Source organism: Trachemys scripta, chromosome 6 (genome assembly GCF_013100865.1).
Source record: "Trachemys scripta elegans isolate TJP31775 chromosome 6, CAS_Tse_1.0, whole genome shotgun sequence".
In the NCBI taxonomy this organism is placed as follows: Eukaryota; Metazoa; Chordata; order Testudines; family Emydidae; genus Trachemys; species Trachemys scripta.
Genome location: NC_048303.1, coordinates 59,018,211 through 59,090,299, shown reverse-complemented (window position 1 = coordinate 59,090,299; position 72,089 = coordinate 59,018,211). Strand labels below are relative to the sequence as shown.

General features: G+C 42.2%; 1 protein-coding gene across 3 annotated transcripts; it reads right to left on the bottom strand.

Annotated features, from left to right (window-relative positions):
• Positions 1-14,033: 14,033 nt before the first annotated feature.
• Positions 14,034-42,264, bottom strand: RGMB (repulsive guidance molecule BMP co-receptor b). Of its 3 annotated transcripts, none has more exons than XM_034774098.1 (5): positions 41,784-42,264; positions 40,800-40,891; positions 37,003-37,214; positions 31,234-31,742; positions 14,034-17,320 (listed from the first exon to the last, which is right to left on the bottom strand). In XM_034774098.1, exons 2-5 carry the CDS (start codon positions 40,802-40,804, stop codon positions 16,652-16,654), a joined length of 1,395 nt encoding a protein of 464 aa, XP_034629989.1. In that variant the 5' UTR covers positions 40,805-40,891; positions 41,784-42,264; the 3' UTR covers positions 14,034-16,651. The 3 variants fall into 3 exon arrangements, with proteins under 3 accessions (XP_034629989.1, XP_034629990.1, XP_034629991.1); XM_034774099.1 differs by having other exon boundaries at positions 40,800-40,860; XM_034774100.1 differs by lacking the exons at positions 40,800-40,891; positions 41,784-42,264 and having other exon boundaries at positions 37,003-37,479.
• Between the last annotated feature and the right edge of the window lie 29,825 nt (positions 42,265-72,089).

The window sequence follows — 72,089 nt, the reverse complement described above, 5'->3', positions numbered from 1 at the left end:
AGAAAGTTACATTTTTCCTAAAGTGAACTGGCCCTTCTTTGGTCCCACCTATGCCCTATCCCTCTAGTCTGCTCTCCTTCAAGCCCCCTTACAACCACAAAGCCACCAGCCCACCTACTTCCCAACATGGTTTCCCTAAAGTCCACAAGATTCAAACCAGCTCTCCAAAGCATCTCAGGAGCGAGGCCCCATGCTCTGCATTAAGATGAACCTAAGTGTAGTGGTGCTGTCCCCTGTGTTTGCAGCAACTCCCTCAGAAAGTCTGTGGCAGATTAAAGTCAGTTAAAAAAATTGAGGTTTCTAATTAATTAAATAAAAAAATAAGTAATCCAAACAGCACAGTGTTCCTTGTTTCTTTTACTATACATTTAATTCATTTTCTGCTGCCCCCAGGCTTTCAGTGTGCTGCTGGTTTTTGTATCTAAACGGAGAACTGATGTTTAGAAAGTGCCAGGGGAAAGGTGGGTAGTGGGGAGCTGAGGCTTTCGGCACTCAAACTGTGGAATGTAAGTTTGCTTCAGAGGTCATTGAGGCTTCTTTTATCAGATGGGATGCGTCTCCTCTTTCCTGCTCCCTTTTGAGCAGGGGATGAAGTGACTTTAAATTCACAAGTTAAGGGGGGCTTTGGATTCTTCATTCCCCTGCAGCCCTTTGATAGAAGCTAGCTGCCAAACTGGGTTCTGCCCCAATATCTGCTACTACAGCTGACAGAGAGCGACATCTCTATTTTTCTAGGGATGCTCCTGATTTCATACTCTTTTTTGTTCCTTTTCATGTTTGCATGGCCCCTACCCAAGGCCATTATTTGAATACAATGGAATAAAGTAAGAGTATCCTTTTCCTGTGCTTAATTTGTAATGAAAGGAGGTGCTGGGGCTCAAACAATTTTTTTTACTTTCATAACTGACGCAGTAAACCTAGAGGTGCTGGGCTCAGCCCTGGCACAAATTAAGCACTGCCCTTTTCCAGCCATACTGATGTATTTATTTTCTGGTCTTCAATTGATTTTTAGCTGCTATTTCGAATGTAGTGTTTACAGTCTGTCCCTGTTTTTCTGACTACATCATTAAGATGTTAATATTTAAACTGATGGTAAAATCATTGTAATTTGAGAAGTATGGGATTTTTAAACTGTCTACCATAACTAGAAATGGAACAAAATAATTAGGACAATATATATACACCTGTCCTCTTGTCATTGGCCAATAGTCAAACATCGCTGGCCTCGAGGGTATCAGACCATGAATGGGGTGATACTGGACTCCTCCCTATTGCTGGACAGATTACAACTGTGGCAAGAAACGCCTTCTTCAATCTTCCATTGACGGCATCCTTTGCTCTCAGACAAGGACCAATCCCCTGGGATCAATGCTTTCATCACTTTCAGGTTCGATTATTACAGTTTACTGTGTGGGGCTGAACATAATTGCCATACGTAGGCTACATCTCAAGCAACACTGACTAGCCTATTTCCTAAGCAACAAATTTGAATATGAGCACATCGCACTATTGCTTTGTGATCTCCTCTTATCCCCATTTGTTTCAGGAGCAAATTCCATAGGTGCCATTAGACTTGAGGATCAATAGCTGTTTACATTTCAAACCCAAATTTTTCATGGAAATACATAATATGATCTGCTATTTTAGTTTGAGTCTGATTAAAACGTGTTATGTGTTTTAGTTTGGATTGCATAGTTTGTATCCTTCCCAAAATAGCTTGATTCAGGTAAGTATAGGGTGGTGTTTTAAAATTATTAGTTCTAAATATTTTCTGTGATCCATTCTTTAAGTAAATTTTAAAAATTGCAATGTCATAGGCACCTAGCACTTCAGTGGAGTTTGGTGAACCTTTTGCATTAGAAAGCAACATTAAAATGTTAACACCAAAGTATTGCCCTCAAATTCAACTTGGGTGGCCAAATGCCTAATTTCCCCTGGTTCATGAGTGGCTAGCAGAGCTAAGCATCTCCCTGAAACCCAGACTTACATCTCTGTGAGAGGGGAAGAGCTTAGAACACAGCCCTCTGGTTGGCATCTCCCATTGGCTAGTGTAGGCAGCTTCCCGCCTAGCTTGCTGGCTTTGTGTATCACAGTCTAAGGTACCTATCTCTCCCCAGGCATTGTACAGGGAGCCCAGGTGCCTAACTCTGCTTTGTGGATCACAGTGTTGGTCCTGTGATTTTATAGGTGCCTAAAAGTTGGGTGCTGTGATGCTCAGCATTGCAGCACCTAAGAACCTTCATGGATCTAGGTCTCAGTCCGCCTATTCAGCAGTTCCTTTTCAAATCATTTTTTATTGCTGCAAATGGGACTAGATTTTGCTGTTTGATATTCAAGTGCACATCAGCTAACTTGTAAAATCAGTTACTGCACTTTTGCACATGTTAATTTTACAAGATCTGCATATTGGTAAGAAGAATTGAGTTTGAAATTGTTAGGTTGTTAATCTTAATTAAATCAGATTGCAACCTTTTGGATTCACAAGCTCGTCTCTGAGCAGTGAGAAGCTATCATTGGAATCTTTACATTATTGTCAATGGAAGGATCATAATGGCTCTTGTAATATTGTATCTGACCAAGTCCATCTTATATGAAGTCAAGTGAGGAGTATCATATAGTGGGTGAATCGTAATTACTTCATCAGATTTACTCTGGATGTGAATGAACCACAGACTAAACAGGCTGTTCATGGAAGTGTTTTTTTCTTCAAATGCCCATTCCAGTGTTAGGAGCTTGTGAGCCAGATCCTTACTTGGTTTAAACCAGTCTTGCTTTATTTCTGCCTCTGTGTTTATATTTTTCTATTCAATTCACATTTTTCTAATATTCAGTTTGTGTTTTATTACCTTATTTCCCCCAAATGCCCCCAATCCCCCTGCCACACACACACACCGCCCCACACCCCCCCACACACACACAGAAAAGCAAAGCATTGTGGTAAGGAACACAATATGGGCACACAGAAAAGCCAAGAAATTCAGGGCTAAGGCTCTGACTCTAATTGATGGTGGTATACTTACTAGATATTGTATTGCAGCATGCATTGAGACACTTACAATACCAAGGAACAACAGGGTGAGTTATAGCCACATTAGCAGCCTGAATTTCCTTGCCTTTGGTATCTATTATAACTGTACAATGTGTGTTTGGCAGTATTCTACAGGCAAGCCCTGGACAAATAGCAATGTCAATAAACCTGTAACTTTTAAAGGTGGCTTTTGGGACACAAAGCAAAACTCTAGATGAAAATTCAGATAAACAAATAGCTGAGACTGCTCTCCGCATTACTCCACAGCATTAATGAATAAGGTTTCAATCCTGCAAACACTAACATACATGCTAAACTTTACTACTGTGAGGAGGGCCATTTCAATCAACGGTGCCACTCACCGTAGCAACTTTAAGCATACAGTTTACAGGCGTGGGGCCCAATACTGTACTTAGCAGGAACTTTGGAAAGAAAGTGGAAAGACACCTTCCGAAGAATACTTGTGCCAAGTATAACCATTATTATATTATCTTCTCTTTCTTTATGCTGAGCATTGTAGTCAGCAGATTAAACTAGTGTATTTCTACTCTAGGGTGTGTGTGTGTGTGTGTGAGTGTGAGAGAGAGAGAGAGTTGTTTTTTAATCCTTTGAAAATAACCAATCTGTTTTCTGCTTTAGTCACTGAAGATACCTTTGTTCCTGATGAACTCCCACATGCTATTCCAGGGAATGGTGGCAAACAAGCTCTAATAAATGTATCCTTCCTGTGGCATAAATCTAACTTGATTAGGTTATTACCATGGCAGGCCTGATAATTTAATTTCTTTTAGGGTTGTGCAGAACTCACAACCATAAATACAAATGTTTAAATTGGGGTCATGAGTATCCAAAGGTTGTGACCTCATCAATGGAACCACCTGAGCCCAGCATTTCCCACTTCCTTCAACCCCTGTAGGCAATCGATTCAAAGTGCTCCTCAGCAAACCACCCTACTATAATTTTATCAGCATCACTGTCAGCCAGAGAGATACTGACAATTGGCCTCAGTGGCACCAATCCATCCTCTTCCTCTAGAGATGGCAACTTGGCATGAAATTCTGGTGGCAGGTGGGCTTAAAAGCCAAGTTGCAGGGTTCCTCTGTGCCAACCAAATTAGCCTCAGCTGGGGCAGAAAAGAAGTTATGCTATCATACCTCCCTAGAGAGGCTTTCTGCCTGGCTAATTTAAACTGTTTTTATTAGGACAAGCCTAAAGATAAAACTGAGTTTCTAAAAGTCTAGATCAATAATAGTGTATATTAATGAAAAGACCACTGTATGAATGGAACAGGCCATGTGTTGAGAATGTCCAAGGCAAAAATTTGTCCAACTGCCAATCTTTTGCTTTATAATCCCATCGCTTGGTGCTTCCATCTTCCTCCTTTGTTTGGCAAGATGATTATTTACATAACATGAATAATGTGGTAGGCATTTTAACTGTGTAGAAAAACATTATGTTCTGATTTGCTTACTACCTATCTATGTAGACAATATGCAGATATGAGGAAGTGACAAAAAGCTGCCTCAATGAACAGTAAAGTGTGGCACATTTCTTGTGGGTTTCATATTTGTTGTTGGCTTAAATTATGTTTTAAATTGTGGGAATGGGCAGGGAGAAGGGGCTTGTGACTGCTTTCCTGAGTTGAGGAGTAGATAGCCACGTCAGCTTCCAGAAATTCCCTGAAATGATTGCTCAGGGTAAGGAAGGAACTAAATTAGCATTTTGAATCTCTAAATGAAAATCCTATTCTTGGTGTTTTGACAAGAAGTACCTGTGAATGAGATGGAGGAGGACAGGGAAAATATCCTAGTTAAAGTTAATAACTCAGGGTCAAGGATTGATTTTGCCTGAATCTTCTCCTGGAGATACTTCAGCCAGTACACCTGCTTAGGTACCCCCATGCCATGGCTGCTGAAACTGTTTCTCTTTCACTCACACAGCCTGTGTTTCCATGTGCTCTGGCTCTCTTTTGTGTGGGTGCTAAGCTGACAGTTCTCTTCAGTGGCCTGTATCTGGCCCTCCTGAGGGGTTTGATAGGTATCAGCTCAGAGCGCACACACAGTACCCAAGTACCGGGCCCTGTTGGTGAGATGCTTTTCCTCCCATCCACTTTGAGAATCCCTCCTCAGAGCCCCTGGAACTTTAGCCTGAGCTTGGGCTCTGAGCTGCTCATTAGCTGTGGAATAGTATCAGGACTTGGGCAGCTTGTGAATGCCAACCACCAGAAATGTACTTACCTCTCTGACTTAGGGGCAGCCGAGTGGCAGTATTGAAAATATCAGTGGTGCCTAAATGATGGATTTAGCCATCTAAAGGGGGAGAGAGGCACCTAAAGACCTTTGCAGGTTTGGACCCTGCCTCCTTTTGAAAATTTTACCCTGAATCTAAAAATCAAGCAGCCATTCTATCCACTTTACATACTGATCCTTAACATTGAATTTCTGAGAACTTGGCTGGAGGCTAAATGACTCAAAATGAAACCTAAATTATTATCTAGGTAGTTGCAGCGGTATATGTCAGTTTTGCTAAATAGACAAGACAGACATCAGGTTGGAGTGGAAAAAGGCAAGCACTGGTGACGAGACTCACCCAAGGTCACAGCAGGTCAGGAGCACTGCTGAGAATACAGTCCAAGTCTCCCGAGTCCTCATCTAGCTCTCTGTCCTCTGGACCATAACATGAACGTTGTTATATCATGGTATGAATTCTCCTCTTGCTTGCTATAATTTTACCCACTGGTTCCCTTGCAAAACAAGTTGCTTGAGTAAGAAAACAAAGAGCTGTCACACAGCATGGGAATTTTTAAGTTATTGAATGAATCCTCTGTTTAGCACTGCCAGCCCAGCGGAGTTCCCCAGCATTAAGAGGGTCAATAGCAGCACAGCTGAACAAAGGTCCATTCAGTTCTTGTTTTATAATTGTAAAATTAGATATTTTACCATATAACCTAAGCCCAGATGTAGAAAGTGTCTTCACTTTTTAAAGCGCTCTATCCTCTATGTGAAGTAGGAACACCAATAGTGTTGAGTTTATCTAAGCTGATCGAAATTAAATGATAAAGCCATGGTGAAAAACAAATGTTGAGCCATAATCCATGATGGCTGTTTCATGCTCTTTTAACAGTTTCATCTTATATCTCTGAATACTCAAGTTTTGTAGTAGGAATCTGTGATGTGGTTGGACTCACCACTCTGGCGCCTCCTGCCGGCTGTCATGGGAATTAGGTCTGCTCGCCAGGGCACCCTCCCCTGGTGGTGCCTCGATGCTGTCACTTTCGTTCCAGGACCCGCACCACTCCCAGGACTGCGGCATCCTCTTTAGTGACACTGCTCTCCAGCTGTGCCGTACTTTGTATTCTCCCCTTCCGGGGGACCTACAATCTCCGTCCAGCCACTAACTCAGTGACAATTACAGTCCTTTATCATGCAGCCACTTCCCATGTTGCTCCAGCCCCCTTTTCTGCCCTTACCTCAGGGCCTCAGCTTGCAGGCCCTAGCAACCAGCCAGGAGCTCTCTCTAGCTCCCCTAGTCCCTACTTGCAGCACTGCTTTGTCCCAAGTGCTGGCACTTCTTCCTTCTTTTAGGAACCTGGTCTTCTCCAGTCAGCTAGTGACCTCTGCTCTGCCCTGCAGACCTTCTTATATGAATCTGCCAGGACTTGATTGGCTACTCCTCTCAGACCCTTTCTAACTGGCTGCCTCTGGCGCAGCCTCCCTAGGGCTGCTTTTAACCTTTTTCTGCCCGTGAGGGGCAGCCGCCCCATCACAGAATCTTTTGATGATTTAAAATATGATTTAAATGATTTAAAATAACTCTGTAAAGAGGAGTATCAGTGATGGACACAATACGGCTTATTGAGATTAAAATATTCAGTATTGTGTGCTTCCTGAAAGAATTCAACTAGCCCAACATGCGTGGCTATGTAATTACCAGTCACCTAAGGCCTGGTGGACAACTTTAGTGTCCTGATATAGATATTTACTGATCTCTTTAAATACACACACATGCAGGTAGACTGAATTTCAAGAAGAGGTAACCCTTGCAGAGTTTTATATGCATAGGAAATGATGGTCTTCTGGAAGCTCCTATGCATGGTACATGCAACCCACAATTTGATTGTCCAGTGTCTTGTTTTTTTGATATATGATCTTAGTACAATATCTGAAATTGGACCAACTTCTTTTGGTGAGAAAGAGAACTTTTGAGCTTACAGAGAGCTCTTTTCAGGTTGGGGAAACATACTCAGGGCAGGTCTATACTACAGACCTATATCAGGAAGACTACGTCACTCAGGGGCATGAAAACGCCGCACCCCTCCACTCAGAGCAGGGAAAAGAACAGAGAACGGGGCAGAATGGAAGCTTGTAGAGGGGTATTGTTAGTAAGTTATAGATTGTTGTAATAAGCCATAAATCCAGTCTCTTTATTCAGTCCATGATTTTTAGTATCTAGCAAAATTATTAATTTAAGCTAACAGGCTCATCTTTTAAAGGTGTTGTGTAAATTTCCTTTGAGAATGAGGACTGAGAGGTCAGATATGGAGGGATTGCTTTGTGAAGAATGTTTACCCACAGGTGATGTGGTGTTTTTGTCTTTTATCATTTTCCTGTCTGAGTTCACCCACTCCACCCCAACCAGCTCCCTGGTAATTTAGGAGAGCTTCTGCCAGTGAGGTAGCTGCCAGTGCTTGGGAACAGCCATATTCTGTACTCCGTGGGTGCTCTGGGGCTCAAGCCACTGTGTGGCAGCTGGGAGAGGGTGGAGAGCAGTGGGCGGGTGAGGGCTCGGGGGAGGGGTTGGAGCTGGGGGGACGGGAAGAGGCAGAGCAAGGGTGGGGCCTCAAGGGAAGGGGCGGTGCCTCAGGGTTGAGAGGGGGAAAAATAAAACTCAGCACCTATGCGCTCTACCAGTACCTCTCTGAATCTGCTCTTTTGTTCTATAGACTCTCGCCTTTCATTTTTTTTAAATTAAGGGTCTAGCTGTTATGGTTATGAAGAAAACTTCAAAAATTTGAACAAAAATGATCTAATCAAGTGGTGTCAATGTGAGTCTGCAACGAGCCTGGAACAATAGCACAGCAAGCTATGAACTGTCCAGCTCATCTCAGTGAGATATCAACATTGAGGACTAATGATGATGATTTAGATGGCAGCATTGTTAACTAGCGCTTTCCTCATGTGAGAAGGGTGAGAGAGGGTGGGCTGGTCACAGATCGGCACAATGTACTGTAGTGACAGCTCATCTGGTGCTACCACAGGGTGGTGGTTGGGTGGTACTGCCACGTTTCCGCCCCCTCCCCCATGAACCCAAGTCCAGGGATCTCAGTAGAGCCCATGGGTATTTGCAAAATGCACTGATGGGGAGCCTAGCGGAGCTCATCAAGCTGTACACTCTAAGGTGAGTGGGCTCAGTTGTGGTTTTGGCACATATGGGCAGACCTTATTTTGGCGACAGAACTTGGAAGAGTACCAGCCCCTTCCCCACCTTATCTGATTTCTGGTGTTCCCAAAGTGGGGGCTGGGCTGCTGGGTCCATGAGCTGGTCCTTGGGAATGTAGCCCAGTTCTCTCCCGTCTTCCATTGCTGCAGGTGCCTGGCATTCCCAGTACAGTGTGTGCTGGAGTCTGGGCCTGGTTCTTTGAGAATACTCACGCTCAGTTATGATTTTGGCATGCTGCCAAAGCTTTCCTGAGGAAGACAAGCAACAGAAGGGAAAGGACAGTTTTCAAACGTTTGTTCCCAAGAATAAAACGGCACTTAATGAGACAAAGATGAGGCACTTTGCTAGCCCACAGGCTTTCTCCCTGTTGAATTTTCAAAAGCCTGTTGCAAAAAGTGGAGATAAGCACTTTTGAAAAAAAGGGTCACACATCTTTTATAATGGAAGGTGCTAGACAGCCTAAGTATGGAGGAAACTGGTAGGAACCCCTCAAAATGTATACAAAAGCATGGGCCCTCTCCTCCACAAAGGGAGTTTTAGGGGTCCAAGCCCCAGGTTTTTGGTACCATTGTGATCCACACAACCCCTGTGTCACTGTTGGTTAATCCTGTAGGTGCCTAAATTTGCTTGGCACCTAAAGTTTTACTGTAAAAGTCTCCTAGATGCTTATGTCTGTCTCTGAGCATGTGCACTGCTTCCTCACTTTAGGCATCTGTACGAATAGCTCATGCCTAAAATGTAGGACAATCCACAAATGTGGAAGCTAGCCGTTCCTCTGCCTATCTTGCCTGCAGCCCTATATCTGGTAGGTTGGGGTCAGAGCACACCTCCTTGCTCATGCCCCATTAAAAAAACAGGCTCAGGAGGTGATGCCACCCCTTTTATAACTTTTAGCTTAGAAACATAGGAGACCCATCTTCAATTCCCTCCTCTGTCTGAGGGGGGCAAAAGGAATTGAACAGAGGGCACTTGCCTGCCTAACCACAGGACTATGGAATAGTGTACGCTGGGGCTCCCTCACTCGCTACTGTTTCACATTGGATAAATACTTAAATAGTCATTTAAAACTGAGCATGAGAAAGCCAGGCTGGGCGGTAGGGGCCAGTTCCCTTGCAGATGGGGGACTTGAACCTGGGTCTCCCACATCCTGGGTGAGTGTTCTTACCCAGGGATTAAAAGCTATAAGGGAGGTAGTACCACCTCTTCTGGCATTTCTTGCAGGAATGGCTTAGATGCCTAAACCACTTGACTCCAGAAGACAGTCCCTGGATGTGGCTCACAAGCAGAGCCAGGTGCTTTCCCTGCAGCTCAGATTTTAGGTGCTTAACTGCATGAGAGGGATAAGGCTTAGGATATACCTCTTTTGTCAGCATCTTGTATTGGCTCGCTTAGGTGGCTCCCCACCTAGCAAACTGTTGTTTCTTTCTTTCTTTCTTTCTTTTTTTTTTTTTTGCAGGGATCCCATTCCTAGGCTGCCTGTCTCTCCTTGTGCATTGTACAGGGAGCCTAGGCACCTTTGTGGAGCCCAGTGTTATTCCACTAATAGTTAGGCATTGCAATGCCTATGACTCTTTGTGCTTCCAGGTCACAGATTAACATGGTGCTTTACAAACCTAGGGCTAATCTCCACTAGAAGAGCAACATAAGTGCACTGATGCAGCTACGTTGCTGTAGTATGGCTGGTGAAGACACTCCATGCAAACATGTGAGAGCTCTCCTTCAGCATAATTATTTCATGGCCATAAGAGAGCGTCTCCTGAGGACATAGAGCCGTCCACAGCCGGGCATAAATTAGTGCAATTTGTATTGCTTGGTGGGGAGGGGGAGAGGGGTTGACTCACTCAGGCAGCTCTCAGTACAAACCTAGCAACCCTGGATATTGCCATCTCCTAACACTTATAATCTAAATCTGATGCAAGAGGTTGTAGGAATTAACATTGGAAAGAAGGGAGCAGGGATGGATACAGCAGCTTGGTTTGGAGGGATGGGTATTTGCTTCAACGGCAGCATGATGGGTAACACAAAACAGTGAGGCACATTAGACAAAGCTAATTGTAAAGTGCTGGGATATTTAGATTTAATACTAGGTTGCTATTTATACCTATCTTATGTGTCTTAATCCTTACCTCCTCCATCCCTCTCAGTCTCACTTCCCATACAACCAACATTACTGCCCCATCTCTTATTTTCCACCTCTTGCCCCACTATCTAGTTTGCCTTACTCTCACAGGCCTCAGCTTGGGCCAAGGGCTTTCTCCTGTATGTACATGGAAATACACAATATCCTCCCATTGTTTCTGGTTTCTTCATATCTATCTGGGGAAAGGAGGCCCTAATGCACACACATTCCCAAGACACTGCCTTTTCTCCTCCATGGAGAAACCTCCAGGGTGTTAAGGTACGGACCACCCCGCCCCCATACAATGTAAAGTGAACACCTATTATTACCTACAATCCATGGCTGATGCCTTGTCTACCGGTTCATTCTGCAAAGCTAGTGCTGTTCAGAGGCAGTTCTTGAGCCATACTGAAAAATGGCATATCCCATACAAAAACCCAGAAATGTGGCAATGTGAGCGCAGGTATCATTGTTCCTTTTGTGTTCTTTACATAGTTTGTACACACAAATTGTCATAAAAGTAGCATCGGTGATTAAAAACAATCTCTGAGACTAACACTTAAAATTGCATATAGTGAAGGGGTTTTTTAATACGTGGTTAATGGCTCTGTATATTCAAGGGCTGTAATCCATTTTACCTGTTCCCTATTGATTCTCTAATTAGCAGAATTTAGTGTCAAAGTAATTTACAAATGAATTGAATCAGATCAGATGTGATTAGTTTCTGCCAGTATTATAATAAATGTCTGCATAATTTTAGCTTATTGTGTGTCTGGTACTAACACAAATTATCCTTATTTTTGAGATGGAGGGAACCTAGCAGCACATTAAGAAAACTGATCAAAACACTGAATAGCTAAAATCAAGTCATCAACATGCATCTCTGAGCATTACACAGGCTAGGTCTACACTACCCGCCTGAATCATCCGGTAGAAAACGATCTCTCAGGGATCAAATTATCACGTCTCGTCGCGGGGTAAGTTGGCTCCGATAGGTCGAATTCAGCTACACTATTCGCGTAGCTGAATTTGCGTATATTAAATCGACCCCCCCCCCCCATAGTGAAGACCTGCTCCTAGATTAGTTGCAGCGTTGTTGTAGCCATCTTAGTCCCAAGATATTAGAGAGACAAGATCAGTGAGGTAATATCTTCAACTTTGGTTGGTGAAAGAGAAGATTTCAGGCTACTCAGAGCTCTTCAAGAGCTCGTCTCGCTCACCAACAGAAGTTGGGCCAATATAGTAGTTCTCAACCTTTCCAGACTACTGTACCCCTTTCAGGAATCAGATTAATCTTGCATACCCCAACTTTCAACTCACTTATAATACAAAAGTGACATAGCACACTGTTACTGAAGAATTGCTTACTGTCTCATTTTGTCTGTATGAAATTTCAGTTTGTACTGACTTCACTAGTGCTCTTTATGGAGCCTGTTATAAAACTAAGCAAATATCTAGATGAGTTGATGTACCCCCAGAAGACCTCTGTGTACACGCCTGGTTGGGAACTACTGCAATAGAAGATATTGCCTCACCCACCTTGTCTCCTTACATAGATGACATTTTTTAATAGTCAGAAGTCTGGTGAAAGGGAAGGAAGTGCTATTTCTGAGTTGAGACATGAATACCTACCAAAACCAACCCAACACAGGAAAACAGTTACAAAATGCATTTATGAAGACAGACGAGTAGCAGGCTGGATCACACGATTGGAAACTGGTGAGTATCCAGGAGTTGTGGCAAAAGATTTCTATAAGCCTGTCTACTGATGGAACTCCCACTGTTGCAATTCTCAATGATTAGTCTGGTAGTTTGAAAGTGGCTTTAAAAAAAAAAAAAAAAAAAAAAAAAAAAAAAAAAAAAAAAAACCTCAGCAGGAAGGTTACAACATTTCCAGGCCTCAGAAGCCATGAATAAATATGCAATACACAATCAACAACATACGCCCATTTAAATAACTTGGGCTCTATTTACCAAAAAGATCATTGCTCTCTTGTACAATGAGATGAACTAAGGTGCTCAAGCTAAAAAATTTAACCACAAAGGGGCCATAGCCAGTGTGTTTTCAGGGACATGGCCTTGTTCTTGGAACTTACTTTCTCTCTTGCTCCACAAGAACCACAATCCGTTGAGAGTCTACACAGTGCAAGGCTTAATTTAATCTTACCAAGCTTTTTGGGAAGTGAGACAGGGAAGATATTCTTATTACAGAAGCACCCAAAGGCCTCCACTCAGAAACTATTGCATCAGGTGCTGAATGTACAGTTAAGACACTGGAATAGGACTAAATCTTGGGTTCTCTGCCTGTAGGGCCTATGGAAAGTCACTGTGCCTTAGTTTCTCTATTTGTAAAATGGAGATAATGTTTCTCTCACAATGTTATGAAGATAAATCAGCATAGGTTTGGGAGATCTCATGGTGACAAGTGCTACAAAAAAGCCCATGCTTAATATTTAATCCTATGAATAAACAATAGTATCCAAGACACCACACATTTTGAAAAATCCAAGTAAGTGCAAAGGAAAAACAGTGGCTATTTTCAGTTTAATTAAGCTTTGGTACAAGTTAAACTGCTGATGTCTTATGTATGACCCTCTACAAATCTAGCAGTGGTAAATCATGCACATTTGCAACTATACTCTAGTGATGCACCTGTTGTCCTGCTGTACACAGTAGTGACACATGTACATTTAAAGTCTCCTCCATCTATAGCTCTTCTAAATGGGGCATCTGCCACCTATTAAATGTTACTTTTCAGCCCTAGTGAGTAGTACCAGAAGATGGATATTCACCTTTTTTAATGCATCAAATATAACCAAGCTTGGTGGGGGCTTGGTGCAACATATTTTTAGACTTGCATCTAATATATTATGTTTTCATGACTGTTTAGTAAATCAGTTTCACAAAATATCATGAACTTATGTAAAAGTTAGAGTTGTACATTTTGTAAATGTCAACATCCATATACAGTTAGTCGTGGATTTTCTACATCTTTCAAAGGTTCTCCTGATTTGGGAGACATTGCATAGCTGCAGGATAGGAAACACTGATGGAATTGATAAATCTTTCTCAAAACAGAAGCAGCAAAAGGAGACCACTGGATTTACAATTTGCCAAATGTCTCCACACAGTGCAGGGGAAGAGTACATAAGTGAGATGCTAAGTGGATGTTTCTGGAGATCCGCTGCCACACACTATCCACTCATTTAAATTGGCCTGTTTTGCCATTACTGGTTATAAATTTCACTACACTTGCTAATTTATTTGCCTCTTATAAATTAACTGTGTAAGTGAGCATGGAGGTTGTGTACAGCACAGTCTTGTACAGCAAATGACTAGCAGAAAATAAACACAGGGCTTTGGTTAAGGGTTACCAGTGACTATAACTGCATGTGCACAAGTTTTTCTGTCAAGCCACCAGGGGTCACTAATACCACATTACAAACATTCCACAGCATGGTATGTAACTTTATTCTTCTATCATAATAATTTAAAGTATTTACACACTGCACAGTCACTCTTTTACACAAACATATACTTACTGGTATATCCATGAACCACATCAAGAAGGTTTTGCAAAGACTGACACATTGTGGGGTTTCCAAGCATAAAAATAAAATTTGAAGCCTTCTAAAAAAGACAGCCATTTGGAGTGTCTGTGAAAACCAGTGTTCCCTCTAAGCGTAAGCTCTCCCCAGAGACCATTCACTAAGCTTCAAAATATCCAGATGTTTGGCATTAAATAAAACTCTTTTGGCTAGTGTGGACTTCAAGAACCAACATGTGCAAATAACATTTCCTCAAGAAATCCCACAGCAGGAACAAGAAAACGCTTTGAAGGAAGCACAACATTTCTGAAATTTTACTTGTCTATGGGGCTCACAATTCGCTACTAGTATATATACACGTGTGTGTGTGTGTGGCATATATATACATACACACACACACACACATATTTGTGGGACTGGGGGACAGGACACTAGCTAGTAGATCTGCATCATTTACTATGTACTTGTACTGGGGCAGCAACTCTAGGCTCAGCCACTACAATTCTTTCACAATACTTTTAAACTCAGTGCACTAATGGGGAAATTCAGCCACCCAAAATACAAGGGTTCCTCCCCACGTTAGAGCAGCAAAACAGGAAAGCTCCCTTCCTCTACCCCATTTGACAGTAGGCCAGAAACCACATTACCTAGAGCATTTGGAAAACCATTTCCAGCTAACTCAGTTTAAACAGTGTGGCCAGGCAGAAGGGATGGGGCAAACTATCTGAACACATTAGAATGTGTTCTTGTCTAGTACATCGTTCTGCCTTCCACACTAGCTAGCCAAACCAAGCTACCTTAATTGGTTTTCAAAACAGCATTCCCAGCCCAATGTAAGTGGCATGTAAATCTTCCACCCATTCCAGTGTCAAGTTAAGTCTCTCTGCCAACAGAGAGTCCCAGCAATTGCTAAAAGGAGACCATCCCTAATCTGTCTAGCCCTTCATCATTCCATGCAAAAAGAGGAGAGATTTAACTTTCACGTATCACCTCTCACACTACCCAACAAGCATTGAGTAAAATTTACTTACTGAACTTTAGAGTAATGAAAGCAAGACTATTCCAGTCTTGGATTCTTGTATACACAGCACCCTCCGAAAACCCCAATCACCCCCCACCAACCTGCAGCAGCAAGTTTCAGTGCCTAGGTCTATAGACCGGGGCTCACTTACGGAACTAAAAATAGCCACAAACATTCAGGCTTAGGTCTGGAGCTCAGGCTCTGAAGCCTGGAGGTGAGTGGGTTTCAGAACACTACAGTTTTAAGAGCCACAGAGTGAGCCCCCAAGCCCGTAGACCTGGGCTCTGAGACTCATTGCCACAGGCTTTAAAATGCAGTGTAGACATACCCTTGGAATGTTAGAGACTCACTAATCTACACTAAACTGTTTCCAAGAGAAAAACAGAATACAAACACACACTTAGACCAATTAGCAATCATGACAGTGGGGGGCGGGGGCTGTGTGTGTGGCACATGTGGGTATTTTTACTGTTGAAAATCTTTACTATGTAAGATATTACCTCTTTCTTGTAAAAATTTAAGGCACTAGATTGATTCAGTGACCCAGTGGTTGAACTTTATCCCTACCATGCATGAGGACTCTGTTGAAATAACCCTCTCCCTATATTCTAACACATTTGGTAGAAGCACTGCTTATGGAAGGGAATTTCTTAGGTCACTTAGCACCCCTCCAGCTATCAGTCAGCCCCAAAAGAAGATGGACAGCCGTGACAGGGACTGTTAAGGAAAAGTGTGTTTATGTAGGGTGCACGCGTAGGGAAAATCTCCCAGCATGCCCCTTGATATCCTAGTGATACAACCTAGGCAATTAAAAAAAATCTCAGGTGCTCTCCTTGAGCCTAGGCAACCAAATGATCCCTCAATTTCAACTCATTCACAGAATAAAACTAGCAGTCTTGAGGGAAAGGCAATATTCAATGTCATGCTATGCAATTAAAACATGTCAAGTGAGCTAGAGAAACACCCAAGACTGTTCTACATACAGCATGTTGCTGTATAAATCATAAGCAGACTCAGTCTGAATGATTCACTTAGAGAGAATAGCAAGTTAGTGCTGTATTCACAGTAGAATGCCTGGTGGTCTTGGGAGGAAATTAAGGATCGAAAGAAGAGGAACACAGAAAAAGTATTTACATATAAAAGTTTTTTAAACTATGTAATACTTAGAGGGAGCACTGGGGGTGGTGTATGTACATGTGTATTATACATATTACCCAGCTACACACATAAATATTTCATATATAAAAAATAAAGTGCTTTCTATGAGGTCCCAATGCAGGGACATTATAAAACATTTCACCAACTGCAAAACAAATTGATACAATCAAAGAATACTACATCCGACATACATGTAAAACAAACACAATATGTACAATCTGGCGGGTGTCCCAAGACAAACATCCCTTCATATACATGGTATATACATATATACTCTTAGCTTTACTCAATATATTATGACAATATATATTTTAAAACTTTGTTATAGACAAAAAACCCTACAAAAACGCAACAAGGATTAAGCACACAAGTCCAAGACTAACGGACAATTTGCTATTTTTGCCCATATCACCATTTCCACTGTTGGGGAAGATGTGCCAGCGCTCTTTCCTGGGGTGCAGTGCCTCTACGTCCTGCAAGGCACTATGAGCTGCTGCCGTGAAGTTAGCATCACCAGTGGTGAGCAGATCAAACACACAAGAGTAAAAATAGATGTCCTTCACCAGCATCTTCTCATGGCATTTGGTAGTGGCACTCTCCAGTGTGTACACAGACCGGGGCTGAGTAGAGGCAGCATGTGGAAGAAGCTGCCCCATAACGGGCAAAGGTAAGTGACCACTATCATCAATGCGTTCACTCGAGGGGCAGCCATTCACACACAGCTGGAGGTCCTGGCTTTCTTCATAAGCCATGGCCAGCTCTTCTGGCATGCGAATGGCCAGCGTTAGGTAATGTCCAACTTGGCGCACAAACACAGTGGCCCCGATGTACCTGGCGTGCATCTCCACGTATCTGCCACTGACTCTCTCCACTATGCGCAAGCTCTTGGTGTCACTGTCACCTCCACTTGTTGTGCCATCTACAAAAGCCGCCGGTAGGTCATCAGTCACTGCCTGGTACACCTTCTGCTCTGTGCAGTCTTGGTATGATTTAAAGATAATAGTTATCTGGAAGAAAACAAGGGAAATTAGAGGGGAAATTAATCTCAAAATCATTATCACCACTGTAGATTGAGAATGATCAAGGGCTGAACAGCTGCCCACCAAGCCCATCGTTCATTCCTACAGAAAATTATCTCTAACCGTGCACCTATTCCCAAAACTCTAATACATAGTCTAGCAGAGGGCGACTTAAATGGAGTTCTTACATTAGCGGGAAACCCACAATAGTGGGAGACAGCAACTGGAAAAAGAGGCCAAAAAGGGAACAGGCTGTATATATAACAGAGCCACAACTCCCTCTCCTAATGCTCCCTTAACACTTTGGAATGCAATCTCATGGAGCTGTATGTGCCAAATAATTCCCATGCCACTATCTTCTGTGGCACAACCAGTTTCTCTCCATGGAGAGAGCAGTGTGCTCTAATGCAATCAGCAGCCAGAGTGCAAGGGGTGCCACTGACTACATGAACATGGAGAAAATATTCATTGTACCCCCTCTAATATATAGCTAATCCTTGAACAACCTGAAAATGCTGTAGAAAAAGCACACTATTATTTCAGCCATCAATTCAATATGCAATCAGTGACTAGCTGCGCCTGCTCTCTTCTGTAATTATTTGACAATCTGCATTTTGTTATTCAGTGTTTGGACTTAGCCTTTATAAACAGAGATTTGACACCTCCAGTCCACTAGCAGCTACAGAACATATGTATTACAGGCAGAAGGGGAATAAAACAGGTGGTTTATAAGAAAATGCACTACTCTGAACAAGATAATAAAAGTGCAGAGCAAACTTTGCTTTAAGAGAGGGATCGGCAACCTTTGGCCCGTGGCCTGCCAGGGTAAGCCCCCTAGCAGGCTGGCCGGTTTGTTTACCTGCCGCATCCACAGGTTCGGTTGATCACGGCTCCCACTGACCGCAGTTCACCGCTCCAGGCCAATGGGGGCTGCAGGAAGCGGCGGCCAGCACATCCCTCAGCCCGCACCACTTCCCGCAGCCCCCATTGGCCTGGGACAGCGAACTGCAAATGGCCGAACCTGCGGACACGGCAGGTAAACAAACCGGCCCAGCCGCCAGGGGCTTACCCTGGTGGGATGCGGGCCAAAGGTTGCCGATCCCTGCTTTAAGAGGTGGCTTGCACTGGAAGTTTGTACCTTTTTATGATGCTAACGAATGGCCTCTTAAATCTTAAATGTTTGTTATTTAAAGTCCACACGCAATAGAAATCAGATCCTCCAGTCTTCACAGGGGAAGCAAGCAGGTTATATTGTTACATTATTTGTTAGGGTCCCTAGAGCTCTGTAGAGGTATCTTATTTTTATTTAAGCAAATGGCATGTCTGCAGCTTCCTTCCAACAGTGAAGAGGAGAGGAAATACTGACTTGAACAAGCTAGGGTTTTTAAAAAATATTAAAATACTGCTTATTTCTGTATCTGTATGTTCACACTTGACAAACTATATACACATCATAAAACAAGAGAAAAATGACAAACTGCAAAGCAATTTTAAGTACATTGCCAAGAGATTTAAAGTACTCCAAAATGTGTTCGTGAACATTTCCAGCCTTATGAATGTCTTCAGTTTCTAGCAGCCCTTGAATGTTTTAGTTTCAGTTAGCCACCACACTAGGGCACAGCAGCTTTTGTTTCTTACCTCTCAGCTTTGAAATACAAGAGTTAAGGCTCATAAACAGCTGGATTACAGGGAATCGGAACACCATCTCTCCCTTCTAGGAGGAGGAAGATTAAACATTAACTGTGCGCCCTTCTTGCTATTAGTAAATGAAAGTGATGATTTCTCTTACTATCACCTCCTCTCCTCAGTCCAAACCCTCTTCAAACACATCCAAAGAAGTGAGGTTTTTACCCACGAAAGCTTATGCCCAAATAAATCTGTTAGTCTTTAAGGTGCCACCAGACTCCTTGTTGTTTCTTCAAACACACAATACTTAGTTTTAATGTTTCATCTGCCCCAGTTAGTTAGCATTACATTCTCACACATACAGACAGAGCACTCACTATTTTAGTTCCACATGTTCCCACTGGTACGGTCTGATTGGAATTTTCCAACCATTTTTCTTTGCTTTAATCAAGTTATACAGCAAGCTTGGGACCAGCTGTAGTCAAGCAATCTGTGAAATTCATATGCCTGAGCCACAGCTGAGATAGAAGGATTTTGAACAAAATCCAGACAATATACCAATTACTTACCCCCCTTAGACAGTCATTGCTTTTGTCTAGTGTAGTGAGCCCACCATTCCACTTTACTTCCAAAGTTTTATGTTTAGTTCAGTCCAGCAGCCCAGAAGGAAGATATCCTGCACATTGTCTCATGAGTAATTTGCAGTGCCTCTGATCCCTGTGCCTCAATAAATGAAGCTTCCACAAAGCTGCTTTAACACAGGACTGCAAAACAGATTAATTAATGGCGCTGGACACAAATGGCACAGCAATGGTAGTGTTCTTTAGGCCCATTAGTGACACTCTGCAATAGGGTGACCAGACGTCCCGATTTTATTGGGACAGTCCCGATATTTCCTTCTTTGTCCCGCGTCCCGACCGATGTTCGGTCGGGACACTGGACAAAAAAGCAATTTTGCCCTCCGCTCCAGCGCTCACGCCCCCCCACACCCCAACTCCGCCCCCTCCTTCCCCCATTGGATCTCTCCATGGAGGGAGGAGGTTAGGAGGAGGGTCCGGCAACTACTAGGAGCGTGGGAGGGGAAGGGAAAGTTGCCGCGGCCCCGCTGGGAAGGAGCCGCTGGAGCGCAGCCGAGCGGAAGAGGCGTGGGGCTCCCTGCCGGTGGCGGGACGCGCCGCATGTGTCCACGGTGGGCTGGGGGGCGGGAGGCTCTGCAGGGCTGGGAAAAGCCCTGGCTCCTGCCCGTTGGCCAGCCTGGAGCCCCTCAGGCGACCGGCCGCTGCTGTGGCTCAGCTGTGCCAGCCCTGGCCCCTTGCACGCCCGCGCCGCAGCCAGCCCCGGACTGTGCTTCTTGTCCCCCCCATGTCCCCATGCCCTCTTTATCCCTAGCCCCTTCTGCATCAGGGCCAGCTTTTGCCCTGGGGTGGGCAGCACGTGCGCCCGGCGCGGCTGGGGCCTGCTAATGCCCCCTGCGAAACTGTTTTTTTTTTTTTTTTTTGCTCCGCCGCCCCCTCCGCGTCCCGATATTTCATCCCTGTGATCTGGTTACCCTACTCTGCAAGAAAAGAATGATTTATCTCCCAGCTGAAGGAAAATTCTGTGCAAGACTGCTCAGCACCTGAGTCTGAGGTTAACAGATCAGATGGCTTTAATGACACCACACAGAACCTGCTTTTCCATATAACCACCCACACTAATTCCCAATCAATAGGCTCCATGACTGACTTAATGCTTCTCTAAGCGCTGAGTAATTTGTCTCTAGTTTCTCAAACCAAAATTTCAATCAGTTGGTCCTGCTTGTGCAGAGGGACACTTTCACTGCTTGAAGACCATGAGGAAATCTGGATATGACAGAAGGAAACAAACATTTTTACTCTGCTTCTGGCAAGCTACAACAGAAATAAGAAACAGTCACCAACTGCTCTCACTAGGACTCTGCTTTCTTCATCGGGGTAAATCTCATGCATAGGGAGAGAAAGGCCTCCACCCCACTGCATCCCTGCAATGGTTTTGCCCAAGGAGCACAAGCTGAAAAGCTATGAAAGGGCAGGGTATGTACTCTGTGAGGTCTCCACAATGTCCCCAAATTGGCTAGCAAAGAGAAGACCACTGGAATGTGCCAAGCTTCACACTTAGGGATACAGTGGACTAGAAGCAGTGTTTAATTTGTGCCAGCGCTTGCCACGGCTAAGCTCCGGCATCTCTAGGCTTGGCAGTTCATAGCCCCAGCACCCCTGAGCTTCCTGCATCAGTTATGAATGAAAAAAATGGCTTGCGCCCCAGACCTCTCTTTACAAATTAAGCACTGGCTAGAATACCCACTTGTGGTGGCAAGGAGAGGCTGCAACATCCAGTCCAGTCCACAAAGTCCAATAGTGAAAAGGGAGGTCTGTAGGTTGTGGTGGATTTAATACTCCTTACCCAACTTCCTCTCTCTTCATTCTCTCTGTAACCCTCACCTGTAGACTACTCCATTCCTGGCCATTTTTTTTGGGTGGGGTGGGGTGGGAAGAGGTGAATTTCACCCTAAATCCCTCCCTTCCGCACCTCTGCTGCATCAAACTGTATTTAAAAAACAGTTGGATATTTATCATTTCAAAATTTTTGCATCTAAGTTTGCCATTTGTTACTGTGTGCACATATAACACTTGATTCAACACAAGTAACTCCCACACACAGCTGTTGATCTATAACAGCGTTCAAAAACCAGGAAAAATAAAAAGCCAAAAAGGAATTCCAACTGCCGGAAGTACCTTAATGCATTTGCATCTGTATGAAGGAAACACTTTCATAAAGGCAGGTTTCAGAGTAGCAGCCATGTTAGTCTGTATCCGTAAAAAGAACAGGAGTACTTGTGGCACCTTAGAGACTAACTAATTTATTAGGAGCATAAGCTTTCGTGGACTACAGCCCACTTCTTCGGATGCATACGCTGTAGTCCACGAAAGCTTTTGTGGACTACAGCCCATTTCTTCGGATGCATACGCTGTAGTCCACGAAAGCTTATGCTCTAATAAATTTGTTAGTCTCTAAGGTGCCACAAGTACTCCTGTTCTTTTTACTTTCATAAAGCAAAGTCAGTCTGCCAACCAAGTGCTCTGGGCATGTGTGGCGCTCTCAAAAGTTACTGCAATTATTAGGATGAACCACCCCAAAAATAACACTTCCTATTCACACTCTAAACCAGCCTCAGTTACATAAAGGCTATGTACAAAAATTGTAAATTTCTACTCAATGTTTTGGGCCGAAACTTTCCACTGCTTGATCTCATATGAAAGACAAATGTGTTTCTGGAATGAGCAAAATCCTCTCCACTTTCAGTTTGCTGAACACAAAAAAAAAATATTTTAAAAACAAATTCTTCTGCATAAAAACCCCACAAAGAGCTGAGTTTTTGAAGGTGGAACTTTCCCAAGCTGCTAGTAAATACAGGAAGATTCTATGGGTTCTCAAATACAGAGCAGCTACTGCTTCTCCATGGGCTTATTTATAAAAGTATATACCTTTTTATCCATGTTAGCTAAAACATTTCAGCCAACACGTTTTAAAAATACTTTTAATCCTAGTCCAGATGAGCTCCATAATGCAAATACAGTACTAGAATCAGAGTTTAGTTGGAGTGGTTTGGTGCTGCTATTTCATTGCAGAGTTCCACAGCTGTGCACACTTGAATTTTCCACAACTGGAACAAGGAGCTAACATTTTAATCTTCCCCCTTCAAGAGGGAGAGATTTTAATAAGATTACCAGTACTGTAGCTCCTTATTAGGCTTTACTTTAACTCTCTTGCATTCAGCCTTCAAATGTTCTTAAGTACTAGTAACTGCAACACCACAGGGAAGCAAAGAGACTGTTTCACTCATATGACAACTACCAGGGAAATTCAATGCAGTAACTCATTTTGTAGTTACATTTTCAACCCAAAAGATAACTGAAGAGCTCCCCTTCCTTAAGAACCCAGACTCAGCCACGTTAAACATACTAAATTCTCTTCTCAGATTCATAAATTAAAGTCACATTAATTTGAAAAGGGAGTTATGCACATGGGGGGAGCAGAATTTAGCCAATTTGTGTGGGTGTGAGGGGGGAAATGTTCATAGCAGATTGTAAAACAAATAGTATGTGCAACATGAGTGAGCTAGCATTGCTGCTGGAACCTTGGCTTTTTTAAAATATCTTAACTTTAGTGCAGTTAGCTCCTCAGCTTGCATTACCAAATGCAAAAATGTTACTTTATACATGAGGTTTTGCAGCTTGTATTGTATCATCTCCTCCATTGTGCATAAGAGACATGCAAACTATTAGCCCAAACAAGTGTTAAGAAAGACTTTTTTTACTAACAGGTAGTATTCACAGGCTTATATTAATTCCTGTTTTTCCTCTTAAAAAGAGAACATTATCAAGACTGCAAGTACCAACATTTAAACACCCACCTCCTTCCTTTACTATGTCTGTTTGCCACCTCCATGGAATTCCTAGTCATTTCCTCTCTCCCCCTAATATCTGGTTTTCTATTGTATATAGATTCTTATACCTCTCTCATTACCAAAATATCACAACACCTTCCAGGAGTGCATTACACAATGTGACTAATATGTTACATATCTGCTATCTCATCACTGAGAGCATCAGATCTCCCCTTCACCTCTCCTCTTTAGGAGTTATAGAAACAGCACATTTCATATACACAAAACCACGCACACTCTTCTACCTGGTGTCCTTTGAAACTTTTTAGTCTCTGAAAGAGTGAACCTCAACACACCATCTGTATTGCTTACTTGTTTCTATAAACTAATCCATATGCTGCAATAACTCAATTTGGCACATTTGCACTATACCACACCATTTATTATTGATGGATTGTATTGCTGTGCATTTAAAACATCAATGCCTTTGTTAAACATTTCTCCCTCCCCCCACCTCCAACTCTCTGGCTCTGCTCATTCACTTTCAATATTTCATCCCCTGTGATCGTCCCCACCCACAAGAACAAGGAAGACAGATTAAGTACAACCCAGCTCCCATATCAGAATGCAACATTAAGGCCCAATCTTCTATGGCTACTGCAGGCAAAACCCCTACAGAAGTCAAAGTTTTTGCCTGTACAGGCTGTATGGGATCAGGCCAAAACCCCTTCATTTTGAATGTAGATATTGCTACAGAATAGTCCAAACTAAGTATTATTTTACAGAATTAAAAATCACGGAGGGAGCCATGAGACCAAGCTCTATTGCCAGTTTTGCCATGGACCTCCTGTGACTTGGACAAGTCACTTAATCTTTCTGTGCCTGTTCCCATCCCACCCTTTGCCAATTTAAACCATTAGCTCTTGGAGGCAGAGATTGTACACCTTCGCATGCAGCCTACTACTACTGGCTCGAAATTCAACTGAGGCCTGCAGATGCTACTGTAATACAAGAATTAATAGATGCCTGCCATCACAAATGAAGCCACGGGATCCCTTGCCTTGAAGGGCTTACAAGTGGATTTCAGATATGTAACAAGAAGTTACACATGTGGAAGAACAAAGGCTACAGCAATAAGAAACTTAGAATAATTGCATAAGGTGCAGGCATTTTAAATTTATATTTAAAACATGAAAGCAGCATCACCCTTGTGCCATAAGGAATACTGTACACTTTACTAGAGAGTTCCCTTTGGCAAGTGATGGCATACAAATAAATGTGATCCAGAAACAGTTCTATCTACCTGAGGTATCTATATATCTTAGCAAAGGCTCTTTAGTCAGACAGACTGCTGAGTATGCAGTTTGAATCAGCAGAAAACACTATCTGTGCTTCTTGCATCTTGGAATTAGGATTTATCATTAGTGTTTAAATCTGCAGTTTGAAGTGCGTGATCTATTGGCATCTTTGGAAGGAAATGCAGTATCTTGATTTAGGATGCTGCTTTTCCAGCCCATGAAAAGAGACATGGGGGGTAGGAGCAATGTGTGAAGAGAAATGTAGTCCTATTAATGCACTGGGGTAATTCACCAAACACTGGTTTAAGAAGTTACAGAACTAGAATTTCAGCGAAGGACCTCATGAAACTAGATAACTTGGGTTAACAGATTCAAAGGTTTTTATAGCTTCCATGTCCAGGGAGTTCTCACTACCAGAAGACAGGAAGCCAAGAAACTGCCCTGCTTGGTACACTCCCCCTGAAGCTCTGGTAACGGCCAATGTCGAGACAGGACACTGAGCTAGACAAACCACTGATGTAACCCAGTACATCAGTTTTATGTTCTAAAGCATTATTAAGCCAAATCAAGTAACATGGTCAAGGTTAGAAGACTCCAAGTTAGACTGACCTACCTTTTCTACCCTCCACCCATGTCTTTTTGAAAAAAATACTGTTCTTTGTGCACTTTCCACACATCCTCAACAACAAATGCTTCAGTTTTATCCCCTCAGAAATAGAAATGATGCAAGGAGCACAATATTCATGAACAGTAATAAAGCAGAGCTCAGTGAGGGAAAAGACAAGAAACGCCATTTAGTAAGGGAAACCCTGAAGGCTGATAATGTTGACAGAAGTACTCAGTAAGTTTGGTGACGAGATCTCTTGACCTCACTGCTAACTCTAAGTATGAGATGTTCCTTCCTTGTGAAATTCCATTTTTCTATGCTATATACAATAATTGGCAAGGAAACATGCAACACTGAGAATTTTGCAACTGCTCTTAGCACAATGAAAGATTCACTTTTGCTTCTGCTCCTGCTTACAAAGTCAGCCTCGGTACCATATCTGCCTGCTTCTCCCATAACTTCGTGCTTTTGCCACACACCATCTCAAACTGATCCTTAATATGGACTTCTATGGGGCCTTCAAGAAGTTAGACTTTTTTAATGGCTTTCTTGCTCACACTCCATGCTGTGAGCTAGCAGTCGCTTAGTTACCATAGCTGAAAGGAAAGACCGGGGTCCCTCAAACAGGGATCCAGGACAATACCCTTCCACTCCTAAGGAAGTGACAGTGTGGGAGCTGAGAACTCACCAATACATTTTCTCCCTAGATATCCCTCCCTCCCCGCCCACAAAGACAAATAACCAAAAAGAAAAAAAAAAGACCGAATAATCTCTGCTCATTCGACACTAGAGGTGGCTCTTCTAGGTTTAGGTTGAAGCACATTTGAGAGGGTACTAGAAAGAAAGAACCTTTCACTGCCAAAGCCAGTGCTTTACCTGTTTGAAGGTAAACAGATGACTTCAGTCTCAAGCAGAGCTGCCAGTCTGACCCTTCACAAACAAGGATTCAGTTAGATTTTAAAGAGCCAGCATGCTCATTTTAGCATAAACATACATGGGAACTTCTTTTCATTCAGGATGGAGCTCTTGATCTTAAGTAAATTAACAAAAACCTTTCCAAAAGTCTGAGGCCCAGGTCTGTATGAAAGTTGCTCTGGTGACTGCCTGTGAGAGTTAGCTAAGTGCACACACAAATGAATGTTTGGTGCCTAACAAGCCATTTGCCCAGGTTACTACCCAGTTTGCATGCCTGACTGCTCTAATTACTTGCACAGGCAGGATGTCTCAGACCCTTCATTTTTAACCCTTAGTTTGCACACTATTTTCCCTCTTAAAGGGATTTGCTTTGTTGGCAATTACACAAGATCAAGCTGGAGTTATCAGCTCCAACACACTTTACTCCTTCTAGATATTTCACTCTACAGAGTGAAGTTTTGCCCTTTCTGAAAATTAAAACTGAGTTCGTCCTGACTTCAGACACTAGCACCACTGTAAAAAGCATATAAAGGTCAATATTATTTTACATGGCTGACAATCTCATGGTCCTTAGAATGACAATAGAATGTTCTCATTCCAGTTAATTATTCAAAGGGAGTAGCAGAGCAAGTTCAGTACAATGAAAGCTCTTCCTGCAAAACAGAAGCCAGACTGCAAAATATATGAAAGGATTTTAGCAAGAAGACAGACCACTTAACTTATCAATGTTTCACTACACTTCTAATGCAACTGATCGAGATTCTTTGTATTTGCAATCACCTAAGGCTTTTAACTGTGCCTACTGTAGTAAAAGCTCTGTGTTCTCCCACTACCAATTCTCCTCCCCTTCTCTACCACTAGCCTTCCCCTCCCCACCCATCCAAACTATAGAGAACAGTCCTTGTCAGTTCCTAATCACTGCTACATCAGAAAAAAGTTCCCCATGTAGAAGCACAGTTCCATCTGTGCTCCTACACTACATCATTCTCTTCTGCTAATCAGAGGGGCTTGGAGACAAAGTATTGGTGAGAAGAGAGTAAATGCATTACTGGCATCTAGACCACTCAAAGGATGTGGTAAGTAAACATTTCCTTCCATAGAATAAAAAAAAAAAAAATCACTATAAAAGAGTCGAGTCTTCCTTCAAGGTACTTATAAGGCTCCTGCAATCTTTAATATATTTATGCTCCCTGCCCTTTCTGAGGGAGGGAAGTACTATTTATACACATTTTACCAACGGGGAACAAAGCTACAGAGAGGCTAAGTGATGTGCCCAAGGTCACACAGGAAGTCCATAGTGAAAAAGGGTCTTGAGTCCAAGTCTTTGAGTCCTAGGCTAGTGCCCTAGCCCACGGGACTATCCTCCCTCCTCCATCTGAAAGGCACTGGGTTCCCACACTGATGGTCACAGTATAAATAAAGACTAGGTATGAAAGAAAGCAAAGTTACAAGTCCCAGCTATTCCCATCTTGGCTACAGACTATGCAATGCCTTTAATTTAGTTAATTCTGAAGAAAAAGGTTTCCTTGCTGTCTGCATCATGAAAAGCAATAATATGTAAGACACCTACAAAACAAACTGCCAACAGCACTAAGTGTATAAGCACACTCCTTCCACCCTTGGGAAATAGCCTTCATGTAAGGAATGACAGGAACAGTGAGCCCCATACTTTCTTTTATTCATACCACAGAGGAGACGTGAGGGGCGAGAAAAGCAGGGGGAGTCCCCCCAAATTAAAAGTGGCAAAAGGATGCTACCCCAACAGGTTCTTTCTCCCTCTGTTGCAGTTAGGGTTTGGGGGAAGGGAAAAGAGGAGGCAAAGCGTTATACATGCCATGATCACCTAAACTGTAGGGAGATTTCCCAAAATAAATCTGTAAGCTAGCGCTGGCTCATCAAGCCACACGTCCCTCTACCTGCCTGTCAAGGTGGCAGGAAAGTAGGGTAGGTAGACACAACCAGTAACTGTATGGCTCTTGAGGGAGCCATGCTACCAAGGGGGAGTACAGGTAGAATCTATCAAATGGACCAATCATCGCCCTAGATCCATCCTAATCCTATGTAATGCCCCAAACCCCTCCCTTCTCGAGAAAAGCATGCAGAGGAAACTGCAAGGTGAGCATCCATTTCCCCTTTTCATTGGTTTCCCCCTGGAATGGGTCAAGCGGTTCATTATCAGCTGGCATTTGATCCAAAATTCAGAATGCTGTTGAAAACAAGCTTTTGCAAAACTGAAAGCCAATAGAGAAAAAGAATCTCTCCTTATTAAAAACCCACAACATTCCTCTGGACTGTTTGCAATCCAAAACACTGCATGACTGCTAGCATATGCGGTCTTGAAAGTAAGGCTGATGAGAAACTGACTAGCTTATTTTAATGCTCTAAGCTGAGAGAAATGCAGCAAACAAACAGTCTAAGTAGTGAAAAGTTAGATTCAAAGTGAATTTTTGAAATCTAAGTAATCAGCAACACCAGTAATTAGTTTTAAAATTAAACTAAGTAATATCCACTATGATGAGAGTAAATTCTGCCACAAAATGGAAGAAGCTCCTTCATAGAGAATATCATAGAATATCAGGATTGGAAGGGACCTCAGGAGGTCATCTAGTCCAACCCCCTGCTCAAAGCAGGACCAATCCCCAGACAGATTTTTACCCCAGTTTCCTAAATGACCCCCTCAAGGATTGAACTCACAAGCCTGGGGTTAGCAGACCAATGCTCAAACCACTGAGCTATCCCTCCCCCCAAAGGGAAACTGGAAACTAGATGGAACAAACTAATAGAAAATATATTGTAGGGATCAATCCTGCACTGACAAGATAACTTAAGAGGCCTTTTCTCTCACTTATAGGAGTCTGTGCTTCGTAAAGAAAACAAGGGCTCAGAAAGATGCATTAGTTCACAACATACATCTTGCAATGCTTCCAGTGCAGTAGGTAACAGCCTTCAACTCCCACAAAAAGAGGTGTTCTGATAAAAATTTGATTGCCTGGCAAAGAAAGAAAAACCTCAAGTATTGCACAGCATCTATCACTGGTGCCAATAAACCACTTTCAAACATTTTAAAATGAACGCCTTCTTGCAGCCCCCTTATTAACTGCTTCTGCATATTTAACATCCCTGTGGGTGCTGAGGTGAATTCTTAGGTCAGATTTTAACATTAACATACTTATTATAAAGAGAAAGCGTCAAACAGCACTCCTCCAAAGGACTTAGGGGGCAGGAGGAGAATACTGCTTATATAGCTTTACACTGGAAGTAATACAAGAACCATATGCTTAGAAATGAACAAGTTCCTCTACCCCAGCATGTTACTGAGATTTACCCTCTCACATGACTTCCACATTTGTTATCTTAACACAGAACTTCACCTGGGCTATACACACAGCTGTATACACACCTAGGTGTTCTCGCCTTCTTCCATCCCTACCGAGAGAACCTCCCTGTTGCAAGGATGTTTTCTACAGCTGCCTAGCAAAACTTGGTATGAAAAGATATTTTGTATTCTATTGAATATTTTCCCTTCTTGTATTCCTATGTTAAAGTGTCTTGAAGGAATCCGCTTCAGTAAGCATTTTCTTTAAAAAAAAGTTGCAAGTCTATTTTGAGAAGCAGATTATGGAAAGTATGCATCTTTCAAGGTTTACTTGGGCATGCAGATTGTGCTTCTACATGAGGGTTCATCACTAAAAATTCAGAACCTGGGATACTTTGTCAGTCCAGTACTGGTTCCCCTTACATAACTCCACTACTGTCCAACCCAGAAATTTCATCTCACCTGTATTAGTGTCAACATTGGATGCCATCACAGAACTGAACAACAAGGCTGCTCTTCATTTATTATAATTACAGCATAGCTGCCTTGGGGTTAAATTTGCAGATCCTGATCTAGTTCTATACCTAGCGACTGCAAAGAGAACACCCCAAGACTAGACTATGGGTGGTGGTATCTGGGCAGGATAAGCAGAGCTTAAACATTAAGGTACTTTCCCCCAGTTTGTGCCTTAAATGGTTATCATACCACCACTGTATGTCATTTCCATTAGGAACCACTGTGCTATTAAAGGCACACAGTCAGCTTGCTTCCCCCCCCCATTATTAATTTCTAAAGATATCAGAAAAAAAAGCTACTACTCCCCCTTTAAACAGTTTACTCTGTAGTTAAAAAGATACACAAGGATATTTTTGCTCCTATGCTGCCTTGAATGATTTAAGAACAACATTGAACATGGCCATGCCAATCCCTCCCTGGACACACACCTGCTTGCTGCCTTTTCACTTGGTTTCCCTTTCAGTTTTCTGTTCTTGTTACTGGTAAGCACCCTTTTTGGGGTGGGGGTCAGGGCATGCACCATCAACAAAAATGACACTGACATTTCCCCATACCACTCCACCACTTTTAGCAACAGCAATCTTAAGGGTCCCTTGTAATAAAGTTCCGATAAGTGAGATTTTCGAAGTGCTGCTCCTTGCATTTTCATGGAATTCATTGGGCCACTTCAGTTACCATTTGGTCTCTCTTAAGACCGCTGCTTTTTGCGCATCTTCCTCCTTTCAAATGTACTCTATAGCCCCTTTTCCTCCTCCGTCTCAGCTCAGAGCTCTCTATTCCTTTGTACCTTTCCATTTGCACCAGTCTAGGGTGGTGGGACAGTACTGTCCCAAGACTCTTTCATACCTGGCAGTTTTGTAGATTAACTCAAAGCAGCTAGTACAGTCACCCCCGCCTACACCTCAAAGAATTGCAATTTACATCCAGTTTCACCCATGGCTACTTTAAGTGTTAATCTCGGATCTCAAACATTTTTGATGAGGTGAGTGGTTCCTCCACTAAAAAACTAAATAAATGGCCCTTTTGCTTAGAGGGGCTTTCTGGAGCAAAGCCCGGTCATCCATGCATCAAGAAGCTACTGCACAAAACACCTCGACCCCATAAGTCTAAAAGTAGGAGTATTAAATGGTTTAGTCTGTGTTGTACTTTTGATCTTCAAATTCCACTTAACACTGAGGGGAGTGGTGGGCAAGATAGAAAAGAGAGAACAATCCATACCTTATTTGTAGCAGTAGCACTGGATCCTGGCACCAGAGGCACATTCGTCACTTGCACTGATAAGTAGTTATTGTCTATGAGAGGCCAGGCACCTTCCACTTTGCATGTCTGAAAGTGATCCTTAAAAGTCCTAAGGTGAGGATCACCAAACAAACCACAAAAGAGGTAAGTAGGAGGGGTTTGCTCCCCTCCCCGAAGTTCTCTGGCTCCTATGCGGCCACTGTAATTACAGGGGTCGTGGGTAACTTCAGGGTTAGTAGAAGATGTTGGCCCATCCTTGGAGCAGTTTCTCTGGCTCATGAGGTCGCTGATCCCTAGCACAGCAGAATGGTAAACTAGGTTTCCACGACAGACTTTGGAATTGCGATAGGTGCAGGCAGAATACGCCCGCAGGGCTTTGCAGAACTCCAAATCAAAGCCATCAAGAGCAGAGTTTAGATGCGAAGTTAATGACACAAAGTCTGTGGTGCACTTCTGGATTCGACATGGTGTTTGCAGCTGGCAGTCACCTAAGTACAAGAATAAAAGGGAGAGAGAGAGATCAAACACTTTAGAGGACAATTCATTTTTTCCCCCCTGAACACTACAGACAGTAACATGAAGGTTACTCAGCAGATAATTTCTCTCACTGGGAAATTTCCTGCCATATTGCTTAAAAGAAAACAGTTTAGAAAACTAAGTAGCACTATAGATTGCTTCTCCCAAAAGGCTGAAGTGACCCACAGAAGACTTAGTTTCCATGAAAACAATGGCAGGTAGTTGATTTAAAAACAACAACATATCCTGCCAAATACAAACCCAGTGTTTCGTCTCCATATTATATCAAGATGATATTGCAAACCCATGCTTAAATTAATCACTTAGTCCATAACTATATCTCCATCAGTCTTCTAATGTTTTTCATCACAAGTTAGTTAAAGGTTTTGGTTTTTTGGTAAAATCATATTCCTGAGACGAGAGGAGATTTTGCCATAAAGTTAAACGTACAGATTAAGCCTACTGCAGGAAGTGACCCACATGGTGCAGAGATCACATTTACACCCTCTTCAAGAAGGGGAAAAATGCAGGCCATAAAACTCAATTTACTTTCATTCTTGGGCATTGCCACAGCTAGTGCTTCATCAGTCATTTTCTTTATACAAATGAAAAACCCTTTACACTATATTTTGAAACTACAGGTAAGGGTCTGTCAACTGTGGAAACCAAGCATTGCAATAGCACCTTATTACCTGGGATACGGAGGGCATGTATGGGGAGAGAAACAGAAGCAGATCATGAAATGCAGGTAGCAGACTTACATTTCAGTTCTTATAAATATCAGACTAGTTTCACACAGTGCCATGGTCACCTGGCTTCTGGAGAGGAAGTATAACTACAATCCTGGCAAGTAAGTGCTTCCCCTAACCCTCTCTTTCCCTGCCCACTCAGCCCTTAATATCATGCTTTCGAATATTCTAACAACCTTACTCTGCACACAACACTTACCACAGAACAACTCACGGGGGAGGGGAAAACAAGACAAAGAACTGCATGTAGTACTGAAGGAGGTATGAATGCAGACAGATTTCATTGCAATTAGAAGCAGAAGACCTGGTTCTGTATATAATATACACCATATTGTACTGCAGAAAACATCAAACCACATTTATTTGAAGCAATAAACTGGAACATTCTTATAATACCTATTTTTAAAATTGCACTGAGTGGGGGACTTAATCAGCTATTCAATGCCAGGTGAAGAGGACTTGGGCAAGAAAAGCAAATAGGTATTCCATCTGAATGCCTTGTGTCCACTAACTCACTAACTGGAAACCAACTTTCAAGAGAGACATCTTTGGTGCAACACTTACTGGGCTACACATACATCTATCTAAAAAAATGTTACATTAGGTGCCTTACTTTAGTAATCTACATACTATTTTATTTTGGTGTCATCTATAGCATACTAAAGTGCGGTGACCATAATCTCTGCTCTAAAGAATCTACAATCTAGGAAGAATCAACACACTATGATTTAGAAAAAACAAGTGAAAAGTGTCTGTTTATTCACCTAACATCCTGGAGGAGGGAAGGGTGTAAGGAAGGGGAAAAGTTAGATTAATACTTATTGATATCCTATAGGTTACCCGGGTTTTGGTAATCTTTTACTGAATACTGTGTTATGCATCTTGTTAAAAAACCAAGAGCTATAGGCTTATATCCAGTATTTAGATACTCCTATCTACCACCAAATTTTAGCAGGAAGGTATAAGAGCTTTCAAGATGAAAATGCTTTTAATGAACACTCAAGCTTTCCATAAGCTAACATTCCTGTCTTGGGAAATGTAAGAAGAAACATCTGAAATATTATTCCACCTTCCTTACACCAAAAAATAAATTTCCTTCCCACTCTGGAGTGTGGAGCTGGATACATTTCCTATTAAAAAACTGACAATGTTAGTTTAAATACCCTACACTCCAGTTATATTAACCCTATAGTATTAAGAGTTTTAAACAGTTAAAATAAAAATAAAAGGTATGTTTCTTCTAATTCAAACTAGAAAATCCCTGAGTTGACCCACTACTACCCATGCACTACTTTAAATCTACTCCAGGGAACAAGAGTTTTAAAAATCATATTTATACTGGAAAGGAGGCAAAGAACTGAAGACAACCATTATGGTTAAAGGAACTTAGTAATGTATAGTTTAGGACTTCACACAATAGCTAGCTGTCCAAGCACCAACAGCTTCCATTAAAAATATGTTCTGGCTATTTGTTCTTTTTATGAGCTATAAAATTCAGCTGTGTATAAATTTGTTTGAAATTACAAAATCATAAAATATGAGCGTAATTTCATAAATTATGAAAATATGTGCATGCTCAGGGGAGTGGGGGAGAAAAGGCAAAAATACGATACCATTTTGAATAGCCTTTCCCCACCCATCGAACCTTCTTTATACCTATTCTTACTTTTTCCTTGTTTCCCTTGGGCTAGGTCTACACTACCCGCCTGAATCGGCAGGTAGAAATCGACCTCTCGGGGATTGATTGTCGCGTCCAGCGGAGGTGGGAGTAAGCGCCGTTGACAGAAAGCCGCAGAAGTCGATTTTGCCGCCGTCCTCACAGCGGGGTAAGTCGGCTGCGATACATCGAATTCAGCTACGCTATTCACGTAGCTGAATTTGCGTATCTTAAATCGACTCCCCCCTGTAGTGTAGATGTACCCTTGGCTTCAAGGTGAGCGGGGATTAGTGGTCTTCAAAATTCTGATTAAAAAGTGTTCTTAAAACACATACAGACACAAGGTGGTGGGGGAGAAAGCACGCCCTATTTGTTACCTGATAGTCAAAAGAGAGAGGGGAGAGAAAATGGGATTATTAGTTTCATCTCCTAACCCATAATGACCCTCCTTTATAATGACTAACTCTCGTACACCCAGAAATATCCAGTCTTCATGAATTTATAATGACAGTGCACACTTCGCCTGTTATTGGTGAACCTCGTCATAATGCCAAGACAATGCAGATTTTAAAAAGTATCAATAAACACGTTATACATTCTTATTGTGATAAGAACATGCATCACAGAAGTGTTATCAATGTAAGGTAAACTATAATGGTGATGAGGCAAGTGACATGGGAGCAGTAATAAAAGCATATGTCTGCCCAAACTACACTTGGCTAAGCACCGTGAAATATGCAGAAACCATTTCATTTCAAACGCACTGATCGGAGAGGATCATCACTGCCAATAGGTTCAGTAAGCAAGTGATTTTATTAAATCTGAAGGATGCTGTCCTGCAAACACTTGTGCATGTGAATAATTCAACTAAAATTATAGATATTTTGGAAAAATTACTAAAGAGAACATTCTTTCACAGAAAAACTATCACTCTAGCAAATTTCTTGTTGAAAACGATATGGACTTTAATGAAGATGCTTTTTGGAATGTTATATTTTCCAACTTTTCTTAAGATAAGCAAGTAGTTCTTTTAACAAAATAGAACTAACTTCTCAGCTAAATTTCACCAGTTAATCACTGGTGGACTAGTAAATAGATGAATGTTATCACTGTCTTCTACATAGCCTCCAGTTATTTGACTGAGACTTTTGCTAAAATATTATTAGTAGAATATGGCTGGCTTTTCACTCTGCATCACCTAAGGGGCAGTTCAAATGAACATGGCATATAACTTTTGCCCATCACTCTAGCACAGAAATATTTAGGTACCTAAAAATAGGTAATATAATTTTATCACAAATAATGAGAGATACAAGTGGTCAAAGACCAACTAAGATAGTTCTAGGAGACATTCCTGAAGAGATCTGATAAGAGTATACCTCGTTCTCTAAAATGATTTAAAAAAANAAAAAGATAGGAATGTGGAAAGCCACGGCTATACCTTTTTTGTTTTTTTTGTTTGTTTTTTTAAAGTGAGAAAGAGAGGGTGGATGACGGGGGGGGGGGGGGGGGGGGGGGGGGGGAGAAGGGGAGATCAAGTTCTCTTTTACATATAAAAAGTTTTTAGAATTCAATCTAAAGAAGAAGATTTCAAATACAGATTTCTGCTTCTTAAGGATTGTCACTCTAGGGCTGATCTTTAATTTCTTTGTTTTGTTAACCCTAATACAGTAATGAATTCATAGAATTATTTTAATTCATTAATATGAGTGTGTATTTTAGGGAACAAAGACAGATTCAGTGACATTTACTTTTCTGAATCTCTTAAACAATGTGCATTTTTCCATGACACCTTCTTGCAATGGGCTGCAGTTAGTCTCTTACCTATAATCAATGTATAGCTTTAAATCTTATTTCTTCCCATTAACAACTGAAAATCTCATTTTTATATCTTAATCATCAATTTCACATTTACGATATAAATCCTGTTAAAAACTCATTTTAAACTTTACTCCACCTCCATCCTGAAGAACTTTACTTTTCCTCCTCCCTTACTCCACACATCAGAACATTTCTCAGCAGAGGAATGTAACTCCCCTAAGAAATATTTTAGAAGAAACATAAACTCTGAAGGAAGCTGTACATCACAAATGTGATGGATGGCGCACAGCTGATGGGCATTAACCCTACAGACCCAAACAAACTAAACCAGTCTGATCAAGTTTTACTAGAGAACGGCAAAACACCATGAAACTACCATCAGTATTAAGGGGCGATTTTAGAAACTTTAAAAATCAATCTAGACCGGCAGAGAAAATTAAAGCCATTTCATTAAGAGCTTGTTTCCCCCTCCCACCATCCCCCAACTCCAGCTGCAGGGAACAGAAGAAAAGCACAAGGTTCCCTCTCTCCCCCCACGGAGGAGGCGGTGGTGGAAAGAGAAACCTGATCTCAGCCCTGACTTTCAGTAAACATCACCGCAGTGAGCAATAAAGCCCCGTGGGTCTAAAGCTCACACAAAACCCCCTTCCCCAAACGGAGACAGCTCCCCTCCCCCTAACGATTACTAAGCAGGTTGGGGAGCGGGGGTTTCCCGAAGGTTTATGTCCTGGGGGGAAGCCGTCAGACTCCTCCACAAGCCGATCAACCAGGGGCTTCGCTCCCCGTTTAAGGCTACTCCCGTCCCCCAAACAAAGAGACTCCCCACCCTAGCCCAGTAACGGCTGGCCCCGGGGGCACAGGTAACGTCCCAGCCAGACAACGGCCCCCCCGATCCGAACTCCGCCCCGGCCAGGAGCTCTGGCGAGGCACGGGGCGTGCCCGGCTGCCAGCCCGGCCAGGCGGGGAGAGAGCGTTGCTGCCCAGGGAAAACAGCGGCGGCGGTACCTGTGCGCAGCAGCAACCCGACGTTGAAGAGGAGAAACAGGGCGGCCGGCGGCGGCGGGTGCAGCCGGCGGCGTTGCTCAGCCCCGGCGGCGTAGGAAGGTGCTGCTCTCCCCATGCCCGTCCATGCAGGTCTGCGGGACTCCGGCGGTGGCGGCGGGACGGGACTGCTGCATGAGCAGGCGAGCCGGCCTCCTCGCTTCCTCCTCTTCCTCCTTCAGCCCCACGGCGGGGAGAGGCCGTCAGCAGGCCGAGCGGGAGCGAGCGCAGCCGGGCAGCACAGCATTGCGGGGAGAGACACAAACACAAAGAGTGAGGCTCGCCCCCCCGGGCCGCGCGAAGCACTCGGGCTCGGCCTGCGCCTCTCCCGCACGGCTCCCCCGGCCAGCCAATCAATCTCAGCTCCGCACTCGCCGACCCCGCCCTCCAGGCTCCCATTGGCTGGCTGAGCCCGTCCAACAAGCCCGACGCGAGCCTCATAGGAGCCCCGCACTTCCCTCCCACCCCACCTCCGCCAAGCCCCCTCCTCCGCGAAGGGAGCTGGGCGGACTGCGGAGGAGGCTGAGGTGATTTGCTGGCGGGTCCCCGCCCTGCTTTCTCCGCCTCCTGGGCTTATTGTTTTCGTGCTGTGGCTTCAAGAAGCACACGGCAGCCCCTGTGGGAGCGAAAAGTGCGAAGAGCGCTTTTTTTCCCGCCTGTTTCCCGCTCGGGTGCTGGGATCTCTCGCCTTGCCTGGGTCGCTTTCTTGTGCTGAGGCACCTCCCTTCGCTTCTCAACTGTCTTTCTTCCCGATGAGAGACCTGGTCCCTTAGCCACTCTAGTGGTCTGCCCCCCAAAACCCTTTCTTGCTGGGAGCCCTGCCTCGAAAAATGCTGCTTTCCAACGGATACAAATTCAGTCCAGTCTGTAAATGAGGAATTTCGCCGGCCCTGCTTTGTATCATCTAAGAAATGCCTTCCAAAATCATGTGATTCAGATGTATTGATCTTCGCAGCAGCTAATCACATCCCTGGGACCACTGCGCCAAGCATTCCGATTTGGAACGTTGGGTTTGCCAGAGTTCCTAATCGGAATGCAGGCGTAGCAGTGCCGGGGTTGTGATTGGCTGCGGAGGGTATCAATGGAGCCTTGGAGGACTCCGCCCGAGGGAATGACTTCACCTTCTTGTCTGTGGCTGTAGCTAGTTTCCGGTGACTTTCTATCCTTAAGTTAATATCGAAACACTTTATGGGCCTGAGGGGAACAAACGCCTTGCATCCGCACGCTGTGGTTAAACAAGCAGGTCGAATTCGTGAACTTTGAGTTTACTCTAGACTGGGCGAATTTTAACATCTTGATTATTTTAGGAGAATTTAAGATTTTAGCGACATCGCTAAGACTAAGTATAAGGAATCTCACAGTTGTAACGCTGCTAATTTGCGTGCAGTTGCTGTAGTCTGTAGGCGAACTGCTGACTGGCTCCTATGCGCTCAAGTAGGCCCCTCATTATGTAGAGGAAACTCAGACAAGGAGACCGAAGAAGAGGAAATATACACAAACTACAGCGGGGAATTGTTGTGACTGATAGCGTCCAATTTTGTTATCGGTAGGGGTGTGAAGTGAAATCTAATCTTCATGAATTGCTTTACCACTTGAATCCACTTTCTCTTCCTCCCAGAACTGCTCTGTGTTGAGGAGTTAGCATACCGAGCAAAATGGGAGCTTTGTAATTATTGTTCGTGCTTTTAATGATGATAATTATGATTTTAAAAACTGGCAGGTCTATCCAATAGGCCTCATATAATGAAGGATGTTTGCATAGGTGCTCGAACTAGGGGTTCTGCTACATGCCCTGACTTGAAGTGGTTTCCACTATATACAGGGTTTTTAGTTTATTTCAGTAGCTCTCGGCACCCACACTATAAAAATTGTTCCAGCACCCCTGGGTGTTTGATTGAAGTTTGCAGTGATCAGCTCTACAGCAATTCCCTCACCTCCTTTTCTTTAAGTTGTACTGAAATTTGTTTGGCCACGGTGATACACTTCCCCCCCATATCTCCACCCCAACAACAGGCATTAGGAAGCACGAAAAAAGAAATTAACAAAAAAGTTGAGTCATTTTTTGGACTAATCAATTTCTCTTTCTCTCTCTCTCTCTCTATAAAGCTATGTCTGTACAAACTACCGTGTAAGTATAGTAACTTTTCCATGTCTATTTGCTATGAAGACTGCCATAGTTAACTTTTATCAAGCGAGCCTTATTATATATTAAACTAAATGTGTTTACAGTGTCCTTTCTCATGGCTATATTCTGTAGTTGTGCCCATGACAAAAATCTGATTACCCCTAAGGCACAATTCAAATCTTGCATTTTACATCCACATCTTCATCATAGTGGCACCAGTATTGCACATAGGAATGATTTGTTCTATACACAAGTCGGACATTAATCATTGCCTTTGGAGCAATTGTGATATCAGATGTTATATACAATTATGCTTTGCGATTTTCTTTTTAGTTAAAAAAAATCAACAAAACATGCGACTTAAGTGGACAAAAATCACGAATTTCGAAGATAGATCTTTCACTACATCCTTAACTTCTCCCATTTGGTGACCCATTAAAGAAACATTGAAGGCTAGTTCTGCAGAGTTCTGCGCCAAGAAAACTCACAGTGACTTGGTTTTCTTGCTTGTGTTGACTTTTTTGAGTTACCGTTTTAATGTAGGTTTTTTCTTAAGTTATTTATCGGGCTAAAACCAGATTCTGAAATCCCTGCTAAAGCAACATTCTCATTAAAGTCAGTGGGGGGCTTTGCCTATGAGGACTTCTGGTTTTGTTCCAATTCTTTCGCTGAGCTCGTATGGTCTGTTCAATGAGCGGCTCTTTGACAATAGAGGGCGCTCTTGAGTTACTCCAAATATTTGGGTCATGAAATGTAACTATGTTTATTGAAAGGAGAAATTACATTTTTGATCTGAGGTGCTTTATTGTTCAATTGTAAATTTTGTCAAGCCTGAGATTCAGATGCCTAGTATTTGCATGTTTAGTATTATAAAAATCTACAGTCCTCCAGCGGAAGATGATGTTACTTTTTACAGTTACACTGCGAGATAGTTCCCAGTCTGAAGTGTCAGGATATTAAATTAGCTGTGATATTGGCGTGGAAAGGTCATCGTTAGTGTGCGCTAGGCTTCAGAATGAAAGTTAATTACTAATTAATTTAAATCCACCCAAACTTTTTATTTTTATAAACAGTATCAGATTTGTCTGCATGGATTTTTTCGGTTTACATTTAATGTTATAACCCATGAAAGTACAGATCACCAAAACGAGGGTCCCAGCTATGAGTTGAAAGTGTAAAACAAGAAAATAAGTCCATATTTTTTAAAGGCTGGGAAGTTTCTTTCTCGCTTTCTTTTACCCCGAGGAAAAAAAGGATACAATAGCAAAACAAGCAGTGACCCAGCAAAAAAAGAGAAATTAAATGAACGTGTAACTGGGTAAAAGTCAACCACATGCAAGAAGCATTACTGCATTTTAAACAAACTGGTTTATTTTCCAAAAGGGTATGTGTAATGCCTTAACTGTTCCCCTGTTGATATAATCTCCGTTTCCAGAAATACAACACGAATATCCTCTTGGTCTGCTTATTACATTGGTGTATGTGGAGGAAGAATAGTTGGGAATCAAACCTGGGGTTTCAATTTGCAAAACACGTCATTATATTCCCCACTATTTTTTCTTTGCCTGTGTAACTAAGGTAGAAGCATCAGCAATCAGTACTTAATAAATCGACTTCTAAATATTTTTGTACTTACATCATATTTAATTTTTAGGGTGTTGCGCGGATCGCTGGAGTCAACGCTGCATCCTGTTCTCCTAGAAGATGGGATTCTTTGCAAATTAGGACCTGTATATTAGATAATTAAAAACGTTATGTCCGTCTTCGGAAGGCCTAGGAAGCGTTCATTGCTTGGACCTAGACACTATATTGACGTGGTCCTGGACTTTGCAAATACTGACTAAGAAGCCTGAAAGTAGCAGGTGCAGAAAGCATTTGGAAACCGCCTGCCAGAACCGGGGAGGTAATGCTCTTCCTGCCCATTTATCTCAGGAAACCGGCACAAGCTTCCCTTCGAAACAAAATTAACCTCTCATTAGCCAGAAACTCCCAAGAAAGCTTTAAAACCTTTGCAATCTCTATCTAAAATGCTTAGGACTCCCCCGCCCCCCTTCCAGGCAATGCAATTACTGCCATCGGTTACACTTCGGTTTTCCTAACGCAGCCTGAGTTTGCTTTTAGCTGCCATCAAACTGTCAATGCAAAAAAGGAAGCACACCAGCCACTTCTTCCTTCTTTAGGGCTCCTCTAGGGCTTCCTGAAATGAAGCCCAGCACTGTCTGGAATACAGAAATACTCTCTCACACACGTACTAGCTTTTGGATCCTATCAATGCCCCCTGGACCCTGTGCCCTTTCTTCCTCTAAATGCTAATAACTGACCCTTCGTTGTTCTTGTTGTCAGCTAAAAAGTGAAAACTACGTAGACCAGTGCTGCAGACCTATATAGTATTCTTGAAACACTCCAGGGTTACATCAGTTGAAAACAATGTAGAGTAAGAGGTGTTTATTTTATCAGATGTAATTTGCAAACATGTAAGTGATTTCAGATGTCCGGCTGGATTGTTTAGCATGTTTTCCTTCCTTGCCACATATGGCTCCTTCGAAAACTAAAGACAGGTGGATTGACGACACACAAAACCCCGAGCTCCGACTCCAACAAAACAAAACAAACAACTCACCACAAACATCCCCGTGTCTTCATCCCTGACGCTTGCCAGCTGGAACAATAACAGCAAGAGCACACCGCGTCATCCAGCTCTTTCGCAGAGCGAGAGGGCAGGGACAACGGAGCAGCCCCTTTCCCCTTGGAAGGTGAGACTCATAATGACACCTCCGCGAGCGATCGGCTTCATCTAGGGCGCCAATGGACTCCCCCACCACCTCGGAGTGACTGTTTATCTGTCTCTCCCTTCCTGGCACCGGCACAAAGGGAGGGGATGTGCCTTTAATGACAGCGTGATCTTTCCGCTACCTATAGAAAACAAATGGGGGCGGAGGGGGAAGCGAGCGAGCACAATAATTCCCTTCTCCCTCCTGGGAAACTGCTCCCCCTCCAAGGGACACTGGAGCAGCATCACAGTTTCTCCACCTCCTCAAGTCCGCAGACTCCTGCCAGTGGCTCCTGCAACCGCTGGAATGTACCTGCACATCTGGATGATCAGCTGGGCATCGCCGCGCCAGCCCTTCCCATTCGAGGCTTTGCACAAAGGAGCCTTTTACTGGCCTACGTAGCACTGCCTCAATGTACTCTGCCTGCCTTTTACAACCCCCTCACACTTGTTCACGACATAGTATCAGACTTCCTCAGCAAAAGCAGGCAGCGTGTTACAATATCAAAGCCCCCCGACCGAGCCTACAACAACCCCCTTATTTATTTAGGTATCCGCAGCCCTTTTATAACCTGAGCACGCAAAGCAGTTTCAACGGGTGTCGTCCCCGCCCCCCCCGCCCCCCAACCTCCCGGCCTCTGCCAGGTTTCTCCAGATGTTTTGCTGCCAGCGGACAATCTGTTTTCCTTCCCTCTCCTTATGGCGTTTTATTATTTACATTGTTGTCCAGTTCTTGGGCTAACATTGAATTTAAATAACAACAACAAAGAATCGGCACAGAACTTTTGGCTGAAAATCTGACCTAGCAAATAAGTGGCTACATTTAACAGGAGGAAAATTTCGCTTTATGCTCATTGTTTTGAATTCCCAAAATTATTGGGGTTGGGGCGGATTATAAACGCTACTGTGTAGTCTCAGGATCTAGTCCTGCAAGTCTCCTTCGGAGTCTGGACTCCTCTCTTTTTCAACCAGAATGTCGCTTTTTAAATGCCACAGAATGGGTCGGAGGAGGTGGATGTGGCTCTCTTGTTTTCTGGACTGTGCGTTGCTTGCAAACACTGAGCAGATGCACAACAAGATGCACCGATAAAGCTAACAGCTTTCCCCCCTTTTCCTGTGTGAATTCCCAGCCCCTCATTTGCTCAGCCTAGCGAATGAGGGACTGATTAAAATCCCATTGAAATCCATGGAAACTCCTAATGGATTTCGGTGGGCTTTGGATCAGGTCCTAAAACAGCTTGATAAGAAAGAGCAACCAACCCTAGCCTAGCCCTTTTCTTCCCTTAGTTAATTTCACTTTCTCTGTCTCCGTTTGCGAGGTGTCCTTGGATATAGGATCTCTTTGGAACTTCTCGGCTAGGGCAAGAGAAACAATAGGAACATGCTCTTCTCGTAAAGAACATTTCAAACGGCTCTATTCCTAGCCCACAGGAACATGGGATTTTAATTTACCCACTTGCTTTGGCGTTTGAAAATCTACTGCAGCAATCAGGAGAGCAGTAGCTTTGATTAAAAATCCTAAAGGCAAATCTCGTGTGTTTTTCTTTTCTCCCTTCCACAAGCACAAAGAAGATTCGGCGCATGAAATAATGATGAGTGAGAGTTCAAAGCAATCCCAGAAAGCAGTTTTGAGAGGATATTTTCTAATGCAATCCCAGCCCTTAACTATTCTCTCTCTTTCGTGGGCTTTTGCCAGTGCAACACAACAAAGATAATCGAGCAAGGCATGCTTCTTTTCTTCTCTCCAGAAACATTAGTCAATATGTCTTAGCAATTACCTTAGAAGTCAGGACTTAAATAAATACAATTAAATAAATACTTTTAAAATTTGGTCTAGAATAGATCCCTTAGCTCATTGCCAACCCAACTTGGTTAGGGCAGCTGCCCCTCCTACAATTTTTGTCTGATTTACAGCACTTCTGACACCGACCTAGGTGAACTATTCACATGGGAGTTTCCTTAGGCTCTGGGGAACCAGAAAAGGCATACACCCCCCAATTACATTTGCACTGTTAATAAACAGGCACCTGAAATGTTCTGTACATTCACAGTGCTCTTTATTAGTCACAAATTGAAGTTTGCTGTTAACGCTGTGATCCAACATTAAGGTAGTTAATATTTTACATTTATATCACAACTTCCATCCATGTGCTACTTTCCAAACACTAATTAAGCCTCACAACACCCATAGGAGTCAGACAAGTATATTTTCTCCTACACATTTTCATGTGGTAAAAGCACTGCAGCACCCACAGTATTGCAAAACACAAGACTGAAGAGAGATCATTAGATGCTGGAAAGCATAAGGTCCACATTCAGTAGGCATTCCCACTCCCAGCTGACCTAGTAAACATTACCCATTTTATAGGTAGGAGCACTGAAGGAAGAATGGCATGTCCTTGTCAAAAATGGTTTGCTTTTTTGTTTGTTCTTTTAAAATTTTCTCCAAAATTTTCATGAAAATTTTGAAAATTTTCTGAATTTTTGACAAAAACAAAAATCAAAACAATACCAAAGGTTTTTTTTCCCCAGTTTCTCAGAACTTGTTCTTTCCTCTTTTCTTATGCCCTCCTTCACCCTTTCCCTTTGACCAGGGGAAAAAGGGGAAAGGAGGACACGTGGAGAGGAAAGGGGAAACAATACTGAAAAATAGAACATGGGATTTTGGGGTTTTCATTATTCTGATTAAAAAGTTAAAAATGTTGAAAAAAGTTTTCTGAAAAAGGCCACCTTTCACTTTAAAAACAGTTTCAGATGAAAAATTCCAACCAGCTTTTGTCTTGTCTCCCCACCCTCTGCCCTGATAGAAAAGACTATCTTCCCTTGCATACAACAGGAGATCCAGACATGCTCAAGCCTAGGTGTTGGCTACTCACATGGAAAGAATGTATTTTGCAAGAGCCTCAGGCCTGACCTATATTTAGGGAATTTGCACAGACCCTTCATATTGATGTGCTGCACTGGTACAAAGCAAAGTTTAATCAGTGCAGCTTTCTTTGCCATGTTACCAGCGTAAACTGCACAACTGTAACCCCCAATTTGTGCCAGTGCCTCACATCTACTTAGGGGAAATGTGATAGGGCAGTCTGGCCCTTAGGGGCAATAGTTTCTAGTGATCAGCCCAGCCAGCTATGTGGCATGGCATCCTAAGGGTTTGAAAGGTCCCATATATCTACATAGATATAGATCAATATAACTGTAAGGACCTAAGGGCTATAGATAGAGAGGAAGCAGTCCTGCGAATGAGTACTGCTTGGAAGGAAATCCTGTTGCTATATCTTTAAGGGCCTGGGGCCAGTAGCATTACAGAGGGCCAGGATCCCCGCTCACACAACCAACTGGGAATGAACTTGGAGAAGAGGACCAGTATAAAGCTTCCTTCCTTCCTCAGAGCTGGGTAGACCTAGAAGATAACAGCGGGGAAAGGCTGGCTTGCATGCTGAAGCCTGATGGCTAATAAAGGAAAAGGCTGACTGAGGGAGAATCTGGCATCAGGGCCGGCTCCAGGCACCAGCTGAGCAAGCTGGTGCTTGGGGCGGCAGACTGTTCTAGGCGGCATTCCACCCAATCCTAGGGCGGCACGGCCGCTTTTTTTTGTTTTGTTCTTGTTCCACTCTGGCTGCCCTGTAGGGGTTGGTGGCACAGAGAACCAGAGCGCCCTGCAGGACAGTCCTCTTCCTTCCCTCCCCGCGGACCGGAGCGGAGCCCTCGCGGCAGTAGGCAGGGCAGCGGGAGGGGCCGTGTGGCAGCGCCCCTGATGTAGTCCTGGCCGCCCCCTTCTCTCTCTCTCTCCTGCCTGCTCCCTCCTCCTTCCCCCCCTGCCAGTCCCCCTGCACCTGCGCTCTGGATGCCCTGTTTTTTTTTTTTTTTTTTTTGCCTGGGGCGGCCAAAAAGCCAGAGCCAGCCCTGCTGGCATGGCAAAGACCCCTCAGCTGGATAACCCACAACTCAGTGACAGAAAGGAGAACTGAGGGCTCCTACTTAAAAAGAACCAGAGGAGCTGATTAACAAAACCCACTTTGAAGGGGATGACTCCTGGTTAAAAAGAGAGTGTGGGACAAACTAATATAGTCCCATTCCAAAGGCAAGAGCTGGAGATTCCTGGTTAAGGAAGGACTGAAAAGGAGTAACCCAGAGAAGGAACTGGAAAGGGTCCCAGAAGGAGAGACTCTTTCCAGGTGCAGAAAAGAAGAGTACCCTGAGACTGCTAGTTGGACTGAGCCTGAGATGATGAATATCCCTGGGTGTATCTGAGTAAGGTCCTACTTTTGCTTATGATTGTTGTTAATGGGTGGCCTTTGATGAAAAAGTCTGTCTAGACTTGTTTATAACCTGAGTGAAGGGAAACTGAAGCAGTGCCGGGGTGACGTCCATGCCACCACCATAGACTACATCAGTTACACCAATGTAAATTTCCTTACTGTAGACAGGGCCTCACATACTGCAGTGAAAGGTAGAGTATAAATACCTAGCCTGATAAAAAACACTGTGTCCACATTTGATTATGGAAATTGCTCTAAATAGAGCTGGACTGTGTCTCATCTAAAACCAGATAATCAATATTTCAAGCAAGATAACCCATTCATAAAATGTTTTCACTTTTTTCCTGCCAGACTTCCAAGGATTTTATACAGAAAAAAACGCTTAATGGCTTTTTTTATATAACCTACTCTGTATTGTGACACATTAAGCTCCCTTTTGATATGCAGAAGAGCATTTGTGACTTCAAGAGGAAGGGCATTCACTATTAACTGACATGCTATCCATATTATATAGTGTTTTGCTATTACTCCATTTAGTTCATCTTCACAAGCAAATATGAATCATTACTACAGTAAGGGTGACACCTCTAATTACATATATACTCCCAATAAAATGCAATACATTTCTAAAATCTTTTACAAATATTGATTTTAGGAAAATACTATTTTTGTTTAAATTCAAAAGGAGGTGATGGAGGATGACAAAAGAAAGAGGGATATTGTTAAAGGAGGAGGATAGGCATCCTTCATCCACACACAGTTAGAGTTATCAACATAACCGCAGTTACTGCTTTACCTACATTGTAATTTACCAGACTACTGGTGTTCAATGATTTCAGTGGGAGCTGCTGTGAGCTCAGATTTTCAGAAACAGGTGGCTCTTAGGTAGTCATCATGCCATTTGTTTAGAGGCCTACCTATGGACTTAGAATCCATCCATTTCTGCAAATCTCTTCATTGGCGTTACTCCTGATGTATACTGCTGTAAGTAACAGGAGAATCAGGCCTTAAACTTTCTGTTATGTCCTCTGAGCCTGATCTCACAATGATGTAAATCAGGAATTACTATAGTCAGAAAAGCAGTTACACTGGTGTAAAACCAATATAAAGTGAAATCAGAATCGGACCCTTAAAGTCAGTCTTTCCAGATAGGATGAAGGCTCAGACTCCCCTCTGAGTTTGATTCTAATTTCTTTTTCCATTGATTTTGCATTGGTGTAACTCTATTTACTTCAGCTGAGTTACTTTCTGATTTACACTGGTGTAAGGTAAGAAACAGACCTTCTGTTTGTCTTAGAATTGCCTCTGCCTTTAAAAATTATATCCATCTAGTTAAAACAAATATACTACATCCACCCACATCCTAGAATGTCAAAGCTGTAGATTTCACATGCTTTTTAATAAAAACATTAGGATACTAGACTAGTAAACTTCAAAACTACAGACTCTAACTAGGCTTTGGGAGGAAAAGAGACTTTTCTGGCTTGAGGAGAGAAAGCAGTATGAGGCGTACATGGATAATTACTCACTACCTCACAGAATGAAACATTCTCAGCTGGTGGAAATCAGTGTAATTCCACTGAGGTCAATGGAACTATGCCAATGTACAGCAGCTGAGAACCTGGCCTGCTATTTGCTACAAAGTATTTCCTGTGTCATATGACAGTATATTTATCATGAGATGACAGACATTTTTACCACTTAGCAGCTATATATTATAACACATTCGCAATCCTTTGCATTACATGTAGCTATACAATTTGTACAGAGTTTTTGTTGTTGTTAGTTTGAATACACATTCTAGACCAGGGAAAAGTCCCCAAGTAAATGACACTTACAAGGGGTTGAGTGCCTCCTGCAGGATACAGCTATTGTGGAGTCATTCAAGCTGTGGGTACTGAGGACATCAGTGGACAAGTTTGTTTATACATTTTACCAGCCAAGCCAAGCATATAGATTACTACACTGTTGTGCCAAAGATTTACAAATCAGGATGTGGAAGAAGCCACTGCTTGAGCCACGTTTATATCAGTTTTGTTTGTTTGTGGGTAACTTGTTTTTCATGCCTTGGCTGTCAAAAAAGGAAGAAGGCAGTTGAAGCATTAGCCTTTTCCACATGCTGTTGTTATGCTAAAAGCTGGGTGGCTTTCTTTGATCTATATGGGTTGTCACAGAACTCATTCAGCTGATGGGCATGTTAGCACCTTCCATTCAGGTCAAATGAGAGAACAATGACCCTTTGTGGCTGAAACAATGGAGTCCACCACCCAAAGACTAGATTGATTACAAATGCAGGGACTGGGGATTGTCTTGCTTGTAACCGTCTTTCTGTGTGTTGGTAAAAAAGAGGCAAGCAGAAATCAGGAGACAGCAAGAGAAGCATTTGTAGTGTGGCCTTGAGAGAAAACCAGGAAAGAGCATTTTGGGCAGAGTTCTGGCTTGAAAGGCAAGTGTAGAATTGTGAGCAACCTGCCTCCTTTTGTTTGATCCTACTGTGTTCAGAGAAACAGGACTTTATGTATATTCTTTGGAAATCAACAGAATTGCATCAGAAAAATATCTATCATCAATTTCTCCTCCTACTGAAAACAACCCACGAGACCTTGGATACTGGCTAATTGCTCAGGCCAAAAGGGATAACACTCTTTTGAATCACAGCTTGGGTACATGGCAGTGCAGAAAACTCTAAGGCTGCCCAAAAAGGTACAGGAGTTGCACAACCGGAGGATAAACAATTCTGGCTTCTTCTGTTTTGCCAAATGAGGTATTTCCAATAGGATGGAAATAACTGTCTCTTTTAGGGAGACATAACTCTTGTGTCTCAAGCTGCTTGGTGACAGCTGACCTGGCAGGATGAATCACATACTGTGCAACTTCCATTTAGCACTTTCTATGTTTACTTTCTTTTTCTTATCCAAATTATATTGCAGATGTTCTTTGTACTTCAGACACCTGGGCAGATTGATTGTCTGCTTGAAAGGAGAGTCTCTCTCTCTTTCTCTCTAGTTTGTGAATGTCAGATAAGCAATGAATATTAATACTTTCTGTGCAACAATGTTAGCATGTCATTAATTTTGGCTCAAATAGTTCACAGAATCCTTTTGGTAAGGAACAGACATCTAGTCCATCTCTCTGTGGCAGGATTAATTTAATTGTTCTTAAACCTTTTTTAATTAATGAGTGTCAGGACTAACCTTGAATATGTGCACTGACAGCAATTCCACAGCCTCCTTTGGCAGCTGGCTCCATTGAATAACTGTTCCTATTTTCATTGTTTCTCTCTCAGTATTTACCGTAATGCCATAACTTCTGTCCTCATTGACTGAAGGAATAACTGATCCCTAATTTCTTATTAGCATCTTTTGATGGATAGGATTGATTATTAACGTATATTACCTCATTCCTCATCTTTTCTTTGGATTGGTGATGCCCAGTGCCCAGAATAACCTTTCCTCATAACTTGTATTTTCCAAAGCTTTGATCAGTTTTGTTGCTCTCTGAATTCTTTCCAATTTGTCTGTGTTTTTAAAAATGAGGTACCCAAAACTAATTGTTCTGCTTCAAGTGAGCTATATGTAGTAACAAGTAAAGCAAAATAATTACTCTTGTCTACTCCTGATTCTCCTGTTAAATGTCATATTGGGTTCTATTGCTTTCTTTTATGACCAAATCATATTGTTGACTCATGTTTATTTATCATCCATACAAAACTCAGATCCTTCTTTGGTATTTCCTAGCCAGTACGGCCACTATTTGAACTACTTCCACCAAGGCCATTAATAAAGCCATTAATACAAAATAGACAAGGTGATTACATATCACACCTGATTCTGATCTCACTTGCACACAGACCATAATGGTGTTAAACCTGTGGATAAGAGATCTGGCACCATGGATCAGATCATCCTCTCTATTACACCAGTTTTATCCTAGTATAATTTAATTGGCTTCATTGGAGTTACATTGATGCAATGGAACATAGCCACAGTTTGGATGTGTTCACTTTTCAGTTCAGTGAGGTTATTGAAGTGAATGATTTATTTATTTATTTATTTATATTGCTGTGGCACCTATGGGCCCCTTTGTGCTTTAGGTTAAGTAAAAGAGTAGCAAGAAGAAAGAGAGGGGAGGCTTGGAAGAAGGGGTGGGAGTAGGAAAAAAGAGTGGAAGGGTAGAGCATGGCCATCCCGGGAGAAATGATATAGATGATCTTCAGCAGGTGAGATTTTTAGGCTAAGGTCTGAAATTTTGTAGAAGTTCCCAGGGGGAGAATATCATCCAGGTTCTTGCTTCTGGGCAGAATAATCTCCTCTATAATAAAGTTGAGGAAATCTCCTGCTTACCTTGACTTTATCGATTTAAATCTTGTCTCCGGTTTCTCAAGACTATATTGTATTAATTGAATTGTAACCCTTCCTGGCTTCATAACAGCCCTAAATTTGATTAGCGCATTCTCCCCTTTAAGTTGTTTAAGTATCTGGGTCCAGAATAATTACCTCTCTAATCTGACAGTGAATCATTTGTATTGCAGTAGTGCTCAGAGCCCCCAAGATCAGGGCTTCATTGTGACAGACACTGTACAAACACATAGCAAGAAAACATCCCTGCCCCAGAGCTTACAATCTAAATAGACATGACAAAGGGTGAGAGGGGAGACAGGCGCACAGACAAGTGAAGTGATCTACTTAAGGTTGCAAAGCAGGACACTGGTAGAGCCAGGAACAGAAGACAGATCTCCTAACTTCCCTTTAATGCCCTCAACCCCAGACCACATTGCCATTAATAATTATTCTCAGTGTTTGGTTTTCAGTAGCTAATTGTATTCTCCTTTCATAGTAGATTCTTTTTGCTGTTTTCCTGAGAGACTGTGCAGTGGAACCATATTAAGTGTCTTGCTATCATTAAGACACACTAAATCTGCTACACTGATTTTCATTCAGTAAGGCCCTGATCCTGCAAGCTACTTCAACAGGGGTTGATCCATGTCTCTGACTTTAATGGGGCTGTGTGTGAGCACAAGGGTCTACCTGTGTGGATCAGTTTGCAGGGCTGAGGGGCAACTTTAGTGCCAAAACCTGACTACTGGGGGGAAAGAGCTATATGGTGTGGAAGGGATGAAATCATCATTGAAATTACAGTGCAATGTATGAGCCTCTCCAAAGCTACTACTGCATGAACTGTCCATCAAACAACAAATACATTTGTGGTGTAAAAAAAAAAAAAAAAAAAAAAATCAGCCTCTGCACAAAGGACTAAACTCACTGAATTATTGCTTGAAAGTAAATTAGCCAAGCAGTTGTAATTATTAGTCAGTACCACTGCTCAGATGTATGGTAAAATGTTATATTTCTACTCTGTCCCTCCACTGTCCACAGTGGCAGATTTAGAATTAGTGGAGCCCTGTGCTCAGCTTCATTTTTTTGGGCCCCCTCTCGGGACCCAGCTAAGAAAAAGAACTTTTTCTCTTATCTCTCCCTCCCTGTTTTTCATTCTCTTTTTCTTCATCCTCCTACTGTATTATAAGTAATAGGAAGTAAATGAAAATAAAGTGAGGTACCTTGATTGTTTTTGTAGTTTAACTCCCCCACCCGCGACCACTTGAAAATTGCTAAAAGTCTTAGCGGATCACTTAATGATCTTTCCAAACATTGTTTGTACTGTTAGCTAACTATTGTAAAGTTCTTTGGATAAGAGCGCTTTATAAAAAAAAAAAAAAAAAAAGTAAAAAAACATTGGGGTCCGGGGTCTGGCCAGGAGTTAGGATGTGGAAGGGGGCTCAGGACTGGAGCAGAGAGTTGGGGTGTGGAGCACTTACCTGGGGCAACTTCTGTTTGGTGTGAGGGGTGCAGGTGGGGATGGGGGAGTGGTATAGGAGCTCCCGTTTGGTGCTCAGAGCGGAGGTGTGGGTGGGGTTGTGTGTGTGGGAGGGGAGTGCAGGAGTGAGGGGAGGGGCTGGTGTGTGTGTAGGGGGCAGTGACGGGGGGTTCGGGGCTGGGGCACTCCCAGTCGCAGCCGCTGGGTTACCTTACCTTCTTGGCTGGGGCACTCCCAGTCGCAGCCGCTGGGTTACCTTACCTTCTTGGCTGGTGGACATGTCCCTGCCCTGCTGCCACTGCTCCTGTTCGCTGCCAAAGGGAGCTGTGGCGGCAGCAGCACGTGAGAGCTGAGCCCCCCTGGCCTTTATCCAAAGTCCGCCAGCAGCAGTACACACCAGGGATTGCACCTGTGCTGCCTGGCGTCTAGAGGAGCAGGGCAGCAGGACAGGTGCGGACGAACGCCTGACCAGGGGAGCGCGCCCCCAGACAGGCCCTCACCAGCCTGCCTCACCTGGCTGCCAGCACCAACCAGCAGCAGGAGCCTGGCTCACCAGCTGGGAGAGCGCACTGCACGCTGTGCCTCCAGCATCGCTCTTAAATGGCTCCCTCCCTGCTCTCCCCCACAGCTTCTGACCCTGCAGCGGTTGGAGGGCCCCCGTGCCAGGGAACTGTGTGTTTCATTGTAAATCCGCCTCTGACTGACCAATAACTGATCTGTAACTTTGCATACATTTTTAAACATTTTATCATTGTATTGTGTTGACAAACAGCAACACTACGTGTCCTATTTGATAATTTGAACAGTAAATGAGTGTCTGACAAATGTGCAAACTAATGTGACATTGTTTATACATGTTAATATTGTCAATCTTACTTTTCCATTATACAAAAGGGCAGTGTAAGGATTGTGAGGGTTTTTTTTTCCTTTCCATTGTTTTGTGCTGCAGTGAATAGTAATTACAGCAATGTTAATTATTTCATAGGTAAAAGTTTTAAATACAACATTAAATTAATATGGTTTGTGAGCAATTTACCTTATAAACAAATTTCATACTGAGTAAATGAAAGCTAAAACTTGGACTGGAGGTACATTGTGTTATCTCGTTCGTGGGTATGTTGTGTCATGATACTTATATAGGTCTGTTGGTAGAGCCAGCTTCTGTGAGTGACTTCTGCTCATAATGATCATCACATCATTAGGCAGAGGACCAGGCTGTGGATGAGAAGTATTCTTTGGGACATATTCCAAATATAGCTGAGTATCTTACATCTTCAAGTTTGTCCTTGTATTCACACAGCCTTTTGCTGCAGAACTGGGGCCTGTGCATAGGTGCCAGCCAAATTTTAAAAATATTTTGCTAGGGTTATTATCTAAATAAAGTGGGACTTGGATGGCTTTAGTCCCCATTCTGTTCTCCACAGCTCGCTCCTCACTCCCTCCACTGGAGGATTTTGTGCGGCATTCTAGTAAATTTTAGCACATACATTACTTTATCAACATTAAGTCCCAAATACTCAAAGGTATTCAGATGCTTAACTCTCATTCATTTAAATGGGAGTTAGGCCCAGATCCTCAAAAGGTATTAGGAAACTAACTTCTTAATTGGACTCTCTCCTCAGACCCTACGTTACCAGCACTCCCAGCTATCTTCAAGACACCACTGACTTCCTGAGGAAACTACAATCCATTGGTGATCTTCCAGAAAACACCATCCTGGCCACTATGAACGTAGAAGCCCTCTACACCAATATTCCACACAAAGATGGACTACAAGCTATCAGGAACAGTATCCCTGATAATGTCACAGCTAACCTGATGGCTGAACTTTGTGATTTTGTCCTCACTCACAACTATTTCACATTTGGGGTCAATATATACCTTCAAGTCAGCGGCACTGCTATGGGTACCCGCATGGCCCTACAATATGCCAACATTTTTATGGCTGACTTAGAACAACGCTTTCTTAGCCCTCGTCCCCTAACACCCCTACTCTACTTGCACTACATTGATGACATCTTCATCATCTGGACCCATGGAAAAGAAGCTCTTGAGGAATTTCACCATGATTTCAATAATTTCCATCCCACCATCAACCTCAGCCTAGATCAATCCACACAAGCGGTCCATTTCCTGGACACTACTGTGCTAATAAGCGATGGTCACATAAATACCACCCTAAACCGGAAACCTACTGACTGCTACACTTACCTACATGCCTCCAGCTTCCATCCAGGACACACCACACGATCCATTGTCTACAGCCAAGCTCTAAGATATAACCGCATTTGCCCCAATCCCTCAGATAGAGACAAGCACCTACAAGATCTCTATCAAGCATTCTTAAAACTACAATACCCACCTGCTGACGTGAAAAAACAGATTGACAGAGCCAGACGAGTACCCAGAAGTCACCTCCTACAAGACAGGCCCAACAAAGAAAATAACAGAACACCACTAGCTGTCACCTTCAGCCCCCAACTAAAACCTCTCCAGCGCATCATCAGAGATCTACAACCTATCCTGAAAGATGATCCTTTACTCTCACAGATCTTGGGAGACAGACCTGTCCTCGCTTACAGACAACCCCCCAACCTAAAGCAAATACTCACCAGCAACCACACATCACTGAGCAAAACCACTGACCCAGGCACCTATCCTTGTAACAAAGCCCGATGCCAACTCTGTCCACATATCTATTCAAGTGACATCATCATAGGACCTAATCACATCAGCCATACCATCAGGGGCTCGTTCACCTGCACATCTACCAATGTGATATGTGCCAGCAATGCCCCTCTGCCATGTACATTGGCCAAACCGGACAGTCTCTCCGCAAAAGAATTAATGGACACAAATCTGACATCAGGAATCATAATACTCAAAAACCAGTGGGAGAACACTTTAACCTGTCTGGTCATTCAATGACAGACCTGCGGGTGGCTATATTACAACAGAAAAACTTCAAAAACAGACTCCAATCAGAGACTGCTGAGCTGGAATTGATATGCAAACTTGACACAATCAACAAAGGATTGAATAAGGACTGGGAATGGCTGAGCCATTACAAACATTGAATCTATCTCCCCTTGTAAGTATTCTCACACTTCTTATCAAACTGTCTGTACTGGGCTATCTTGATTATCACTTCAAAAGTTTTTTTTCTTTTACTTAATTGGCCTCTCAGAGTTGGTAAGACAACTCCCACCTGTTTATGCTCTCTGTATGTGTGTATATATATCTCCTCAATATATGTTCCATTCTATATGCATCCGAAGAAGTGGGCTGTAGTCCACGAAAGCTTATGCTCTAATAAATTTGTTAGTCTCTAAGGTGCCACAAGTACTCCTGTTCTTTTTGCGGATACAGACTAACACGTCTGCTACTCTGAAACCTAACGTCTTAATTGCGGCTGGAGAATCTGAAGCAGAAAGGTTCATTGATTTGATCAAGGGCACAGAGGGAATCAGTGTCAGCACTAGATTTAGAATGCAGGAACCCTTTGCATTCAGTCACATAGCTGTGTTCCTAGTATTTCCTTCTCATGCTACTGAACTGTCCCCTCCTGTGAGCAGAGGTTGTGCTGACTAGTCTGCCCAGCAGAGTGGCTGAGCTGCAGGCAACTGATTAGGAAGGAATATGTGTCAGCCCCACGGCTGATCTATGATGCTTCCAGAAATCAAAGAACCTGTGTGGTCAGGATTTTCACAAGCCTCAAAGGCCAGTCATACATGGCTGAATGGAACACCAAATAATCTGTGATTTTTAAGAAAAATCAGTACCAAACTTGTAAACTGAGCCATCAGTGATAATTTCTGGGCTATTTGCATGAGGAAAAGGATGACAATGATACTTAAAAATAACAAAACTGCAATTCTTCTTTATATTTTTAAATCCAGCTATTTATAAAAATCTTAGTTTAGACAAATAATCTGTATATCTAAGTTCTTATACCACACCCATCACTATTATCTGAATGCTCTGTTCCAAGACTAGCTAAAAGTAGATGCTAGGAAATTAAGAGAATGGGGTTTAAGATTGCCTTCTATATAACATTTTTGAAAACACTTATGTTTTTTTAAAAATCTGAAAGTAAAAACATTTTCAGGGGAAAATGAAACAAAAAAAATTGTTTTTGATCAGGTAAATTAAAAGCCTAAGCAATCTTACACTTAGAATGCAAGGGGAAAGACGGCTTCTGTGTTGCAGTCACGTTCCTTTTATTATTGGCCTTTGTTCCAAGAACAGCAGGCAGCTGATAAAATGCTTGGAGCTTCCAATCATCCTCCTGTTATTAGCTTGATGAGTGTTCCATTTTTATCTCTATATTGTAATTTAGTGTCACAGAATTTCCAGTCTATTTTTTAGCTGGATTATGCCATAATTGTTATGAGATACATAAAAAGGCTTTTGATTATACCATAACATTATGAATTATTGTTTCATATAGCGACACACTGTGCTCACTGCTAGTATGCATACCTGAGCTTTAGCAGACACTTTACCTTTGATTGCTTTGCACTGCTGTGCTGCCAAGAAACATTCATTTAAAAATTAAAAAAAAAAAAAAAAAAAAAATATAGTTCCTAGCCTATTATTCTAAAACAAACAGTTATTAATAAATCTACTTTATTAACTTCCTTTTCAGGCTATGATGGAAGAAAGTTGTGTAATATTACAGCAGCTATGTAGAGCAAGTGAATGGCATATGAAGACTGACATGCTAATCAGCATTGTTGTAGAAACATTTTTCAGGAGCACGGATGGGTGAACTTTTCCATCTAAGAGTTCCAGGCTGCAGGAGATGGGTGAACCTCAAGATTTTCCAGCTGTTTTGGGGGTGTTTTGAACCTTAGATTATTGTTTTTGATCGTGGTTCACCTGTCATATAAAGCCATATTTTCATTATTTCTGAAGGATGATTTTATTTAAAAAAATGTTTTTATAGCTAAAGTCAAATCTTTGTCTTTCAGAGAGGGGGAAATTTTCTAAGGCACACATAGCAGGTAAGTGTTGAACTTCCATTAACTTTCAATGGGAGTTAGGCACCTTTAGAAACTCCAGTCAAAACTAGAATGTTCTCTTGACTTTCTCTGCCCTGTGAGGACTGGCTGTTTGCTGCAACCCCCCTTCTCCCTCAAGCTCTTCATACCAGCTTCTTGCCACACGTGCTCCTCTTACCCACTCCTCTCCTGCCCCACATCCCTTCCTATGTAGCTGATCATCTAAGTAAATCCGCCCTAAATAAATTAAAAAAAAAAATGGCACTACCATGGCGTTTCCCACTATTCACTCTACTGGTGTGTTATATAGCCTTTCCATCACCTTGTTTCTGTTTTATCTATTTATACAATGTTGTTTCAGTTTTTCCTTGTACTCCCCAATCTGTCAACATCCATTCTCATCTTATACTTAGACTATAAGCTCTTTGGGGCAGGAATTGTCTTTTTTGTTGTGGATTTATACAACCCCTAACACAATGGGATCCTGGTCCACAACTAGGGCTCCTAGGTGCTATGGTAATACAAATAATAACTGCCACTGCCGTTGAAAATCTCCCCTGGAGAGATTAACCTCCCACTCTGAAAGCTAGGCTGCCGAGAACTGGGTGCCTTCTCCAAACTCAGATGCTTTCTTCACAGTCACTCTGAATCACATCATCCCCTATGTGACATCCCCTATGCCATGAAATTCCCTCTCTGGTGTTTTGCAGATATTTTAAGGGGACCATTAGACCAAACAGTCTGAGCTCCTGCATAATGCAGACCATTAAATTTCACCCAGTTACTCTGTAGTGAGTCTGACCCCCAGTAACTTGTGTTTGACTAAAGTGTATCTTCTTTCAGGAAGGCACCCAGTCTTGATTTGTCTCCTTCGTGTTTTCCCTTTGAGTAAGGGTTTGCTTCTCCTGGGGGAAAGGTAGGAGTTTCAGCTCCTGCAGTCAAAGGATCACATGAGATCTGCATAAATCCCATGGGATCTACAGAGAATTTTGACTTCTATGGTTATTTTAAATTAAGTATTCTAGTTAGATTGCTTGTCATCCATAGGCTCAACACGCACCGTGAATCAAACAGTATAACCAAATAAGTGTCTGGGGATGATCAGCACCATTTTGAATTTTGAGATAGAATCAGTGGATACTGGTCTAAACCCTCAGCCCTGCAAGGTGCTGAACACTCTGGCTCTGATCCAATAAAGCACTTAAGCACATGTGTACAGTTACGCATGTGAGCAGTACCATTGTGGTCAGTGGGACTACTAATGTTTAAAGTTACTTAAGTATCTTGCTGGACTGAGGCCTAAATAGTGACCAGAAAAGGATTAAAATCTTTGTTCTCCCCACACCCTCTTTGTAAAGTACAGAGAAGGCCTGAGAAGTTGTGTTGTTTGTTTGCTTTTTTCCTTCTTGCTTAATGCCTTGGTAATATCAGGAATGTGAAGTCTGATCTTTGATTTTGCTGGATATCTCAGGTATGTGTTTTGATTAATTGCATCTTAATTGCAGGTGTGAGGGTGCTGTGTCTTTAGTGAAAATATCTTTTCTCCAAAATGTTCATTAGTCGCTGAAGTTACCACACAAAAACCAATGAGTTTTAAACAGTCAACTTTCAATCTCTTGATTCTTGTGATGTCAGCATTTCAGCATGAGACGGTCTCCCAGGCTAGCCAAACCCTGAGTTTCTAATGTAAAAAATAAACACACACACAAAAAACCCATCACAATTTATATCACATAAAGAAGCACAAAAGGTGGCACAAACCCATTTTTTTCCTTTTACAGGCCACCGTTAAGCCTCAAATTGGCCTCACTTTTCAAGCAAATTAAGATGCTTTTCCTAAAACTGTTACCCTTAAGTAGACTGACCATGAATATGTCACATATGTTGCCAAACTTGTGAGGTTTTTGCAGAGATGGTCTTTAACATCTGAGCCCTACTTTTGATAAACACTTACCAAGAAAAACCTCCATTGGTAATTTATGAGCAAATAATGTATGTTCTCTGATGCTATTCAGTGCACACACAGACGTGCTAGATGCACCCTGTCAAGCTGTCTGAAGTGGTTCACCACCGTGAGTGGCAACCTCAGGGCAGACTGTCAAGAAGAAGGACAGAGACCCCAAACTGACTGTATGTTCTATAATTAGATTTCTCCAACCCAGTAATAAGTGTGAACTCCTAAAGCACTGTAACCGTCTTACCATGGAGTCACAGACAGTCCTCTTGGGCATTCCAGTCTATCTTGCCACCCAGGCAAGCTGGACTTAGTGATAGCTTGTTGCTATACACCACAGATCACAAACAGATTCAGGTTGCTTCCAGTCCCAAGGGACTTATCTTAGGTCAATATGTACCTTAGATCTCTCACCAGAGACAATGCTGTAGCCAATCCTGTAATAAACTAACTAAAGATTTATTAACTAGGAAAACTAAATGAGTTATTACAAGGTTAAAGCAAGAAAACGTCTACACACAAATGACTTGCAGTCTATGGTTCTAGGGGTAATAGAGTTGTAATAATCTCAGCTCTGAATAGCTTTTAGGGCTAACTCAGGCAAACCCTGGGGATCTCTGCTTCTGTTTCATAGCTCCCGCCCAGGGCCGCCCAGAGGATTCAGGGGTCTGGGGCAAAGTGGGGGAGCACTTGTACTCACAGGGTGGCACTCTGAGTTGTCTTCAGTGGGTCCTTCAGTCGCGTCGTGTCTTTGGCAGCACTAAAGGACTTGCTGTTGAAATGCCGCTGAAGACCCAGAGCGACTGAAGGGCTCCCCTGCCGCCGAAGTGCCATCGAAGACCTGGACCGCTGTCGGGTGAGGAAAGGGATTCTTGGCCAGGGCTCGCGGGGCCCCTGCGGGGCCTGGGGCAAATTGCCCCACTTGCCCCCCGCCCCCCCCGGGCGGCCCTGCTCCAGCCTCATGGGAGTCCAAGTAGCAGAAGTGAGAGAAGAAAAATTTTCTTGTCAGCTGTTTTTATTTCCTTCTTCCAGAATTCAAGCTGACCGTACAAGCCTTTTTGCACATAGCCTCCTCTGGATGTGAAGGGGAAATTAACAAGTATTGTGATGGCCTACAATGGCCTATTTAGTTTTGATGGGCCTTCTTGATGGTTAGAAGTCCATCCCTCCTGTCTGGTTCACAATTTCAGAGCAAACATTTTTTACAGTCATAAAGCAAAAACTTAAAAATTACCTATAGCATGTGATAAAGATACTATAAGGGAGCTTAATGCAAACTTACAAGCATTTCATTGTTATAACCATATTAACACACAGGTGAAACAGACTGGTTTTCAGCAATGAATTTGTCAGTGCTCGGCTGGTATCTGCCAGCGTCACACACCTCTAGCCCCAAACTTTCACACATACACCTGTCTGTGTCCTACAGAGCAAAACACCAGCTGCTATACTAATTGGGTGTGAAGCTTGAATTTTTACTTGACTTTTTTTTTTTAAGTCAGGAATAAAAGGTACATTAACTATTTCTGCTCTCATATGGCTCATGAAAACTAGCCGTCTTCAGAGAGAGAAATAAAACGGGACTCTTCATCTGCTAGTGTTTCTTTACAACATGAAAACCAAAAAAAGTTTAGCAAAATATAGTGGCCTCATTTCTTTATTACAAGGCTTAATTTACTGTTCATAAGTACACAATGACGGGGAGAATGCAAAAAGGCACAATTTAACTGTAAAATACATTTTTTTCCCTAAAAATAATGCTTTATTATGCTAAACGGGTGGGGCTTTGGTCACACTGCAGGCAGTGGAACTACCCTTTTGGACAGGGCTGGTGGAAAGTGATCTTGATGGGGAACAATTGATGCAGTGTTCAATATGCCCCCTTTCCTTTCTGTGTACAGGGACTAGTCTTCTCTTTACCCTTCCCCCACCTGGATTTTTTTCACTTCCCAACTGGAATCAAGGAGGTCTGATTTTAGAGGATTAAGTTACAATGGTCACAAATGTGGTGGGTTCCATTGTCATTAGGGCATTAGAAAGTGTCTGACTGAGGTCCCTGAACCCAATGTGCTGCCTGGAAACTGGCCCTGGGCATGACCCTGCATGATGAGGGTGGGGAACATCTCTGCATCTCATGCAACTTGTAGCATCCCTTAGCTCTCCTACCTCTGGCATGAAAGAGGGGAGTTGTGTAGGAATCTGGCTTCCAGTCAGGGTTCCTTGGCCAGTCCTGAGGGTGTAGAGGGGGCATGACTTTCACATCCCTCCTCAGGTTTATAGTCTACTGAGGCTATTAGTGAACACTGAGAACTGCACTGGAACAACCCTGCTGGATAGTTTGGGATGGCTACACCAGCTAAAGTTTTAAATTAAGTTGTAGCTTCTGCATTTAACCATGTTATGGTGCCCGTGCCTCATTATTTTCATGTCAACATCAGGGAGGTTGGGTTTTTGTGGTTGGTTTTTTCTTTGTTTTTTTTTTGTTTTTTTGTTTAATGGTTAATAGGTAAAGTTCCAGGTAAGTAACCAGGTGTGGTTTTATATGTAGCTAAGAAAACAGACGCATAAGACTTGACACATTGTTGTTGTAAACATTATGTAAGCAGTAAAGCTGGTTGGAAAAAAAAACAGTATCAACATTCTGTGGGAATTATTTCATTTTTTATTTTTTTTTCTTCAAAATTTCAAAAAGTATTGAAGTGGCCCTATTTTATTCTTGTTTCCCCAAATATTTCCCCTCTCTTTTGTGATGGTCTCCATTCAATTTTTGCTTTGCATTTCTTTACCGTTTCTTCCATTTCTGTCCCTGTCTGTCTCTCTCTCATTGTGTCCATTTCACCCCATTTTCTGTTATCCTCTCTCTTTTCTTTTCTCCGTTCCTTGCAGACTCCTTTTGCCTTTCTTTCTCAAGTGTCCTTTGATTTCTCTATTTCCTACTCTTTTCCTTTCAGCAGTTCTCTCTCTCTTTTCCTCTGAACTACTCCTCTGTCTCTGTTGCCTCCCTTTCCCACTTGTGTCATCCCACACATAAACCAGATGTACCCGATCACAGCACAATTGCTGAACTGGCTGGAAATTGACAAGCCTCTTCACTATGATCTCAGAGCAGCAGCGGCTGCTTGGAATCTTCTCAGTTTCAAATTCCTTCAGCTGTGATGCTGCTGTGACTGGAAACTGGGATGCCAGGTGCATCTGATGAGGTATGTGCAGCTGTCACGCACACAGCATACCAGTTGCCCCTTCCTCATGCATTTTACCACTGACCCAGAGCAGTTTTATTTGTCTCTGTGCGCTGGGCACTACGTTTTTTTCCTAGTCTGCTTTCTAGTGTGTTAGAAGTCATTACTCCCCCAGCAGCCAGTCAGGGTTCAGGATCCCTAATGTTCTGACACATTCTTATTTTTCTCAGAGTGAACTATATGCTCCCTTCCTTTGGCCACTTGCAGCTCATGTTGGCAAAAGGGTCACACATGAATATTTGCAAGGATATGTCAATCATTATTAGTTTCTGTTACAGGCGTGATGAGAGGCCCCAATCAAGATTGGAGCCCCACTGTGCTAAGCATTTTACAAACCCATACTAAGAGACAGATGCTGCCCCAAAGATCTTCAATCTAAATAGACAAGACAGGCAAAGGAGACAGGGGTTGGCACACAGGGAATTTTTAAATGAGACCTTAATCATCCTTGCGGTCCCTTGTATTTAAACCTTAAATAATGAATCTGCAAATCTTACATAACCCCGGTGGGAGCCTCACACTTCTGCTTTTATGGAAGCCTCTCAGCAAATATTCACATGGCTCACCGACCAGAGGAAATGAAGTAGTGGCTAGGTTGGGGGAGGAGGTGAGTAAGAGCCACTTTCCTTGGAATGATCCCCTTCCTCTGTGGCCTCACATCTGCAGTCCTAAAAGGGATTTGTCAATGGTGCTTGCAGCAGAATTAGCTAATCTCTTCAGGTGGGATTTTCAAGACCATTCATTCAGAATGAGCCTAACTCTGTTCCCATTGGAGTCAACCTTTGAGGAGTTCCAGCAGTGTGCTAAGTGCATTGCCATGGTGGAGTGGAAGAAGGAGCAAGGTCAAAGGGCAGTCCAGAACCAGTGACTATCTTTGCCCCTTGGCCTGCAGATTCACAGTGCTAGGGTCACATTTGGTCTCATCCACTCCCCTACAGATTTTTGGCCTACACTAGTGAAGGAGGCCCTGACTCCACCCTGCGTACATTCTGTCACTGCCAAACCCACTCAGGAATGGGAATGCTGTGTTGGAAATGCAGCTCTCCAAGTTCTACAGAGAATCTGATGCAAGTGTTTTCCTCCTGTGCTTGGAAGAGAAAACAGAGTCATCTTGCGCAGATTTCGGAACGATGGGCAACTGTGGCTGACTAATGAAGAGGCAAGCTGTTTGTCTTCTGGTGTAATATACATTAACTCATAAAAGAACTGGATGGTTTGTAATAAGTTAATACTCACTGCTAGGAGTTATTTCTTAAAAAGCCACATCCTCAGTGGTATAATAATTTACATGAGCTGAGGGTCTGGCCTAAAATTGCCTTCCCTTTATAGGTATGGCTGCTGGAAGAACTCCGCTTGGTTTGGTGTGCCTCACGTGTGCATCACTGATGTCACAACACTACAATTTATTAAAGATAGCCCCACAGGTATTCATTTATATTAAAATAAGAAAAAGTGGTCCAGGCAGGCCCTCAGTAGTGTAAATCAACATAGCTGCCTTGACTTCAGTAGAGCTGTGTCATTTTGCTGTGTCATTTAAGCTCAATGAGCTTATCTTTCAGTGTTTTAATTTTAAAATTGAGATAATATTAACAAAGAAAAACCAAATATGACACTTACTGTAGGTCCTACACCTAAATAAATTTGGATAGCTAAGATAGCATATGGTATTCATGCATAATTCAGTATTAGTTCCAAACATGAACAGATAGTTACACAGTACTTCCTTTAAAAAAAAAAAAAACCCAGAATCTGTATTTGCTCATTCCTTTACATTTTTTCCTGTGGCCTTAAGTGTTAGTCTCCTCATTGGTTTATTAATAAACTGCATTGGTGCGTGTTACTATTGTAATGTTTATTCTTCCAGTATCTACAGTGCAAACAGTAGACAGCAAATGCTGTTTGTTTATCATTATTATAGATGTAGGGGTAAAACAGTTTTAAGTAAAGAAAATAAAATTCCATCTGAGTTCTAATCGTTCCCAGACTTTTTAAATACTGTGGCGCTGTAACTGTAACCACATTTTTGGGAATGAGAAACTCCTTGGATTTTAAATCATCCTATCTCTCACATAATTTTAGATCATTCTGCCATGGTCAAGCCCAGAGGATCCTCATCACTTAACTAAAGAACTGATAAAAAGTTGAAGCAGTAGCTCAGTACATTTAACTTGACCTATGGTACATCCCCAGAACTCCTATGCTTTTCAGAGTCAAGCACTTACAAGCATCTGAAGAACTCCAGTAATCACTAAGCATAGCAGAGAGATATTTCAAGTCACTGGAGTGTCCTATTTTTTTCAGACCTAAATGTCAGTTTGCAACTAAATCAAACAGCGATCTAGCTCAGCTATTTGGGAGACACTGAAAATTGCAACACTAAAAAATATTTTTAAAATGTCCTTTAAAAAAAAAAAGTGTTAAAAAGATCAAGTCTGGCTGACCATTTAAAGACCACAGGGGAGCAAACAGAGAGCAAGCACACCAGTTTGTGATGGAATCTGAGGGCAAATTCAGTTTTGGTGTAATGCCACTGATCCCAACCCAGGTTTACTTTTAAGCAGTCAGCCTAGCCTTCCTTTTGATATCAGGAAGCCAAAATTCCATCTTCACTTACACCTGTTTATCTTAGGTTCCTCTTCACTGTTGTATCTGAGCATCTCACAATAGGTTTAGTATATTTTGCCTCACGACACTCCTATCATCCCCATTTGGGAAACTTAAGAACAGAGAGACTAAAGTGACTTTCCCAATGTCATGTTCAGGAAGTCTGTGGCAGAACAAGGAATTAAACCCAGGTCTCCCAAGTCCAAGGCTAGTTCCCTAACCATTCAACAATCTTTCCTCCTATATGCGCAGCTTGAATGCACATATGCCTGAAGTCTATGTGATATTCATCCATCTAATAATGAGGAGAAGCTTTTCAATTCCCTACCTCTTCCTCTTCCCCTGTAGGGAAACCTCACACAAGCATTTTGGAAAGCAGTGCACAGGCAAGATTCTCCTCTCGGACGGGGGGGATAAAACAATCTCCTTTCCCTAGTAGTGGAGCGTTTCTGGAGCCCTCCACAGTTCACTGCAGTCCTGAGGTTGCAGTAATTTCTAAGGTCACTGCACTTCTGCTCCTTGGAGGCCACACCGAGTGGAGCCATGTAATCGTGACTCTGACTCTCTGCCAACCCTTGACCTTCAGCCAATGTCCCATATGTAACAGCATGCAGGGAGCTCTCCTAGAACAGTGATCCATGCTGCACTAGGGTGTGTGAGGCCTTCAGAGCCTCTCCATATCCCATTTCTTTCATTTTAATGGTCATCTAACTGTCAATAAAAACATGTATTGATTTACCTTATATCATGGTCTCCTCCATGATGGGCCCAAGTCTGCAGTCCCTACCATGACAAAATTCCCACTGAAGTCAACGGGAGATTTTCTGGAATAAGGAATGTAGTCATGGGCCCATAGGCACAAGCTTAACTTTATGCACTTGTGAGTAGTCCCATTGAAATCAACATGTATCAAAATCAAAGCACACGCATAAGTCTCTGCAGGATAGGGGCTTTAATATAGAAGGCACCCAGTTCAGGAGAGTATTTAAGCACATACATGGTTAAAGGAGGGCGAGTAGGTTCCTGGAAGCCACTGGGACTACTCACATACTTGGTTAGGCACAGGCTTAAGTAACTTGCTGAATCAGGGTCTAAATTTGCTACAGCATAATTGTCTGGCAAAGAAAATATAATGGAAAATTTAGCAGGTCAGGTAATACTTATTATCTTAACCTATAGCCATGCAGTCAAATGCTATACTGTTGTGGATAGTAGCTACTGCTTGTGTTACTATAGGTTAGTTGATCACACCTCATTTTTGTTGATCACTACTTCATATTAACTCCTACAGATCTAGGAATCTACCTCATTTAAGCATTTTACTCCTCATGGTTCACAGCTGCCAAACACTGAGCACTGTCCTACAAAAAATGGCTCCACCACATCCTTAGGTCAGAACTACTGAATAAAAAATTGGGCAGATTGTCTTTTTGTATACTTGTATAACAGGATAGTGGAATCCCAATCTTGATTGGCAACTTCCAGGCACTGCTGTAACACAAATAAATAACAGAACCGGCTGAAAAAAATGTCAAAATAAAAATATTGAATTTCAATGAAAAACAAAAATAAAGAAAATTCTGTTTTTCACTTTGCTCTAATAATGTTGATGATGTCAGGAAATCCCTGGGCTAAAGAGGTAAACCAATGTATATGGTTTAATTGCTGAAAGCCCTCACCTTACTCAACCAATATGACTAATAACCCGCTTTAAGGTCAATTTTTTTCTTCAGTTACATCTGTGTAAGCTCACAGTAACTCCCATAAAGTCAATGGAGTAAATCTTGGCTGAAATCCTGATCCCACTGAAGTCAATGGGAATTTTGCCATGGACTTTACTGGAGCCAGAATTTCACTCTTTGAATTTACACTCATGTAACTTCAAGCCAGATTTGGACTCTGGCTAGTAAATTTATAGCATTTAATGGTATTTTATATTCATTCTTTCTCTTTTACTGTAATTTATCAAGTTTCACTAATGGTAGCACATATCAGCTATTCAATAGTTAATCTGCAAGAAATGTACATGTGCAACAGAACAAGTTCTGCTTTCATTATGAAAGAGTTTCAGAATAATATTTAGGATTTTAAATGTTTGACAGGAGCTATTGCCACATACTGAAGCTTCTTTTATGTGTACAACATGAATGCACAATATGCAAATAAACAAAAAAATTTTCATTTTAAAACTGAGATCACTGGAATTGTAAAGTACTGTACATCTCTGTGCAACATAGCCTGACTTGAAAGAAAAATTTTTTTTCTCCGTAAAACAGTCAGTAAATAACACTTTGAAATGGTCTAAGCTGATCAATTAACATCGCTGCTCAGTAAAACAGTGTAGTGAAAGTTATTGAGGAAACTGAAATGCTCCTCTTCGAATAGGTCATATTTACATTTGAAGCCCTATTGTACTTTTGTTGAGTGTGCATGCTGAAAAATATCTTCTTTTATATTTTCCCGTGAAATTCCCTTTGGCAAACACTTACAACTGGCTCTTTGAGGATTTTCCATTTTGAATAATTTGGTTTAATGGGGATTTGATAGCACATGGATGTTGTGTGATCTGGAAAATTTCAGAACTTTCTGGAACAAAGGTTATGCTTAACTCATCCCTGGAGGAATAGAATTAAGAAGACTATCTGCAAGGTAAGATCACTTCTGTCATGTCAGGGAATTTGTTGAATTTCCAAAGGCAAATTTTCCCAAGACTCCACCTGTCACTGAGATGCTTCCAGAAGGAATACATAGCCCATCTGCCCATCTCAAATTTAGGTAAAAATACTGTATTGGACTAGCTTGCTTGTTTCTCATGTTGCTCCCCTAATAGACATTTGTGTAAATTCTCGTTCTCCTGACGGGGAAAAAGAAAGAAAAAAAAAAAAAAAAGCTCTTTCAAGTCAACAGCTGGTATCATGTGAAAAGTAAAAACTTTTGTCCACATTGTGAAACTGTCAAATTTCACATGCCTCTTTATATGTAAAATTAGTTTGCATGGAAGTTAGCATTTTGCTACAATATGTTTACTTTCTCTCATTGTTCCAAATGAATTGACTTCTTCATTGTTGACTTTGTCCTCAGAGATATATTTACTCCACTGAAAATTGTTTGGGGGAAGTGTGTATGTGGCGCAATTTTCGATTTATACTGAAAATGCCTAAATAATGAATATGGATGGATAATACTTTCATGCCAGAAAATTACTACAGTGTGCCCTTCCTATACCTTGACACAATGATGAAGTAGGATTAAAATTATTTTATTACCAAGATGTGGAGGCAGAACTCTCTCTCTCTCTCTCTGTGTGTTTGTGTGAGCATAAGAGATTTTGACAGGGGTTGGGGGGAGACTTTGACAACTGCTATTGCAACTCTTAGTGAAAAGGTTAAAAATAACTTTTCATTTGATATAGACTAGTGTACTTTGATGGGTCTCCCTCCTGCCCCCCAAGAAAAAGCACTAGCAAACATACTTCATGTTGCTGGGATCAGACAAGATTGTCAGACAGTTCAGACATGAGTGTTATCTTTGCTGCCTTCCATTAGATCAGCTTAGCAATTTTCTGACTCTGTCTTTATATATATGGATATGCCTGGAAGTCTGCCCGCTCATCATTCTATCCGCTCATCATTTTGAGCTTTCTCTCTACCCACCCTCCCACCAATGTTTTGTTTGTAATGTGTAATTGACCAAAACTTTTGAAAATAAACTCCTATTTAAAAGGTTAAAGTACTATTGATAACATGATCATATTAGTGGAAAAGAACAAATATCAGAGATAACAAGAAAAGTAAATATCGAAACTCTTGCTTGATTTGGGATTTCTATAAATTTCATTTAAATCACAAATGGAATAAATCTGATGGATTACATTTTTGCAGTGATTGTGTGTGACATAAAGCAGAGAGCATCACTCACTGCAAATAGTGACTGGGAAGCTACCTCATACTTTTTTAGGGTAAGACTCATGTTAGTGCAGAGAGCCCTATGTATCATTTAAACCCCATTTATGCTCTGAAATCAGGATTAAGTGCTTGTGTGGGCCACACTGGGGTAAATTACACCCTTAATGCTTATTCTATATTTGATTCATTCTATAGAGATATTTGTGAGAATGTTTGGGTCCATGGGAAAAACTTCATGAACCTCCAGAGTGGCAAGAAACATTAATCCAGCTGCCTTTCCTCTACAATCCAGTGACTTGTCTCCTGTGCCAGGAAAGCCAAACAGAAAAATATTATATTGAAAAAAGGATCATTGTTTATCAACCTGTTGCTGTGTCTTGTTTTATAGTAGTATTTACTGGAAGTGTTACATACACTGTCAAAACTGTCTTGTGTGTCACAAAAATCAAAAACAAGCTTTAATATGATTTAGAATAAAAGTAAATTGTTATGACACAGTAGAGAAAATATTTGGCTTTCTTCATGAGGCAGCACTCTGTAGTCCTGACAACATATCCTGGTCCTTGCCTTTTGGTGCTCTTAAAAAAGAGTGCATTAACACCTAAAGCATTTCTCTGTTATAAGGCAGCTCTTGCCTTCATTTATGTTTGTACAGTTCCTAATATGTTATGAGTGCTACTAGAGACTACTACTAATAAATAAAACTGTGGTGCTTCTCACCTTTATTAACTCCACTTTGTTAGAAAGTTCCACATATGGGTGCCACCCATAAGAAAGGATCAGACTTCAGTTTATATTTTCACCAGTTTACTCCATAAATATCATTTATCCATTTCGCTGAAGTGGGCATAGCAGCTCTCCTTTTTCTTAGGAGCTGTTTCTGCTACCCTTTTACTGGGTTTTCCCAATGAAGTGAGTGAGAGGACTCAAGGAGCAGGGTACTAAGGACTCTCCTTATTAATACTGAAAAGTGATTCACTCTACAAGTATTGCCATCAGTTTGAAAGGGCCAGTTTATGTCACCCGTATGCATGATGGTGGTTACAAAATGTGTGGGTAGGGAATGGGGGAGGGCGGGTGTCGAGGATGTTTCAAACAACTGCATTCATTGCATTAGTGAGATTATAGTCACCATGTTCCCTTAAATGTCCTAATGTGAGAGTCTGTAAGGGAAGTTGATACATGCGGAAAATATTTTATGAAGTATGAAAAAGTTTTCAAACTGCTGCTTAAGGTCATGAAATACATATCTCAGATATTACTCGACCCCCCGCCCCCAACAGTGGTTCTGGAACAATTTTTATAGTGGAGGTGCTGAGAGCCATTGAACCAAACCCTGTATAAGATGGAAACCCCACTTCAAGGCAGGGGGTGTGGCAGCACCCCTAGTTCCAGCACTTCTGCCCCTAGTGTCTTGTTTGGTGTAGATAATTGACCAAAACTTTTGATATAGTTTATTTTCAAGTTTGAACTACTAAAAATAATGAGAACAAACTTATGAAAAAAAATACATTGGAGATAGCAGACTGTTGCCTTCTCCAGTGCCATAACTATCCATTACAATGCAGGAATCTGGTTGTCTGTACTGAGTTTCTCAGAGATGATGGGATTACACATGGTACTGGATTATGTTTGCTCCATCAGCCTAATACTTCCACCCTGTTCTGCTCAGCAAAACCCAGAGCTGTCATAAGTGATTTATCAGTATATTGGCGAACACTTGATTTACTGCATTTAGGAGACTGACCTGCTGTTCTCAGCTGTTTGTGTCAACTTTCCTGAATGGGAAAAAAAAGAAACTTTGTGTTTCTTAGTACAACTAGCACATGATTAAGTACAAACATCTCCATTTAATAATATCAGTGGTTTAATGTAAAGTTAGAATTACACATTAGTGCAGAATGACAAAGGCAAACATTTCCTCAGTTAAGGATGAATTTCTATTCCTGACTCAGCTACGACCTTATCTACTGCATGGCTTTCCGAAGACAAGAGTGGTCTTCCAATTTAGAGTTAATAGATTTTTCCAGTGCTACTGAGGGAGTTAGTATCAGAGCTGGGATTAGAATGCAAGTTGCTTCTGACTCTTAGCCTTGCTCCCATTGACATCTTACTTATGCTTTCCCATCATACTAGCAGTATGCGTGTATGGTGGAAATTCAACCACAATAAAATATATTGCCAATCACTAGCTATGATATTCATTCAGGAAATTCTGGGCATGCTCTGCCTTTTCTGGCTGTATCTGCAAGAGGATGTGAATATAAATGAATTATATCAAAGACATAATTGCTTATGAATATTCGTTAGACAAACATTGAAGTGCCATACCAGTGACAAGCCTGTAGCCTGCTGCATAGCAACAACAGACACAGTGAAATCCTGCTTATTTTCTATTACCGGCAGGATCATCACCGGTCAATCCTTGGGGGAAAAAAAAAAACCAAAGGCCATTCTTTGTTGCCTACAATACAGAGTGGATATAGCTAAAAGGTTAGAACTTCTACAAATGTGAAACTGTGCTTTTAATAAGTAAGTATTCATAATGGAATGGTCCTTGGGTACTGAAGAATTGCTTCAAAAACTTTTTTTAGCAACTCATTGTCTGAGAAAGAAGAGATTCTTTTAAAAATGGGAGATTCAAAATGCATTGCTCAGATTGAAATCAAATATAAATCAAGATGCTCATCAATTATTCTAAGGCAGGTCAGTAGAAGAAATATGAGAATATTAGCTTACTATCTCAATTGCTGTGTTGTTACAATCATCTTTAGTCTATATTGTACCGATGAAAAAGCCTCTAACCTAATTATTGACTGGCATACACAATATGGCTTTTGCCATATGGCTCATCACATCTCTACCAACTAGAACTAAATATGAGAACATTTTCATTAGTAAATGAAGGAAAATGATACATATAGTAGTTCTTACTTTTCCTTGTTTCCAAGAAATAGTATATAGACAGGTCCCTGCTCAAACACCTCTTTGTGGCCAGGTATGGTGTAGCGGCTCTCTCCTCATCTGGTGTCCCTTGCCAATGGCCACTCTTGTCCCCTGATGGCTTGCCTCAATCTGTGACTTGGCCCTCCAGCCAGGTCATGATTTAAATCCACCTCTTCTAGGGTAATAGAGTTCCACAGATAAAAGTCCAATGTCCTTATATCAGGTGTCCAGCCCCAACTCTGGACTTCATGGTCCTTGCACACCCTTGCCTCAGGTGTTCCAGCTGGCATAACTCCTTCTTAGGGGCCTTTCAGCCTCTTCTTTGATGTTTGGAAGGGGAACCCAGGCCCTCCCACTACACCAGGTTCCAGCATAGGGACCCTACAACCAGCAGCCAAGGTCAGGTCCTTCGATTTGCTGCTGCTTCCC

Excerpts from the sequence above, each read along its gene's own strand:
- RGMB (XM_034774098.1), bottom strand. Across the intron at positions 31,743-37,002 it reads CGGGTTGCTGCTGCGCACAG|GTGACTGCCAGCTGCAAACA; the intron begins GTACCGCCGCCG and ends TCTTGTACTTAG. Across the intron at positions 17,321-31,233 it reads GTGCTACTGCTACAAATAAG|ATAACTATTATCTTTAAATC; the intron begins GTATGGATTGTT and ends GTTTTCTTCCAG.